Raw genomic sequence first — 62,382 nt, 5'->3', positions numbered from 1 at the left:
TTGAAGTTAGATATTTCAATTGATTCCTTTTTTGATTCTTAGGAAAACGTTGATTGAGAATTATCCCATCGTATAAAAAAGATTTCATGTGCAATTCAAATGACATATAATCAATATTTGTTGCATGTGATGATTTGAAGTTAGATATTTCAATTGATTCCTCTTTTGGTTCTTAGGAAAACGTTGATTGAGAATTATCCCATCGTACTTCCAATCTAAATAAATTAAATGTATTCCAAAAAAAAAATATATGTTGTCGCTTTGATGATTGGTGCTAATTAATTTGATATCAAGAATAGATACACTGCTCCTAAGTTTAACATTTTCTTTTCAAATTATCCCACAAAGTTTTCCATTAGTGAAAAAGGAAAAAAGAAGTTATTATTGAACCTATAAGGCTATAACCAAGTGAAAAAATAGTACTAGTAAATTTGGATAATTGCATAATTAAAAGCAGATACAGTCAGAGCAAGTCTAATCAGAATCCAGCTATATTTTCAACCAATAAGTCAAAAATACCCCTACATCTACCTTCCTTGATCAATTGTCGAATTTTAGTTAAAAGATAAGGTACAATATCATTTTTAATCCTTCGGTTATACTTGAACTCCGATTTTGATCCTTATAATATATATACTTAGCACATTTTGTCCTAAATTAACAAAAATATAGAGTTTTGATCCCTTAATGAATATTGAGAAACAGTACAAATTTAACATTACATATAGATAATTAAGCAGTGCCACGATTCCTTAATGAACATTATATCTGTTGGAAATTTAGATGTTGGTTGGAGCAAGATTGTAAACTGGGGCCTTTTGTCTAGCTAAACAGTTTTAAACATCTGAGATGTACATATTTTCATTAAAAAATAATTCTTTTAAATACCTAAAAAAGTAGTGTCACGATTGATAATGCGATGAATTTGTGAAGAGTCACTAGCGGAAGAATTACAAGTGCACCACTTCAATTAATCGAAAGTTTAAACGACCTAATTTAATATCACAAGGAATAGAATTAAAATTTACCGACAATAAAGATACTACTATTATCCCTCAAAATAAAGAATAGACCGTTCAAACCTCTCTATAATGACAGCGTTTTTATGAAAATTTCTCGACTACTATAGCGAAGTCTTGTGTATGTATACTGACATCTGGTGCTTGGATCTCATTTGGCTGTTATAAATAAAAATTCGCAAAAAAATATTTTATGTACTTTTTATGTTATAAACGAAAACAAAATACTTATTTTTATTAAAATCTCAATTGATTTTCACATTTTTTTAATTGAAAATTAAAAAGACTAATAAATTACTAATAAATCCATAACTAATTGTACCATACTGATAAAAAATTAAAACCGGAACATGTGCATTTAAAATTAATTGAAAATTTAAATATTTCAAGCTTGACGTAAGAATTCTACAATTAGGTTGATTCGTAAATTCTCGTCTCTTAATGATAGTAGAATGCTTGGATTGACGAAGATTTTGTTCAACTTTCAGCAAAAGGGAATTCAATAACCGAAACATATGCATTTAAAATTAATTCAAAATTTAAATACTTCAAGTTTGACGTAAGAATTTTACTATTGTAGGTTGTTTTGTAAATTCTCGTCTCTTAGTGATAGTATAGCACTTGAATTGACGAAGATTTTTATTCAACTTTCAGCAAAAGGGAATTCAATAGCTTTCCCTTGAATGCTGTCTAAGAGCTTAAATTAGTAATATCATTTAGTTTAGTAAAATTTCAAACTTAAAATAGACTAATTACAGTTACCAAAATAAGGGAAATAGTATCAAATTTATACAAAATTGGTAGATAGGAAATAAGTGATTTTGAAATTTTACAAGACTAAATTTGATTACTATGAGAGATATTTTTTTCCCTTTTAGATATTCATATTTGAAATTTACTATATGCATGACATTAATGATGACTACCATAAATATTTTAAAATTTTCTTTTTATACATAATATATTTCTTACAAAATATTATTACACAATATTTGAGTATGAATGTTATAAATAGGTAAGAGTCTACGCTATAATAAATGTTACTGCTGTTATAAATAAAATGTTATTATAGAAAAGTAAAATATAACATAAAATTTGGTTCTGAAAAAAATCAGCCTGTTATGTTAAAATACTGTTATAACGAGTGAAAATTATAAAAAGATTTAACTATATACTCTATATTTTTACTGAAAGGGTAAGAAAATATCCTCCATCCAGTTTGCGATATCAATTGTTGATTTTAGTTGAAAAGTCAAAAGTACCACTACATCTAATCTTCTAGATCAATTGTGTTAGTCAAAAGTAACCAAACATCTATCAAATCTAAAAGCAGTTATGACTTATATAATTTTCTAGTAAATTTGGATAAAGCATAATTAAACAAGGGTAATCAGATTCTAAATCTACTTTTCATTACGAAAAAGTTGGTAATACCCCTACATCTACCCTCCTATATCAACTGTACATTTTATTAAAATGTCAAAAATAGCCAAACATCTACCAAGTCTAAAAGAGTAACGACTAATGACGACATATTAGATAAAACATAGTAATTAAAGCAAGTGCAATCAGATTAATTATAACTCCAATTTCAATTTACCGAAAAGTCAATTACGTCTATCCTCCTAGATCAATTGTTGATTTTAGATAAAAAGCACAAAAAAGAAAAAGAAAAAAAAAGAAGAAGTTATTTGCGCGGATAAGTTATGTACATTGTTTACACATCAGTTCACTATAATTATATATCTCTAACAAAGATTAATTAATAACTAATCCGCTATCACAAGTTGAAACGCTGATAATATAAATAAACTGTCAATGAATATAGTTTAAATCCGAAAATCTTCTACATCTACCGATGTAATCATGGAGCCTGTTTCAATGGGCTATGACTTTTGACTTATAAGCCAAAAGCCATAAGTCAGAAATTCTAACTTATGAATTTTGAATTATTTTTGTCATTTTAGCTTAAAATAAGTGCATAAAAACACTTTTTTTTTTTATTTTACGCAAACACTACAAAATTACTTAAAAGCTATTATTGGCCCAAAAGCACCTAAAATAAGCCAATCCAAACAGGCTCCTAATCAATTATTGATTTTACATGAAAAATAAAAAAATTAAATGAATTTAAGTTCAATGCACTTGAAGTGTACAAATTATTTAAACGACCAAATCAATTATAATATATTATATATACTCCTTCCGTTTCAATTTATGTGAACCCATTTAATTGACACACAATTTAAGAAAGCAGAGAAGACTTTTAAACTTATGGCGTTAAATGAGTCACATATATTTTGTGTGGCTATAAATCATTGCATAAATGTAAATTGTTTCCAAATTTAGAAAGAGATCATTCTTTTTCGTACCGACTAATAAGGAAATGAATTCACATAAATTGAAACGGAGGGAGTATAAATAAATTCATGTAACAAATATTAATCAATAATTAACATGCTATCGCAAATTAACACTATTAATGCAAATAATATAAATTTGAAAAAAATATCCTACACCTACTTACATCAATTCTAGATTTTATATTAAAAAGTCGAAAATGCCCTCACATCTACCTGCCTAGATAAATTGCTAAGATATTATAACAAAAGTCAAAAATACCCCTACAACTATGCTCCTATTTAGATCCAGATTGTATCTCCAAACTTGGACTTATTTTTACGGTTAAACCCCAACAGAACGGATATACACATACAATACATTACATTACCAAATTCTCTTTCGTTTCTTCAAATTCATGCATCACAATAACGGAGCGTGAGTCAGATCAGATCACGCGCTTACGGCGGTACACGCGCTGCCTAACAACATTGCCGTTTTAAGCTTTCACTTTCTGTAAAGGTGAAGAAAAAAAAAATTTGATTTAACTGCTTGTATTATTTTGTTTAGGTTTTGATCTGTTACTGCGATCTAAGGTTAATTTAGTTTAAGTAAATGTGAAATGTATTAGAAATCGTATTTTTTTATGTGAATTTGGTACGTGCATTGTTTTTACTATTTTGTCGGTGTAGTTTTATTTTGTTGTGTGAGATATTGTTTAGGTTCTGATCCGTTACATTGATCTAAGGTTAATTCAGTTTAAGTAAATGTGAAATGTATTAGAAATCGTAAAATTTTATGTTGAGTTTTGGACATTCATTGTTTTAACATGGTTTGATCAGCTTAACTGCTTGTATTTGTGTTTTGTTCGCTTATTTCGATGAGGTTTTGATTCTGTTACATCGATCTAAGGTTAATTCGGTTTAAGTAAATGTGAAATGTATTGGAAATGGTGGTTTTGAATTTAGTATATGCATTGTTTTAAGATTTTTTTTTTGTTTGTTTGTAAATAGCGGTTTTTTACTCTTTTGTCGGTGTAGTTTTGGTGATCTGTGTGTTCATGTATGATCTGTACTTCTTGAAGTAGACGTGAAAGGTTAATTGGATTTAATTTTAGTATTTCATTTATTTTACGAGTGAAAAAGAATGAAGTTTTGGTAAATCACGCGAAACACCTAATTCATGTGAATTCAATCATGAAATTACTCAAGATACGATTTTAAGTTATAGCATCGTCTTGACTTGTAAGAGTTAGATCTTAACTGGTTGTATTTTGTGTGATTTCATTGAGGTTTTGATCCGTTACACCGATCTAAGGTTAATTCAGTTTAAGTGAATGTGAATGTATTAGAAATCGTGTTTTTTTGATGTTTGTATTTTGCACATGCATTGTTTTAACATGGTTTGATCAACCTTATAAAAAAAACATGGTTTGATCAACCTTATAAAAAAAACATGGTTTTAACTGCTTTTATATGTGTTTTGTTCACTGATTTCGTAAAAATTTATGTTCAATTTCTCTCAAGGTGAAAAATTAATTCAACTGCTTGTATTTTGTGTTTTGTTCATTGATTTCGTTGAGGTTTTGATCCGTTACATCGATCTGAGGTTAATTTAGTTTAAGTAAATGTGAATGTATTAGAAATAGTAATTTTTTATTTTGAATTTTGGACATGCATTGTTTAACATGGTTTTACTCTGTTGTCGGTGTCGTTGTTGTGTTTGAATTCTCTCAAGGTGAGGAAAAACATTAACTGCTTGTATTTTTGTGTGATTTAGTTGAGGTCTAGATCCGTTACATCGATCTGAGGCTAATTCAGTTTAAGTAATCGTGTTTTTTAATGTTGAGTTTGGTACATGCATTGTTTTAACTTGGTTTTACTCTGTTGTCGGTGTCATTTCTGTATTTGTATTGGTGGCGATGGTGATCTGTGTGTTCGCGTATGATCTGTGATTTTTGAAGTTGACGTGAAAGGTTAATTGGATTTAATTTTAGTATTTCATTTGTTTTACGCGTGGAAAATATTGAATTTTTGGTATATCATGTGTTGCTGGCGCCAGAGAAACGTCTAACTAATTGTGAAATTCGTTGAAATTGAAAGATACGATTTTAGTTACTTGCATCAATTCGTCTTGTAAGAGTTATATAATTTACACGTCAATTTAGCAGAAAAAGAAAGCTCTAGGAGATATTCTGAGCAAAACGTTCTGTAAATGTGTTTTTGGAATTATCTTGTAGTTCTTTTAGTGTTGTGTGTGATCGCAGATCTGCTTTTTTTCAGTAAATCCACTTAAAGTCAATATTAGTAGTTATCCTGAATTAAGACTTTAGTCTGATGTGGTTCTTCTTGTTTCCGTTTTTATTCTGGCTGGAATATATTCTAGGGATTTCCTGAAATGTGCTAGATTTAATGCCTTGTAACAACAACACACCTTGTTATGAGGGTAGGATGTATGCTGACCTTACCCTACCTGTTTCCGATTGACCCTCGGCTCAAAAGAAATTTAATGCCTTATAGTTTACCTTATAAGTTGAGTAGATTTTTGGCATATTAATATTTTCATCTGGTATAAAAACAAGACGAGGTTGACAAATCTTACATAAACTTGTTTATAGTATCTCCTTGGTTGTTTCAATTAAGGAACAATGTACTTCTGACTATTGCGTAAATTCAGCCTTCTAGGTTATTTATACCAACTTCTTAAGTCTCCATCATCACAATCTCTCTTTTTGGTTTTGCAAACAAAACCTCTTGTTCAAGGTCGGAATCCTCAAACCAATAAAAATATAATTTCTACTTCACGATTCTTATGATAGGAGGTTTTATCTTATTCATGTTACGAGAAAGATAATTAAAGAGAAGCAAGTATCATGTTGATAGCAATTCTCTGCCCCAAGTCGTTTAGAAATATTTATGAAACTAAGCTGGTGGGAATTGCTCTTTCACTGGGACGAATCTATTGAGGCTTCCAAAGAAGCCAAATGGCAAACCTTTGTCAATGAATCTGGGTATTTCTAGTACCTGGGATTGCACTGGTTATTTAGCTCATTCAGTCTCTCTCACTTATTCTTATTTTTAACATTTCATTTTCTCTTGTATTTATAACTTTGTTGATGTTTTACCTCTGGGATAGTTTATTCTGGGGGATAAAAGGATTTAAGCCTAACATCATTGCTGTGGTTGTAGGATGTCTGTTGATGCTGAGTTTTCCAATGGTCCATCCATCTTAACTGCCGAAAAATTGCCTGAAGTGGGGAATTCAGCTGTTGCATGTGAAAATGCATCTAGCAATGGCTCTGTTGTGTTTACAAAAGATACTTCGAACTGCCCTGCTGATGAGGATCAAATTGAACATAATTCAGCCTCAGAGATCACAAGCATTGAAGAAATGAGCGGCAAAGCCGGTGGTTCAGACAAAGGTAATGATAACGAAAAATTAAGTAACGGAAGCCTAGAAGCTGCAGATGCAGGCGACAGTGATGACAAGCTACAATGTGACCAAAGCGAGAAGACTGAAAATGCAGACACAGATGGTGGTCAAGGGGCACCGAGCATGGTCGCCGAAAAAAGTGTGAATGAAAGAGGAGGTGATTTTAATGGCGATGACAATTTAGTATGTGAAGAAAGTGCAGATACCGAAAAGGTAGAGATCAATGCCCAAAGGGCAGCTAGCACAGAGATTAAAGCGGTTGAAGAAATTAGGGGTGAATCTAATGGTTCAAGGAAAAATGATGAGAGTGTGGATGCTGAAAAGGGAGATATCAACAGTTCAATGGCTATGAACCCTGTTACTGAGAAGGTACGTATGGAAGGAATGAGTGGCGACCAGTCTCACAGAAGTAATGATGACAAAGTATTAAGTGAAGAAAATGCAGATACTGAAAAGGTAGAGATTGATGGCCAAAGGGCACCTAGCACTGTTACAGAAGTTAAAGCCATTGAAGAAATCAGGGGTGAATCTAATGGTTCAAGTACAATTGATAAGAGTGTGGATGCTGAAAAGGGAGATATCAACAGTTCAATGGCTATCAACCCTGTTTTTGAGACAGTAGGCATGGAAGAATCGAGAGGGGAATTTAGTGGCCCTCACAGAAGTAATGATGACATAAGATTAAGTGAAGAAGGTGCAGGAGCTGAAAAAACAGACAGCAGCTGTCAAGTGGCACCTCACTTAGCCACGGAGATAACGAGACTGGAACAAATGGGATGTCTATCTAGTTTAGTACAAAACAGTAGCGAAGACAAGTCACTATCTGACCAGCGTGAGAATGCTGGAAATGAAGACAGTAATGGTCAAGCGGCACCCGGCTTGATCACAGAAATCAAAGGCATCAATGAAATAGGAGGTGATTCTAATGATGTCAAATTAGTATGTGAAGAAAGTGCAGATACCGAGAAAGTAGAGATCGATGACCAAAGGCCACCTAGCACTGTTACAGAGATTGAAGAGATTATCTCTGAATCTAATGGTTCTAGTAAAATTGATGAGAGTGTAGATGCTGAAAAGGCTGGTAGCAAGAATTCAATGTTTACCAACATTGTTACTTGTGCGGACAAAATCAATATTGTTTCTGAGATCACTGGAATAGACGCTGAGTCTAATGGTGCAGATGAATTAAGTGATGATAGACTAGTACACCAAGAGAGCACAAACACTGAAAAAACAGACATAGGTCAAACGTCTTCCAATATGGTAAGTGAAATCAAACCAATTGAAGATATAGAATCTGAATCTGATGTCACAAACAAAAGGACAGATGGAAACTCAACATCTGAAGAAAGAAAGAATGCCGAAGTAGCGAATGGTAGCAGTCCAGTTCATAAAGGGTGGGTTTCTAAATATCTAAATGTTTTATTTCTCCTTTATCTTTCTTTTGGCATGATTTAGTGAAAGCGGTCCCGGACCTGCCCGCTCCCACCCCCCTCGCCCATACAAAAGGACCAAAAGGATTTCCCTAGACTTAATTTAGTTGACAAGTATAGTTCTGAGCAGATTTAGATGAGCGGGAAAATATCTGTTCATTTTGCTGCTAAGAGAGATCTGTGGTCCTATTAAAAAGAATAATCGATCAAGTCAATATCTTCAAATTTTTTGCTCTACCATGACTCTAGTAGATACGCTATTTTATACTCCGGTGGCAGTGAAGTGTATATTGCAACCCGTAACCTATGCCCTTATGTTTGATATATGAAGAATCCAAATATACTCTCTTCTCTCTGAAGAAGAAAATATTTGTCTGATTCGTTTCTGATTTTTGACTGAGAGGGTTCATAGTCTGCAGACAGATATTTATGGTTCTATCCTCAATCACATTTTCTATTAAGACATATGAGTGCAGGGAGGCAGGATATGTTTCTTCCTTCACGATCATATGCTATTGGATGTATGTGACTGATATCCCATTTGCAATTAGTGGCAGTGTTGTTTTCAGTGTAGGAATGTATATGACTTTGTACCATTTTAATATTAGACTTGATGTTTGTTTAGCAGCTTGATATTCGGAGTGCATTTATATTTTTTTCTTTTTCAAAGTAAGTGAAGATTTTAAACTGATTAACCAACTTGAAGGGCTTCATGTTAATTTGTCCGACCGCCATAGAAGTGATTCTAATTACTAGGAAAACATAGTGATGCTGAATTTTCCCCTGGCTCATCTATTTAGCTGACTTAAATTCTTCTTCAAGCAGTGAAATTCTTTGCAGCATTGATGCTGTCGCATTTGGAAAGGAGAGCTTTAATAGCTCGGTTGATGATGTTCAAAATGTATGCAACACGGTGTTCGAGGCTATAAGCAATGATGAAATTGGAAGTAAATCTGATGGTGACAAAGATATAGATGATAAAGCAATGCACCAAAGAGATGAGGATTCTGAAAGATTGCACTCGGATGGTCTAGCTAGTGAAGGGTGAGTTCCTAACTTCTGAAGCTCCACTCTCCCCTTGTTAAGGATGAGAAACTTAAACCGAAAATATCTCAACCACATTTTGGAAGGAGGAAATGAATTCCTTTGGATTCCCTATGTTTCTAATGCAAATAAGTGGTTATGATTAAATGCATTCTGTCTCTGTTTGTCATTAGTTATAAATGTTGAAATCCAAATTAACTTAAAGTGAGACCTAGACTGAGTCAAGTGGATATAGCTTTTGTGGGTTAGCAGTTAATGAGAAATCTTTGTATCCCCGCTGAAGAAAGTTCTTTTAGAATTTCGGCTTGATACGCGCCCTAGTGTGTGACCGTTAAGCTAGAATAGATCATTGGAAACCAGTGATCAGATCTCAGAGGAGGCAGACACCATTATATATATAAAAAAGAGGATGTGATTCATTGTGATCATCTAGGTGCTTATATATCTTTGGTCATACTTCGTATACCAAACAACATTCTATTGTCCAGTAGACGAATCCTTTGCTGGTTAGGTTTAGTTACTACTACAACTACAATTACGCCTCAGTCCCAAACAAGTTGAGATTGCCTTTACGAATACTCACTGTCCATGTTTTTCCATTTAAATTCAACCCATGCCATCATTATATGAAATAAAATAAAGTGAAACTTAAATACTCCCTCCATTCCATATTAAATGACCTTTTAGGCTTTTTATTTTGTTTCAAAATAAGTGACGTTTTAGGATTTCAAGAATATTTTGGACAAATTCTTCCAAAATTGCCTTTTTTAAATAATCAAGATTCATTAATTACTATACTCAATACCCAATGTTAACTTAAAATATAATTAGGGGTAAGTTGGTAAAAACACTCCTAATTTTCTAGGAGTGAGCAATTTCTTAAGGGGTGTGTATGAGCTAAAAGAGTCACTTATTATGGAATGGAGGGAGTATTTATAAATAAATATTAGTAATAATACTATTAATAATATTAAGCGTTCTTTATTTTTACTTGTATATATATCTATGATAAGGTCAAAATACTTCTAGCAAAGCAATGAGATCAAAACCAACGTGCAAGAATATAGCATCCATTGTGGATCTACGGGGCATAAATCCAAACCGGTTCATTGTCACTCTTGTTGTAAAGTCTATGTTCTATCACTCTTTCCAAGAGTTTCATCTTATGGCTGCTGATTAATTTTGGTTGCCTCAGTTAAATAGTTATGAAGTTCGGAATATGTTGTCTTCTGCTTTTACTATCTAGTGATCATTTATGCTTCACCTAATTGGTAGATTTTTGGATAGCTTTCTGAAGATCCGTTTGTATTATGACTGTAGGATGTCCAGTGATGCTGAACTTTCTCATGGCCCCTCTATTTTGGCTGATGCAAGGTTATCTGAAGTAGAGAATTCTTCTACTTCAATCAGCAGGGACATGTCTAGCAAAGATGCTATTCAATTGGGAAATGAAGCTTGTAATAGCTGTATTTCTCATGGTCAAAGTCCAGCTGATATGGTTCAAGAGGTCATTGATAAAGCAGTTGGAGGTGAATCTAATGGTGTGGACAGAAGTAGTGATGATAAATTGATGTGTGAAGAATTTGAGGATGACAAAAGATTCAACTGCAGTAGTCCAGCTGCTGAAAGGTGAGTATATGGGTTTCAAAAAATAGAGTTTTTTAAAATTTCAATTGTACTGTGTGGTTGAGGACAAAAACTCCCCAAATAAAGACACATCTTTATAAAATAAGGTGCCGTTTGGCCATAAAAATTATTCACTTTTTTCCGGAATTAGCGTTTGGCCATGAAAATTCCGAATACAACTTGAAGTTGTATTCCGGAATACCAAAAATTCAAAAAACTTGTTTTTCAAAAAAAATTCACTTTTTTCACTTTTTTACAACTACATTTCACCAAAAACTACAATTTCAAAAACTATGGCCAAACACAATTCCAACTCCAACTCCAAAATTCCAAAAATAAAGTGAAATATTTTTTGGTATTTATGGCCAAACGGCACCTAAATGTTTCTGGTTGATGGTGACTTAGAATATATTAGTTTTTTTTTTTTGAAACTGGTAATTGTGTATTCATCAGCATTTAGGACATGCTGGAGACCTTCAAAAGTGTTACAGCAGGAGCATAAAAAGGAAATAGAAATACTTACAGAGATTTTAATAAATCTACAAACTGATTTATATATTCTAATCCTAATTCTTTACACCAAAAGTAGAAAGATACTATACAATTCCATTTGACTTTCTGAAGGGAACTGGATCTATTTTCAAAACACCTATCATTCCTCTCCCTCCAAACTGTCCACCATATGCAGTATGGGAATGTCCTCCACCATTTCTTTTGACTCTTACTGCCTCCCCTCTTCATCCAACAGCTAAGTAAATCTGCAGTGTGTTCAGGCATAGTCCATTGTGTGTCTGTTATGTTGAGAAATAAGGACCACAGTTCTGCAGTGAATTTGCAGTGTAGAAATAGATGCTTGTTGGTTTAGAATATATTAGTTTGTAAGTTATTTTCCCCCCTTTGTTGCTCGGAACAGTCTGTCCCATGCAAATAGAGAAGTATTAACTAACGACAAAATCATCTTTTGTATCTGTTGTTTATCTATGGTGATGCAACTTAAAGTCTTTAATGCACTATAAATATGGTATATGCATACATGATTGATGTGCAAATTAATAATTAGTTTCAGAGTTGTGAATGAGGATATTCAGTAATGGCTGTTACACGTCAATCTAGACATGAATGAAGTGGAAAAAGATAAGTAAAATAAAATGACAACCCAAAACCATAAGAGATATAGTCTTCTTGTCTCGTGGGGTTTGATGAGTTTGATTATTTCTACGGGGGAAGAACACGATTAGGGGTGAGTGTTCATGTGTTTCTGTGTGTATGTTGGCATATACTACCACATTGTCAAACCATAATAGCTTGAGGCCTTCCCTCCTCTGATGATTAATTCACATAAACTATAGTCCAAGGCTCTTGGTAACCAGATTTATCCACAATCCTAGTCGAGGCAAGAAACAAAACAAAATTTTGGATTTCAATGCAATCTCTGAATTCTCGACTTATTCCAGGTACAAGATAAATGTTTTGATTTGGTGATGCAACTTAAAGTCTTTATCTATGTTGATGCAAGTTAAAGTCTTTAATGCACGTATAAATATGGTATGCATATATGATTGATGTGCAAATTAGTAATTAGAGTAAAAAATTCTTTCTTGCTCGTTTGAAAATGGTCTTCATTTTTTAATAGTTTTTAGAGTAAAAATTTAGTGTTTGACTATTTTCTCCTGTGATGTAGGATGTCTTGTAATGCTGAGTTTTCCCAAGACCTCTCTACTTCCGCTGATTCAAAATTTTCTGAATTGGCCAATTATTGTGCTTCAAGTACTAAAGATGTGTCTAGCAACGACGCTATTGAGGCCGAAAATGAAGCTTTGAATAGCTCTGTGGATGACTCCGAGCTGGTACCTAACTTGATTAGAGAGGGTCCTGGAGTTGAAAATTTGGAAGGTGAACTGAATGATGGTGACAACAGTATTAACAACGAAATACCGTACAACAACTGCGATGATCCTGAAAAATCACACAACAGTTCAGATAATGTGGGGTACGTTAGCACTATCTAAACATACTTAAGGATATAATTCTATGCTGATAGAAGAGGCTATCCTAGTGTAATATGTACCTTTCTGGTAATATTATATTCCCCTTTTGCTTTCTGATTTGAATAACAAAATTTCAAAATGGAATATCTGTTTCTTCTGTGCCATTCATCTAAACTTTTAATAACCTCAATCTTTGTGCATAACTAAGTTGGTCTCCTGGTCTCTCCTGGTCATTTATAGTATATCAGAATTTCTTTTGCTGTATATTTAATGGGCACGATAAGTAAGCTGCTGCTTTTTATTTACTTGTAGGACACATGGTGAGGCTGAGTTTTTCATCGACCAGTCTGTTTTAGCTGATATGAAATTGTGCAAAGCTGGAAACTCTTCTGCTTCAAGCATTAAAGATGAGTGTTGTGATGCTGTGCGTGGAAATACTTTGATCGACTCCATTCATGACTCTAAAATGGTGCCCAATATGGCTATAGAGTTCACTGACATTAAGAAAGAAGGTGAATCTAGTGTTGCAGACCAAACCAGTGATGGCAAATTTATACGTGAAAGTGAGGATGCCGAAAAACCACCGAGCACAAATACTGATGAAAGGTAAATCACCTGACAATCTGAACACTAAGCAGAGGATTTCCCTCAGAAAGCAAAAACTATCGCCCTTTGCAGGGTGAACTATCTAGAACAAAAGCCAAATGTTTTTGGTTTCGCAGAACCTTTCAATTTTCATGACTTCGGCAGTTAAGAAACTGTCTTACTTATATCCAGGTGGAATAGAGTTTTATGTTAATTGGATTACTAAATACGGCATGGTTCTTGTTCTAAAAACTTGCACAGTTTGATGAATCATTTATTTCCCTGACAAAGCTCATTTCATCCTGTTTGCTGGTGAAACTTTTTCAAAAAAAGCAAACTGTTTTTGTCACTGGATCCCCTTTCCATTTTCCATGTCCATCAGAAAATGTTATTAATTACTTAAACAAGAAATTCATGTCCACGTGTGGTATAAGTTTAAGTTGATTGAATTTCTGAGTTCAGCATTGTTCTGGAATAAAAGATTTTCAGCTTACTTCATCAAAAATAAAACTTTTTCATAAAAATAAAACTTATCCAGTGTAGTGATTTTCTTCCGAGTTTTGGGGTGAAGTAGTTGATGCTCTGAGCATGTATCAAATGGTCATGGCAGCAATGTCAGTCATGATTTCAGTGCATTAATTTTGCAGCAGCACATTGAGGTAGACCGGCAATGTACTTTTGGCTGCCTTTACCTTTTAGTTTTCAGTGATGAAGGTCAATTTCTTCTCATTTTTTAGTGTTCTTGACTCATTAGTTATTAAGTTTATTTTTTCTGCTTGTTTATTATATTTTTTTAAATATATGTCTACATTTTTATTAAATATATGTGATCTTCTTAACTGATGGGTTGTTTTACAATTGATTATCGAGGTTGGAAAATTTCATCTGCTCTTATTATTGTAGGGTGTCTTGCAATGATGAAATATGCCACGATCAGGCTACTTGGACTGATTTAGTGTTATCTGAAGCGGGAAACACTTCAAGCAGTAGAGATGTTTCTAGCTATGATGCTGCGGCATTTGAAAATGACACTTTGACTTGCCCCATCGAAATTGATCAAGAGTCAGCTGACAAAAGCATAGAGATCACAGGCACTGACGAAATGACAGATGATTCAGACAGGAGTAATGATGACAAACCAATATGTGAACAAAGTGGGGATGCTGAAATTTCAAACACTAACGAAGTGTTGGCCACTTCCGCTGAATGTTCCTCTGTGGATGTTGCGGCTGTAAGGGATATGAATGGGACTGCAGCGAAGGGATTTTACTTCCTGATCAGGATGCCAAGATATGATGATGAAAAAATCCGAGAACGCATCAAAATTGCTGAGCTAAATGTTGATGAGAAGACACAGCATAGGGATGCCTTTAGACAAAAAATCAGAAATAAAAGAGTATGTCTCCAAGATTCAACATATTTTAATCTCTTTAGTATGGCTTTCTTCATATACCTTAGTACGAAATGCTTTTTTAATGAGCAGGCCAATTGCCAAACCCATGGTGCTGAATTCGAAGCTGCCAAAGCTCAAGAGAGAGATGCTAGAAAGCAAGTCAGGACAAAGCGTGCAGATATCTCAACACTTCAAGATGTAATTGATAAAGCAAAGAATGCAGTTGCCGTTGGTGAGATTGATAATAGGGTATGGATTTGCGGCAATGTCTCGCTTCTCTCCCAGTAAAAAAGTCCTAATCAGCAACTGTAGTGTTTTGTTTTGTTTCGTTCTGTGAATTTGTTTTTTATGTTACCTGATCTATGACCTGCAGATTTGTAATATGGAACACATCATTGGACATGAAACTGTAACCCTAAAGGAGGAAAAGCTTCTAATTCGTGAAATCAAGCAACTGAAGCAGCTTCGTGGACAGCTTTCCTCAAACATTGGAAACCAGGATGAAGTGCAGAAGTCTCTGGATGATAGAGACGTAAATGAAGAGCGATTGAGGGTGGGCCCACTAAGATGCTTTAATGTTCCTCTGAATACAACCTGCTACTGCTTATCATAAATATAATTGATTGTTATCTAGTGGTGTCATTAACATTGTGCATTCAAGAGTAATTTTGAATGCTCGGCAGCAGCACTTATTCGAACATGCTGTCACTTTTTGAGACTTCGGCTTATGATTTTCTTTTCCTTTTGATTTGCCTTAACCTGGACAAATGTGTGCAGGCCTTGAAGAAAGAGCTTGATAACCTCAAAGTGAAGGCCTCAAAAGCTGAAGCAATTGCGATGGCAGCTAGCCGAAAATTTGAAGATGAGAGTCGAAAGCTCAAAGAATTGCAAGCACAGTTTAAAGCTGCAGATGATATTCGCCAAGAAGCTTATGAAGAATTGCGGAGTTTAAAAAAGGGATTGTATGAGAAGGTTTGTAATCACATTCGAGTAGATTGGGCCTTAAACTCTTATAATCTGTTCTCCTTTTGAGGATACCATACTCTCTTCTCCTGCCCTCTTGATGATAGAGAAACTTTTTTCTACATTTTTTACTTCACAATACAGCCACAAACATTTTTCCTTTCCAAATTATTTGTATACTGGGTTAGTCTGTACTTAGTAATGCTTGAAGCTGGCGGAATTCTGAATTTCTTTGTTTCTTTTACATGCAACTTGTTCGCTAGATAATTAACTGTTTAAGTAAAGCCAAAAATCATGTTTGGCTGGGAAAATTTTACTGGATCTGATAATGCCTAAAATGCAGAATATTCATTTCCGGACATACAAGGATGATGCGACTTTGGCTAGTGATCATGCTCGAAAGAGAGAAATGGAGGCTCTTAATCATCTCTGTGTGAATCAGGTTGGTCAGCAACTATATTCTTTGACGTCTTCCGGAGAAATTCCACTCTCGCTTGTGTCTAATTGTTACTCTGTCAGGTTGAAAGGTACATGGAACTTTGGAACAAGAATGATGAGTTCAGAAAGGATTATATCAGGTGTAATACAAGGAGTACAGTAAGGAGATTTGGGACCTTGGATGGTCGTACACTTGGTCCTGATGAGGAGCCAACTGTTCTTCCTAGTTATCACCGGGTGGAAAGAGTTAATAGGCTGGTAGCTAGTGTAGATAAAGTTAATAGTGTGTCACAACCTCCGATCTCCCAGCAAGAAAAGAAAGTAGTAATTCTTAAAGATGAAATTAAGGATGACAATAACGTTCTGCAAGCAGCGGAAGGAATGAATCAGGTTGAGAAAACGAAAGAGGCTCGGAAACCAATTCAAAGAGAGATGAGTACGGTTGATGAGCCAACAGAGGCCGAGCGTCTGCAAACTGCTCAGGAGCTAGAGGCTGCTAGAAAGGAGGAGGAACTGAGGAAGCGTGAAGTAGAGGCCAGGTTGAAAGAGCAACGCCGGTTGGAGGAGATTGCAAAGGCTAAGGAGGCATTAGAACGGAAAAAACGCAATGCAGAAAAGGCCCAACTGAGGGCTGAATTGCGAGCCCAGAAGGAAGAAGAACAGAGACTGAAGGTATATCTTCAGTTTTTTCAAAGCAGATTTTTAGTTTTCTGCACGGATCCTATGATGAAGTAATAGGATCAACTCAATAAATTATGTTTTCTTCTTTTATCCTGTAGTTGAAATCATATCTTGTTAAATACAGGAGAGGGAGAAAAGACTGCGGAAGAAGGAAAGGAAGAAGGGTTCTCTATGTGAAATACAGAGCGAAAGTAACGATGGTGAAACTTCTCTGATTTCCACCAGCCCGAGAGAGATTGTCAAGGAACCCGAGGCTACTGATCCTCAAACAAGCACTAAGAAACCTCAGAAACCGTCTCAATATACAAAGCAGGTGAAGCCAAAAGCTATTCCTCCCCCGCTTCGCAACAGAGGTAGAAGGAGATTGCAGCAGTGGATTTGGTTAACTCTTTCTTGTGCAGTTGTCATTGCTCTGTTTTTCCTAGGAAACATCGGCTTCTTCTCCAATCTGAAGCCGCGAAGAAACCCCGGGTTTTAGGGACCTGTTAGATTTGGCTTGGAGTGAGGCAGGTTGCTTTATATTTTATAGATGAAAAGAGGCCATTCTTTTGTTCTATACATAATATGTTGGTTCATCATAGTTTTGAATATTTTTGGTTCTTAGTAGAGTGATGGTAAGATGTTTTAAGCAACAGAGAACATTTTTTATCTTGGTAATTATTACAAAACAGGTGCTTAATAATCCTATTGTTTGCCTTAGCTTGAAACTTGCCATAATGGCAGTGTTTAATGGTAAAGTATTATCCAAATTTGATGCCTCTTTAGTAGTAATGTTGTTGTAGATGATGATGTATTTTCATTATAAATCATGCTATTATACTTGCTTTAGTAATTATTGGTTAGATGATGATCGATTTTTCATTATATACCATGTCAATTGTTAAGATCAATATCTTCCCCAACCTTGTTTTCAGAAAAAAGAGAAGACCATTCGTCTCTTTACTTTGTTGGCTCTTGACCCAATGTGTTTTAGAGCAACAAATTCAAGCTTCTTCACAAATGACCGAATAACCTAATCGACGCTCATACTTCAGAGATGTTTAAAAGATTTATTTTCATCAAGTTGAGGTGTTTGGATGAAAACTTGTAGAGTAGGAGGGTCGAAATATTAAAATTGTGCTAAGTATCTAAAGGCTATTTGGCCTAAGTAACCTGTTTTACCATTATAAATCCGACTAGAAATGTTGTGCTTATACATAAGATTACCTCTTTTTCTGAAAACTTCGCAAGGACTACTTTAGGATGACGGACAAACAGTAAGTAAACTACAACTCTAATCTTAAATTGGTTATGATTAACTTAAATTTCCGTAGGATAATTGAGAATAAAGCAAATCGAGGTTGTAAAAGTAACAGGGGTTATAATAAAATATATAGTTATATACAACCAATAATTTTTGCCTAATAAATGATGAAGAATAAGATGTTTCCCGTCCCTTTTATTTTGCTATCTTTTGGTAACAAATGCCCTCTCGTACAAAAAAGAACATGTTATTGCTCTTCTTCGAATGAACATGAACAGCCAAAATCATAATAGGACTATTTTTATGGAACACAATAATTTCTCAAAAAACCACACTTAGAAAATAAAAAAAATTGCAAGCATTGAAATAAATAAAGTTGACTACCTGGTTATCCGTGTCACTCATCAAAAAAGACATGTGCACAGCACAGATATTTAGACTAGATCAACCAATAATAAACTCGCTTTACAGCAAATCATTTGTTTTGGTTGGGTCCTAGACTGTTTGGTGGGACTCTCAATCAACCTCATGTGATATTGTTACAAATATGTATATCTTCCTCACAAACGTCATAAGAATTATTTTAAAGAAAAGTAGAAGAAAATAAACGAATGGAAGGTGAGGGAGACGAATATAATTAGAAAATAAATTATACCACACCAAGGGACACGATGGGATCAGAAGCGAATTCAAGATTTAAACTCTATAGGTTCAATCTTCGAGATCTTAGTATTGAACTGATTATAATTTAAAAATCATGCGTTCAGATCTACTATTTGTTGCAAATTTAGTGAATTTTTACACATAAATTTATGTTCGGCGTTAAAACGACAGGATGAATGAAATCTTCCCATCCTTAATCAAAAGTCTCGGGCTCGAGATGTGGTAAAGAGAAAGTCTAGGTAGGAAGCACATCCACCTTTAATAGACCCTACTTAGCTTGAATCTAAATTAGTTGGACCAATAAATTTTGAATATTCATATATTGTCATAGAAAGATACGTAGTTGATAAGTTATATACCTTGAGAGGTACCTATCACCTATATATATGAACATTAATATCAGCAAAACAAAGTGTTGAGCTGGGTGATTAGTTCAAGAAACTAAATAAAGCAAAGAATATGAGAAATATGGAAGCAGAAGCCTCAGTATCAACTGGTTCTTATCATCCACTTAATGATCATGATGATGATTCTCGTACTCTCAGAGGATTGGGTTACAAGCAAGAACTCTATCGTGGTCTCTCGTGAGTTCATTATTTTTTCGATATTCATCTTTTTCTTTTCATGGTTTTTCGTTCTTTTACATTTTTATTGGAGGCGTATTCATAATTTAGAGTCGATGATTTAACAAAGTAGGAGTAATGTCCGCGTACATTCTATCCTACCCAAATCTCACTTGTGAGATACACTAGGATATTATAATTGTTGTTGTTGATGATCTAAGAAGTGGTCTTATTATGTCAAGTCCCACATTGGTTGGGGCTTGAATCATTTTCTCTTTATATGATTTTGGACAGGTTTTTTCCGCTTGAGTTAGTTTTGAGGTTGAATTAAATTAGTACTATTTATTTTCTTATCATAGTGTCAGAACCAGCATATTCAGATTTACCAGATCTTAAAAACTAGATTGAGTTTGTGTGTTTCTCTTTTTTTCCTTTGGAGAAAGAAAATCGAAGCAAGAAAAGAAGGAAAAGAAAAAAGGAGCTGACAATGAAAGGACAGGTAGATATTTAGTTGTTCAAACAGAAAGAAGTTCCTCTTTGCCATGACTTTTGGGACTTCGGGTAAGTGGGGACAAATCTAATTTTTAGGGCTAAGATGAAAATATAAACCATTAAATAGAGCGCAAAATGTAATCTAATCTTTCTTTAATTTCTTCTTTCTTTTTTGGTTTATTTAGCAATGAGTCGTCTCGCATGCACCTCAACTAACCCTACAAAACACTTGTTACCCCACTATATATACAGTCAAAGCCTCTCTATAGAAACATCGTTGGTCCGAATTTTTTTGACTGCTATAGCTAATGGTTGTTATATACCTATAACAACATTAAGACTTAAATAATATTTCACCGTTAGAGGCAAAATAGAAGTATAAAATCTAATTTTTCAGTTTTAATTGTCAAATCCTAAGCTTGATCACAATTTGTATAAAATATCTTATAATTATGAAAGTATATTTTCATATAACATCCTTTGTCATAAATAGTATATTAAAATATCAAAATATTTGGTCAAAATCTCTACCTATTATTGACAATAGGCTTAATACCTAGATGGACCCTTAAACTTGGCATGTTTTGTAAGATAGGCATATAAACTTATAAGGTGACCAGATAGACACTTAAACTTACTCAAAGTGTATTTTTCAAGTTTTTCAGTTGTTTTGAAAACAAAAACTATATTTTTCAAACACTCACAATTTTCATGGCCAAACAAGCCCTAAATATATCACAAAATATTTTTTTTTAAATGCAAAAATAAGGCAAACGCATATACATGAGACTATAAATGTGCACTTAAACCAATAAATACTCGCTAATCGCAATTTTGCAGCTTTCAATTAACTCGATTTTTTTTTACACTTGAATAATTAAAAAACAATAACTTTAACCAATAAAAATCCTTAAAAAAAGAAATTTCAAATTAAGAAATTTCTTTTTTTTTTAAGGATTTTCTTCTCGGCTTTACAGTTTTCTTAATTTGAAATTTCTTTTACACTTGAAATACTGAACTTAGAAATTTCTTAATTTGAAATTTCTTTTTTTAAGGATTTTTATTGGTTAAAGTTATTGTTTTTTAATTATTCAAGTGTAAAAAAAAAATCCGAGTTAATTGAAAGCTGCAAAATTGCGATTAGCGAGTATTTATTGGTTTAAGTGCACATTTATAGTCTCATGTATATGTGTTTGCCTTATTTTTGCATTTTAAAAAAAATGTTTTGTGATATATTTAGGGCTTGTTTGGCCATGAAAATTGTGAGTGTTTGAAAAATATAGTTTTTGTTTTCAAAACAACTGAAAAACTTGAAAAATACACTTTGAGTAAGTTTAAGTGTCTATCTGGTCACCTTATAAGTTTATATGCCTATCTTACAAAACATGTCAAGTTTAAGGGTCCATCTAGGTATTATAGAAATTTTACTTTTATAAAGATAATTAATCATTATATTATCAAAAAAAGAAGATAGCTGTTATAGAGGGATTAACTGTACAAAGAACATACTGTTATAAAATGTTTGTTACTGTTATAGGTAAAAAAATATTATAGACGTAAAATATAACATAAAAAATTAGTTCCGGAAAAACTTAACTGTCGTAGAGAAGTGTTGACGTGTTGTTATATGATGATGCATTACAGAAAGGTTTGACTATATAAGGTAATTCGGTCCACCAATTAAATCTTAAGTAGATATAGATGAATTCCCGTAGTGCTGCCTTTTGTTTGAATTCCAATCTTGGTTCACAATGTTGTTCCGCTAACTCTTCAATCGCTAGGTGATTCTTCTATATAATTTTGGTTTATTTGGTATTGAGCGAATCCTCCTGCTCAGCTTGAGTGTACACCTCGATTAATTGGTTACAAAATACCTTTTACCTTCTATCAAGATAAAGACGGGATAATAGCCTGTTTGACCAAGTTTACTTTTAAAAAAGTGAGATGTTTGACCAAGCTTTTGGAAGAAAATAAGAAGCAATTTTTCATAAGCTAAAAAAAAATAGCTTTTGCCTAAAAGCACTTTTTTGAAAAGCAATTTTGAGAAAAATACACTTAGAAGCACTTTTTAAAAGCTTGGCCAAACATTAATTGCTTCTCAAAAGTGCTTTTGAAATTAATTGGTCAAACACAAACTGCAAAAAGAAAACACTTCTCAAAATAACTTGATTTTAGAAGCTTGCTCAAACAGGCTATAACCTGCCAATTAAATCTTAGATAACTAATCTCGCCTTTGGTCCATAGTATTTTAACTCAAAACTCGTCAATCACTAGGTAATTCTTCTTTATCTTTTGCATGGAATTTAACTGATAGTCCAACTTTATAAATGTAAATGTTTTAGCGTCTGGATGCGCATGTATGGTTCAAGTCGAAAATAGAATATACTTTTGCGCTCCCTCCTCCGCCCTCAAGAAAAGAAGAGAAGTAATATTAATCTAAATAGCCCTCCACTGCTCCACCCAATCGCTTAAACTAATACATGTATAATATGTGTGTGACCGTATATAATCAGAGTGTAATCTATATATACCGGCTTGGAAAAATTCGATCGACTATTTGTGTAAAGATCCCAAGAAAAAGAAACTCACACTCTTTTTGTTTTGTGCTGTTTGGACAGGTTCATTGCCAACTTCTCACTTACATTCTCCATTGTGTCAGTTCTAACTGGCATATCTACATTGTATAATCAGGCCTTAACTTTTGGTGGGCCTGTAACCATTGTTTGTGGATGGCCTGTAGTTGGTTTAATGACAATTATTGTGGGCCTTGCTATGGCTGAAATATGTTCAGCTTATCCAACTTCAGCTGGGCTTTACTATTGGAGTGCTAAATTGGCTGGAAACAAATTTGGCCCATTTGCTGCTTGGATTACTGGCTGGTATGTTCCCTTCCCTTTCTTCTCCTCTCTAGTTGTTCCATTTTTTTTTGTTAATTCCTTTATGCTTATTCACATTTTGTATTTTCTTATACTTTATTTAGTATGATGATGATATGAAATGTGTTTCAATGAAGAAGTGAGAATTTATATAGCCGATCCCAATTTATTTGAGACTGATGCATAGTAGTAGTAGTTGTTCTTTAATTTTAGGTGTGAAATCCACAAATAACCATTTTCAGATCCTGTAACTGAAAAATAGTTATTGTCACGAAGCTTATATGTTTCAGAGGTGAATTCCAGGATATTGGGCTAGTGGGTTTCGAAGTAGTAATACTTGAGCTGAGAGTCTACCGGAAACAACCTCTCTACCCTTACAAGGTAGGGGTAAGGTTGTGTACACACCACACTCCTCAAACAACACTTGTGAGATTACACTGGATATGTTGTTGAGCTTTCAAGTAGTAATAGCATGCGCTAGCTAGCCACTTTTCGGCCTTGTAATTGAAAATTAGTCACTATCATGAGTTTCAAATTCATCTTATAATTTCACCTTTGAAATTTGAAATATCATAATAATGGCCAATTTTTTAATTATAAGAACTGAAAAGTGGTTGTTTTGTGAATTTTATAAGTTTTCGGATACCATATGATAAAAAAGAAAAGAAAACGAAAGAAGCTGTTTTAAGGGTTCTGCAAAAATTCCAACTTATTGGGGGCAATTCACAGAATTGCCCTTCTTTTGGGGTGGTCTTTAAATTTTGTCCTTCGGCTAAAATGCATGGGTTCCAGGTTCGAACCCCCACACAGTCAAAATTTAAAAAAAAATTCGCAAGGCAGAGTTTAAATTTCGCTATGCCCCCACCGGCATACACTTGTGAAGGAATTACCAAAGTTATGCCGGATCCGACATACTTATGCCTTATGGGCAGACTTGGCATAAGTATGCCTGGTCCGACATAACTTTGGTAATTCCTTCACAAGTTTATGCCGGGTCCGGCATAAAAGTTTGCCCATTAAAAGTATGCCCCCACCGGCATAAACTTGTTAAGGAATTACCAAAGTTATGCCGGACCCGACATACTTATGCCAAGTCTTCTCATAAGGCATGAGTATGCCGGGTCCGGCATAAATTTGGTAATTCCTTAACAAGAGTATGCCGGGTCCGGCATACACGCGACCCAAACCTTGCCTTGCAATTTTTCTTTTAATTTATGCTTGAGCGGGGGTTCGAACTCAGAACCTCATGATTTCTACGTGAACGCTCAGAATTGCAATGCGAAGGACAAAAATTAAAAACCAGCAATATGAGGGACATAATTTAAAGACCATAAATATGAGGGGTAAGATTTAAAGACCACCCCAAAAAAAGGGCAATCCGCGCAAAAAAAATGACTTATTGGACCATATTCGCAAGAATAGTGTGGTGGGCTTCACTCTGTGTCTAGGAATTGTTGTATTATAGGTTCACACTTATCAACTCAAATCTAAGAGCCTGTTTGGATGGACTTAAAATAAGCAGTTTATAAGCTGGAAACCGTTTATAAGCCAAAAAAGAAATAAGTTGGGGTAGACTAACTTTTTTGGCTTATAAGCTGTTTTCAGCTTATAAGCTGCTTTAGACAAGTTAAGCCAAATGGGTCCAATTATTTTTTTGGGCTTATTTTATGCACAAAATGACTTTAAGCTGGCCAGCCAAACACTCAAAAAAGCTGAAAACAACTTATAAGCCAATCCAAACGGGCTCTAAATTATCTACTATATTGGACAAACGTAAGATTACTTAATTTTTTTAATTAAATAGTTTTCTTTTTGACGTGTGAAGTGTGATCACATATTTAAATTGGTTGCTGTCTCATCTTAAAGATAGGTCAGAAAGGACAGTTACTAACAATATCATAAAGCACATATAATTCCCATTAACAATGTAGAAACGACAATAAATAACATTCACATAAATCATAATATATGATGATAATGACCTTTTAAAGTAAACAATTAAAGCCATTGCTGTTTGCTAAATACTTGGTATGTAACGATTGGTTACTCATCTTTTTGTGGTACAAAAACTACAAAAAGACCAAACGGAATAGATTAGTTTAGACGAGTTTGGATGGTGGACATATTTTCTTTGGCTTTTAGATTACCCCGTCAAAATCACACGTGCAAGTTTTCTTTGTAAGTGGCTCATTCGTAATTTCCGAGGCGTTAGTTTGTGACTTAACATAGGAGAAGGGGAGAAATTACACACTTTCGTGTTCGCATTGTCTATGTGGGTATATGTTGATCCATCTACATTTAATTATGGGTCTGAAGTTTGAGTCACTTGAAGAAAGTCTTGATAGAAAATGTTTTCTACTTTACTGGACCTTATACAATATGAATTGAATCGAGCTTCAATACGAATATCGGACATCCAAGAGAAACCAAAAACAACATCACTATCATGTCATAAAAGTGCACTTAGTTATGGTTCATTCATTTAAAATATCTACCACAGATGGTACCACCAGTACTATTATTTATTCAGTAATGAATAAATAACTTTGTCAGTCCTCGTTATTCTAGCTCCAAGTTTATGGACAATATTCATTTAGGGCATTTCCTACCTAACGAATTAAATTACTTTGACTAAGGACTTCGGCAACTTTTATTATTAATTTTATTTTTACTTTTATTTGGGAGAAGGGAGTGGAAAGATACCCATGTAAGGAAACTGTGAAAAGAAATTAAAAAAAGACTTGAAAAGAATTTTAACCTTATATACTATTTTTTAGCTTGTATGTACTTAATTTGAGTAAAAAATAATTAGTTTTAGTAAAACACGCATAACCAATCTTAAGTTCTCCCCTACCTAAATAATGACTAATACTTCATCTGTTTCAGTTATGTAATATAATTAGGGTACATTATAATTTGTACTTTAGTCTAAATTAAACTTTTCTGAGTAACTTTGTGGGACTAATCAATTATAGAAAAAATTGTACTTCAGGTATAACTAACAAAACCAAAAACTACTTCAAAAGTCTTCATGTTAAGAAGGGTATAAAAAACGTGGCCTAATGTATATCAGATCCCAATTTTAGGCCTATCCAAAAGTAGAATGACATGAAGTATTGACTTTATTTTTGTTAGTACATGAAATATTGACATTATGGAGGCTATTATTAGGAGTACAAAAGTCAGATGATTGAATTTTCTTCAACTAAAAAAAGCAACATCTATATTGTGAGAATTGTTACTAAGATAAAGAGCATACTTAATGATTTAACCCCACTAATTGATTTGGCAATTTAAAGTTTTAAACATTGTGGAATTTCACTGTTTCTTTGAGGAAAAAAGAAAAGAAAATAATATATTTTTGTAATTAGTGATATAGTAAGAGTTGGAATATTTTTGTAGAAGAAGATAACTGTCGCACATAATTGAAAAAAGTCATTTCTTCCCTTTTAATGTTAAATACATGTTTTTCATCATTTAAGAAATTCAAACACTGAAAAACAGTATCGAAATTGTTTAAATCTCGTTTCTTTAGTTTGATTTCATAATTTTGACGTACTCAAAAGCTTTAATAATAAAATAAAACTCCTTTATGAAAAAAAGAAAAGAAAAAGGAGTTACGTAAGTAATTGTGTAGGAATCTTTGGAATTCCATTGTATTGGACCTGACAATTTTGCACGTGCCGTTGATAAAAAATAACAGTAGTGCATACAGTCACTCTTGACTTTTCCCACATGCCAACAACCCTGAATATTGGTAACTTGTGCATTATTTCAAATGAAATTAATAAAATATATCTATTGATGGAAATCCAACAAGTTAAAATCATTGAGCTGTTATTTCTAATCTTTATTTGTACTTGAGAGTCTTTTGATTTACTTGTTTGTAGTATCAAGTATGTATTTATTATTTTTTCTGTTTTTTTTTATGTGTCTAACATTTTTCTTTTAGTTCGGACAAGAAAGAATGATACATTTTTATATTTAAAATAAATTTTACTTAAACACTGTAAATTTTTTATTGCCCCAATAAAGTAATGATATATTTAAGATCGTAAGTTTCAGTAGTTTTATAACCACACAAATGTTATGATATATTTAAAATACAGAGGAAATAATCTCCCGGAGAAAAGTTACTCTATAAAGATATCATATATTTTATTTATGTATCTCCTATGTTATTTTGTACGAATCACTTATGAAAATCATTATATAACTAAAATATCATTGATAATAGGTTACAAAACAAAATCTTTTAAATTTTGCACTGCTCATTCCCGTTACGAGAATGAAATGATGCCCCAGTTTGACTTGAGAGCAAGATTTCTTACAACTCACACCAATAGCTGCAATGAGCGATCGAAAATTGACTCAAAAGACAGGCCCAACTGATTCTCTACCACGTAACCCCCTATCTACTTGTGTTCGCAGCTCGATCGAAGGTCAAGATTGTGATCCGAAAAAAAAAGAAAAGTCCTCCGTATTAAGTGATACGTGATTTACTCAACTAGGCAGTAAAATAATATACAAAAATTGAAACTGGAGAAAATTATTTATTTATGCTTTATTCTTTGAAGTTTTTCCCATCTTACAATTATGAGTTCACACAAATCCAATAAAAATAGGATACACCACGAGTCTCCGTTGTCAACATGGTGTCCAAATATAACGCAAGGTGCTGAAGTCTTTTCCTATTTTTATCACACTTTCCAATTGCCTTCTTTGACCATACTCTGCTCTTTTCAGTTCACACAAAAAAACCCAATAAAATACAAATAAACAACCAATCATTTGCAAACTTCTCATTTCCCATGTGAGTGTAAAACCCAACCAATTTTACAGAATTCCTAAACTGAAGAACAAAAAGGAATTCAAAGAAGGCAAAGTTGCAGAGAAAGAAAAAAAAAAAAATCAAGAATGGGTTTTGAAGAACAAATTGATACAGGCCATGCAAGACTACATGAGCTAGGATATAAACAAGAACTCAAACGAGACCTTTCGTAAATACCCCACTTCCTTATTTCTTCCAAAAAATTACTACATCTGTCCCAATTTACGAGATACAGTTTGCATTTCCATCAAACAAGAAATTTTTGATACGATTTATCGTATATTCTTTAAATATTTTAAACTATTAATTATTGTAACTTAAGTGCTTTTTATTACTGTTGCCCTTTTCATCTTTACTAGTGGAGAGTCTATCGAAACATCCTGTCTACGTAAGGTCAACGTATATTCTATCATGTTCAAACCCCACTTGGTGAAATTATATTGATTATGTTGTTGTTATTGTGACTTAATATTATTTTTTTATATAGTTTCTAAATATGTAAAAAAAAAATTTTATATGTCCGAATTCACGGTCAAAATAAAAAAGTTTGACTCTCTGAGTCCGAACTGTATAACGTAAATTGGGATAGAGGAATTAAAAGATTTTTTTTTTTTTTTTTTTTTTTAATTTCCTTAATGGGTTTTTTGGGTTCTTGGGATTTTGTTGTTGCAGGGTGATATCAAATTTTGCGTTTTCGTTTTCTATTATATCAGTGCTTACTGGTGTTAACACATTAATGGGTACTGGTTTGAATTATGGCGGCCCTGTTTCTTATGTTTATGGGTGGTTAATTGCTGGTGCATTCACATTGTTTGTTGGAATGTCAATGGCTGAGATTTGTTCATCTTATCCTACTTCTGGAGGTCTTTATTATTGGAGTGCTAAGCTTGCTGGTCCAAATTGGGCACCTTTTGCTTCTTGGATCACTGGCTGGTAATCTTTTTTTTGCTTTTCTTGTTTTGGTCTTTGCACTGTGTCTGTTGAGTTAGTTTGTACTTTTTGAAGTTTATATGTATCAGAACAGTCAGAACCGGATTTAGGGTAGAAAGTTAGTTGGTAGTTGTGCGTTGCCTAGCTTCTAATTTCATACCAGTAGTACTAGTATTACTCTCGTAGTTCCTCATCCTTCAATTTCTGTTACGTTCTGTTGTTTCTCGTATTTCGATTAGCTGACTACTTTGTCGTAGTTACCGTGTTTTTTTCTTTTTTCTTTTTTTTTTCCAGTATACTCTGTCATGCTTTCTTTATTTTTTTTGCCATGGACTCTTCACTTCCATATTTCTTTTTCGTACTGCTTTATTATGCTTTTCCCTTAGCTGAGGGTCTATGGAAAACAACCTCTGTACCTCCCAAGGTAGGGGTAAGGTTGGCGTACACTCTAACCTCCCTAGACTCCACTTGTGGAATTACATTGGGTACGTTGTTGTTGTTGAGTTCTGGATTGTAAGAAAGATAGATTATTGGGTTTTGAATAAATTATTTATACGTATTAAGTGGATATTTAAACACAAATATAGGATCTAGATCAAAGCTACTGGATTCTGCCAAACTCGTGGACCGAACATTCATATCATCTGTTTGTGAAAGAGAATGACTTTCAGAGAAGTCATTTCTCCAGTTCTATAAATGCAACGACTCCCTGAAGTAGCGAATCTCAATTTGTAGTATGACGAGACTTTGTTGAATTGGGAAGGGAATTGCTTTTAATCCCCTAAACGTATATTAGTAATATCTCTTTAAGGACAATGATCTTTCACAGCAAAGCGTTTGTTCATCAGTTCCGCTTTTCTATTTTTCTAAAAGTTTCATGCCATTTTCTCCCTTTCTCTGTTCAGTTCTTGAATTTTCTAAGTTCTCGTTGCATTCAGCTTGTTCATATCTTGACATCGTCTAGTTTATAGAGGAGAGTTTATCTGGCGTTAGCACAACGTGGAGGAGAGCAAGTTGCAAGTTTTTGTAGCAGTTCAGGCTGTGAAGTTCTTAACTTGTTTGTCTCCTTACAGTTTAGCAGCGCATAATTTAACTGCCCTACAAGTATTCTTAGTGTTAATCAATCACGAGCCCATTATCTAAACGAGTTTCGAACTGTGCACCACTAGCTCTCGGGGTTCTCAGTTATCAAAGCAAAAAAAATTCCAGCATGGGACTGGCATTCCACTCTGGACAAGCTTTTTGTGTTGATTGAAGGTCAAGCTTTTTGCTTTAGCGTGATTTTTTAATCTTACAAGTATGTGAACTTGTATTTACCTCCACATGACTGGTCCTAGTGCGGATAAAGGAGGACCATTGTGGTAGGTTGACGATCAACGTTAAGGTAGTCAAATTATAATATAACCTCATAGTAATGAACCCTCCATGTATTGGAATGAAATGGGTGCAAATGGAGTTGTTGACCCCCAGCTAGTTTGGGTTCAAGGCATATTTGATTGATTAGTTGATTGCTGATTTGATTAGCCTTCTTTGCATTTTTGGAGACAATTACCCAATCCATAGTTATGCTTGATTTCAGCAAAACGCTGTTGTTCTGCAATCCGTACTGTGAGAGATGCACAATCAAAGGATTTGTTGGCTAGAGTGACAAAAGAGAAAGTAAAACAGCAGGAAACACACACAAAAGAAAAATGAAATATTGAAACTTCTGGGATGCTGACCTCTTTTTAATTCTTTATTGGTACCTTTTGTCATCTACCGACTTTCAACGTTAAACTTAACGGAATATGAGATTATTCATATTATGCTTTACTCTGTTTCTCTGAATCATCAGCATATATAGTACACTCTTCTGTTAGCTTAGTCATAACTACTCATAAGTTATTTATTGACAAAAATGATGGCTTCTATATTCATATTGCTTCCTTCTCAGTAAAATTTCTTTGTAAAATTTCTTTCATTTTTAAATTGCAGGTTCAACATTGTTGGTCAGGTATCGTGAAGAATTACTCATATATAACCATTCACAATTATTAGTGTCTAACTGGTGTTTAGCTGCTTCACCAAATAAAACAACTCTAATAAAAAACGGAAAATCTGATTGCAGTGGGCTGTCACAGCAAGTGTAGATTTTTCATTGGCACAGTTAGTTCAGGTAATAATTCTCCTTAGCACTGGTGGATTAAATGGAGGTGGATATCAGGCCTCCAAATATGTGGTTATCGCCCTTCACGGTGGAATTCTGCTTTTACATGCTATATTAAACAGTCTTCCGATCTCATGGTTGTCCCTCATTGGACAACTAGCTGCTGCATGGAATGTTGTAGGTACATTGAAATACACCTTTTTCTTGGAAAAAAAAATATTTTGTGACTCACACAGTTGACATTAGTTGTGTGAGACTTCTTTTTATCTCACAAAAAAGGTGGATATAAATTTGTGGACCCTAAAGTGTAAGATTTGGGTCCACTTGTTCGTGAGACAAAAAGTAACCTCACATAACTCTTGTCAGTTGTGTGAGACACATAATAAAATTTTCCCTTTTCTCTGTTCAACCTCATAATAATGGAATTGTGCGTTTGCTCATCTCTGAGTTAATGATTACAGGTGTCTTTCTTCTTATGATTTTGATCCCAATTGTCGCAACAAAAAGAGCCAGCGCTGAATTTGTGTTTACTAATTTCAATACTGAGAATGGAGACGGAATCAACAATAACCTATATATATTCGTCTTGGGACTTCTTATGAGTCAGTATACGTTGACAGGTTATGACGCTTCTGCCCATATGGTGAGTTCTGCTTACTTTTACGCTGGCTGATTTACGCAAATGTCCTATTTTTAGGCTACCATTTAGATTTTCTTCCTATTTTTAGAAGTTGTGCAATATAGCCCTTGGGAATTTACCCTTCTGGACAACATTAGACTTGGTCTAATATTAGACTGTCATCTAATGTTTGCAATAGCTTCCAAAATTTTACACTGTGGTCTAACGTTTTCTCATAAGAACTCCAGTTTGCTCAAAAGGGATCTTTAGACCGTGGTCTAAAAGGTCCATAAGTTGTAGGAGAAATAAAAAGGGGCTCATTTACTAAACAACTGTCCTAGAAAGGGACAATTGGTGAAAATTTCTGCTCTTACTTTGCAAGCCTAATAGTTTTCCCATATCTTTTTAGAGTATGTTGTCTGGAGAACATGGTGTGAGCTTATTTTGCAGTTAACTCTTTTTACTGAGGCCCTCCAAATTGAAAATAATGTGATGAATTTGTAATTTCCTCCTCTTTAGACCTAATGAAACTTAGGAACTTCTTGTTCAAAGTGATTGCAGGTAAATTTTTATTTTGTTCTTATCCACTGACTTTGTTCTGCAGACAGAAGAAACGAAAAATGCAGATACGAATGGGCCAAAAGGAATTGTAAGTGCAATTGGCATATCAGTTCTTGCTGGCTGGGCTTACATACTTGGTATAACCTTCGCAGTTACAGATATTCCGCATCTGTTGAATAAAAACAATGATTCTGGCGGCTATGCTATTGCTCAAATCTTTTATGATGTATTCAAGAGTAGATACGGAAGTGGTGTTGGTGGAATTATTTGCTTAGGTGTAATTGCTGTTGCCGTATTCTTTTGTGGCATGAGCTCACTAACTAGCAACTCCAGGTAAATATGCTTGATCAGAGATTCTCCTTGCACTACTAAAAAAGCAGGATTAGACGGACATATCTGTAGCTAAACAACAAAATCTGTCGCTAATCCTATTTAGCGACGGATTATCAAAAAATTCTGTTAGTTGTGAGCAATTTAATGACAGATTAGCGACAAAGTTCATAGCTAATTCCATTTTTTTTGTTTTGTTTTTGGTAGTTGTGTAACTTAAGATTCTTTGGAAGAGCCACTGATGAAAATATCTTTTGCAGGATGGCTTATGCATTCTCCAGAGACGGAGCGATGCCATACTCGTCGTTCTGGCATAAAGTAAACAAGCAAGAGGTTCCGCTAAATGCAGTCTGGACGTCGTCCTTTATAGCATTTTGCATGGCATTGACGGTACAATATTTTCATATTTTCTCATCATAAAAACACCACACCAAACCTACCCGTCCACCTGCAACACCATCCAAACAGAAAAACAAGTAAAATAAGAACAAACGATTCAGAGAAAATGACAAAAATGGTCCCTTGTGTTTGAGTATAGGTTCAAAATAGTCCCTTAATATGCACTTAAATTTTGGCCCTTTCAGTTTGCCAAAAGTGAACACTTTTAGTTTCCGTCAACTATTTATTGAACTGTCTGTTAGATTTGACTACAACTATGGAAAAAAAAGGACAAAAAAATTGGTTATATATATATATATATATATAAGTGTTTAACTTTTAGCAAACTTAAAGGACCAAAACTGTTAGGTGCATAATTAAGAGACTATTTTGAACCTATCCTCAAACATAAGGGACCATATTTGTCATTTTCTCATTCGATTCATATCAGAATTAATGCTACTGATTACTTAATATGCTTTCTTGATTCAGTAAGTTAGTTTGTTTCCCGCCCTTCCTGTTACTAATAAACTTTTTTTTCTTTTTTCTGTCTATTTGAATTTTAGTCTCTCGGAAGCTTGGTGGCATTTCAAGCCATGACATCAATAGCAACAATCGGGCTCTATATTGCGTATGCCCTTCCAATCCTGTTTCGGGTGACTCTAGCTCGGAAATCTTTCATTCCAGGTCCTTTTAACTTGGGAAGCTATGGGATTGTTGTAGGTTGGGTTGCAATATTTTGGGTTGCACTCATCTCAGTACTCTTCTCTTTGCCTGTTGCCTACCCTATCACAGATCAAACTCTCAACTATACTCCCGTTGCGGTAGGTGGCCTTCTCATTCTTGTTGTTTCTTCGTGGATATTCAGTGCTAGGCATTGGTTTAAAGGTCCTATTACCAATATAGGTAACTCTAGTGAGGAAGCATAAATACTAGAATTCTTTGTAACTAGACAATATTGATGTGTATTATCACCTCTAGCAGAGACAGATTCAAGATTTGAACATTATAAATTTGAGATCGGGGTTCTACGACAACTCATTTTATTTATACTTAGTGAATTTTTTAAAAACATATACAGATTCTGAGCCAAAGCTATTGGGTTCGGATGAACCCATACCTCACGTATTATGTCCACCCCTACTCTCTATATTTTTCTTTTTCCCTACGATACTTTGTATTGTTTGAACTAAATTCCTCCAATGAAGATTAAGGATGAAACCATTTAGTGAAAGCAGACATTTGTTTTTTTTTCATTGAAGGCTTTACATATTTTTTTCCTTGGGCCGAAATATTTTGGGCTTACCCAAATTCAGCTGGCCTCTGCTATTGAAGGGTCAATTGTCCGGTAGAAATAGCGTTGGTTGGTCACTTTTCGGCCTTATTTTTGAAAAAAGTCATTATCATGAAGTTTCAGGCTCCATAGGTGAAACTCCATATGACTGCAAAAAATTTCGATTACATGAGCTAAAAAGTGATTATTTGTGAATTTTACATTGTCTGCGAGTAACTTTGGCCCATTAGCTTCTTTTTTTGTACTACTCTGCTTCTTCCTTCTCCATATGTTCCACCTTTCATTAATTTTCATACTGCTCTTTCACATTTTTGTGATTTCCCTCTTTTATGTCTTTCATTGTCGCACCACACAAAAAGGATATAAAAAATTATTTTCAAAATATAAACAGAAATTGTAAAGGCTTTTAAACGCAACGAGTTGGCAATTTGAGAGCATTAATGCATTATTATTTAGGTAAATTGGTTGACTAACCAATTCTTTTGAAAGTTTTAATATAATTTATTTTTAAATAACCATTTCAAATTAGCTTAATCCATTTGGCCTGCAACTAAAAATTCCAAGATAGAAAGCTCATCTGACCATGGAGAAAGTGTTAGGTATCTCTTAAGCTTCGTATTAAAAATTAAATGCGATTACCTATATGATCTAAGTTAGCTTTATACGCTACATTTAGTTAAGGCGTGAAGACAAAACTATTACACTACACAAGCTGTTAAGTTATGATTACTTTAAGTTTTGATGATTTGACAAATGTGCTCGAGGATCCAGATGGGATCTGTTCCTTTGTGGATAGGGATCAGTTCCCTTGGCTGCCGTACAAGTCAACTCTACAACTGTAAAAGGCTGTTGCACTGTACCAACTGGCAGTAGTGCAGCAGCACAGCTGCAGCATGTTTGCTAGAAGCCAAACTAAAAGATGAAATGTCCCTATCCCTTACCACATGATTCTCACATGCTCTCTAATATATATACAACATGTTACAAGGTTTAACCTAACACTTGCAAATTTGAAAAAAAACATTATTCTCAAGTGCTAGCCGCCGCTGCTGTAAAGGTCTTCTCAAGAACAAGGCTGCCACAAACTCAAGGACCTGATCTCGACAACTGAAGATGCACTACAAGAAAAATTATATTTGGCAACAATTTTTTTTTTTTTTGCCATAGCTTGATTATTGTTGCAAAAAGTACTTTTGGCAACAAAAAAAAATACATTTTGTTGCATGAACTTTTCCCAACGACTGTTATTGCAACAACGTGCATCAACTTTTTTTGTTTATTGTCAAAAGTACTTTTTGCAACAATAATCAATACTATGGCAACAAAATTAAATTCTTTGGCAACAAAAAAATCATTTGCCAATAATAAAACTAAGTTGTTGCCAAATATAAAAAAATCATTTGCCAACAATAAAACTAGATTTAACTCCTTTTTGGTGAGAACATTTAGGGATTAAAGAAACAAAGAGAAGAAAAGTGGAGAGAGAACCGAGGAAAGGGTTTTTAGATGAAACCCTTGTGGGTCGGGTGAGTGATTGCTAGTGTAATTTCAAGTTTATGGACAGATTCACTTTATGGGCATCTTCATTTTATTTTGTTTTCTTTGGATAAGGGAGTGAAAAGAAGTATTCTTTTGCAGCTAATGTAACAAACTTTGTTATGCAAGCCTCCAAACTAAGTCACGGAGCTTTGCTGATTTATAAACCATTCCTAATGAGCGATCTGCTCACGTTTGAGCATGATGAATCACTTTATCCCGACCTGTTGGTTAATCATTCGGGGCATGATGAATCACTTTATCCCGACCTGTTGGTTAATCATTCGGCATCCGGAATGCGTTAATTTGACTAATCCAAATTCGTCCTATGTAGGACTCAAGAAGCTTCTGATACAGTATGTTTTCAAAATTCACTAGGATAAGCAGTATTATTGGACTAAAATGAAACAACAAGCAATGAAACAAAAAGAAAGGAGTAGGCTTTTAAGGAGGAAACACTTTCCTTTCATTTTTCTTTTACATTTTCAGGACTCGAACCTTAGATCTCTAGTTAAACATGGAGGAATCCGATCCCATCCAACCGACTACATCCCTTTGTGGTATAGCGTTACCTTTTCAAATAACATTACTTTGTTTAACCATATGATACCCAAAACCCATTTAAGCTGTGCAGGGTCCAAAAAAAATTCTATTCCTAGGCGAGGATGAATATTCACTTAATATCCAAAAATACTTGGCTTAAAACCAAATTACTATGGCTAATTGTAATTGTAGTATTGACTTGAGGTTGTTTTAGGAATTCATATAAAAATTTCTGGATGTGACTCTGTCTCAAAACTTGAACTCGAGACCTGTAATTATAGATGAAGGAATCCAACTATCCCACTGCCATCTTGGTGGTATAACACTACCGGAGGTACATGACCTTTTTCAAATAATAATTAAATATGGTAATCATTTTTTCTTCTTACAGACGATTTGGACATTCTAACAATTACTACGGGCTACATAGAGTAGTATTTAAAAATAACTGGTCACTCTCATCACTTGGTGGCTTCAAAATTATGAACAGGACCAAATTATTTTAATGCTGCATAAGCTGTTGGAATGTGAGGTCAAACATTATCACACGTTCATTTAATTAAGTTATATATCAACCAAATGGTACCACTAGTATTTATGATTTATACAAAGATGATAAAGGAAGAAACTGTCTCCTTGTTATGTGTTACTTTGCCAGTGTAATTTCAAGTTAACGGACAAATTCACTTTTAGTTTATTTTCTCTGGATAAGGGAGCGAATTTGGAGACGGTTTCTAAACACAGCAAAGCCCCTTTACTTTTCTCTAATAAGGCCGACATTCAAAATATAAGAAGTAAACGCACGAAGAAGCTAGAGGAATTCAACATCTATTATATATAAATGAAAATTAATTTTAAACTTTATATATAATGTAATTTTACGACGAATGAAATTCGGATGAACCCCTTGCGCTTTTGGAGCATTATATACAACTGTGGATATATAGAAAATCGCAAATATAAACATTTATGGTTGATCGACCATGTTCCTAGGGGTAAATATCTCAAAAGGTCATTGAACTTTGAGAAATTATATAGTAAAGTCATTGAATTTTCCTACATATCAATACAATCACTCAAGTTTGGCATATTATCTCATAAAATCACTCAACTACATATGTCATCAAAAAAATCTGACATGACAATATTAATTAATTATTTTATGCCATGTAGATGTGGGCCACACAATCAAATAAAATAAATTCATATCTTTAAACCCACACCACTCACCCGACCCACAAGGGTTTCATCTAAAAACCCTTTCCTCGGTTCTCTCTCCACTTTTCTTCTCTTTGTTTCTTTAATCCCTAAATGTTCTCACCAAAAAGGAGTTAAAAAGTTAAAAAGTGAGACCAAAATATAAAAATTTTTGTTGCAATTTCTATACTTTCTTGTGGTGATGTCTTAAATTCTTAGGTTTGTTGAGTCTTGTCATTTTGTTCTTTACTTGTAATTCTACTCTACTTTCAAGAAGTGTCATTGTAGGACAGATCTCAACTTTTGTTGTTTTGTTTTCTTGGCTAGAGTTAGTCAAGCTGTGTAGCTTTGCAATAGAGTTATTGTAAAGGGCTTAAGGGGTGAGGGATTAAGAGTTTAATTCCTTGGTTGTAAGAGTTGTAATCTGAAGTTGCTCAGTTTAGTGAAGTTGAAAATTCTACTGGGGTAGCTCGTGATTTTTAATCGCTTGAGCAAGGAGAGTGTGTTTCACTCTCTTTGCGAGAGTGAGAAACATAAAAAGCGAGAAAACTTAATTTTTTTCCTTAAAAATCTGTATTTTCTTAAAATATGAAAAATCTATTTTTTTTAGAAAATAAATATGGAAAACTGAGTCTTCTTATTAAAAAAATTGGACATTTTTTAAATCTGGAAAACTGATTTTTTTTTCTATATATGAAAATAAATCTAGTTTTCCAAATTTAGTTTTAAAAAAATGGTTTTCCACATTTTTAAAAAATAGTTTATTTTTTCAAAATTTTATAAAAATTCAGTTTTTTCACATTTTGACAAGAAAAACACTTTTTCCGAAATTTATTTGAAAAATAAAAGTGTCCTAAGATAATGAAATCATAAAAATAAAGATTTTTAAGATATTTTAAAAAAATAATCAAGTTTTGCATATTTTTAAAAAATCCATTTATCCATATTTTAAACAAATTCATGTTTTCAGTTTTGTTTTTTTGAAAAAAAAGCAAGTTTCTAAAAAAATAAAAAAAAATCAAAATTTCAGATTTTTTAAATATTTTAAAAAAACTGGTTTTAAAAATCATCTTTTTTTTAAAAAAAATCAGTTTTTTAATTTAAAAAAATCCATGTTTTCAGTTTTGTTTTGTTTTGTTTTTTTTAATAAAAAAAATTCAATTGAGTTTTTTAAAAAAATCAAATTTTCATTTTTTTTCTTTAAAACGGGTTTTAAAAATCATTTTTTTTTTAAAGAAAATTCGTTTTTTTTTTAATCCATGTTTTCAGTTTTGTTTTTTTCAAAAAAAAAAAGGGGGCTTTTAAAAGTTTTTTTTTTAAAAGAAAATTCAGTTTTTTTAAAAAAAATTGACGCGTAAGCTGAAAAAATTAAATAAAAAAGAAAACAAATAAATACACATGTGGTAATAAGAGTGTATGTCACTCTCTCGTATAAGAGTGAGCATCAGCGTTTAGGTGGGTAATTATTCCGTTTTAAATAAGTTTAGGGGGGTAATAGGACTCAGGGAAAGGTAAAGTGTGTCGTAGCAACTTCGGGTATAGTTCAGAGGGATAATAGTGCCTTATCCCATTATTAAACTATTGATAAAATGGAATAAAATAAATATATTGCTTCAAACTAACTACGCAAAGCTGCTTCTTAGCCCTCTTTTGTGTATAATTATATGGTATTCCAAATTTCGCCGACTTGATTAGTTAGTCCCACAAAAAATTTCTTCATTCTCAGAATTTGAACTGGCATCTGATTAATCCATTCTATCACACCTCGTGGTGTGATAATAATGTCTTCATCAGTCGTATTGGTGGATCGAGAATGAAGAAACAAAATTTTCTGCATTTTCCATTAATCATGAAGCGCATTTGTTCCCATTTTCTTCAAAGAAAGAGCGCTCATAATAGAAATAAATTATTTATTTTATGTCTAATCATTAGTCGTAAGGACAATGCTAAGAATAAGAGAAAATGGAAAAATTATATATTATATGGTCTGAGCAAAATACCTTCGTTAACATCACACTACGTACATAACAAAATAAATAAAGAATCTATAAGTCACAAGATATGTCATGATGTCAGTAATATGGATTTAAAAATTGACACCTCATAACTAAATCCAACAGCAATAGAATCCTACTTCTTAATATTTAAAATCTATAACATAACTCAAAATAAATTATTCTCTTTCAATGACATAAATAACACCTAATACATCTAAAATTTGCAAGTTTCCGAGTATCAACCAGCTTCTTCTTGGCATGTAATAACTTAAGCATGGTTTTGGTAAGCGAGAATATTTTTTAGACAAACTATATATTTTAAGTTTACTAATAGAATTAGCAAACCAGAGAGCTAGCGTTCTTCTGAAACTTTTGAATATTAAAGATTAACGATAACGTCTAAGTATTAGCAGTCAACTTATAATATGAAATTAAAAACTAAAATGATTATAAGAAAAATGACTTTAATTAGTCATAGGAGGAGTGATGTTTCTGATTTTATTTGATTAAAGGAGAAGGAAGTGACGAGTACTGAGGATAGAAAAAGTAAGAGTCTCTTGCAATTTATACACCCTAATGTATGTTTTGTTTTTTGGGATGTACATCTTATTCGTTAAAAAAATTTTACACTTTAATCTCCTTAATTTATTTGGTGGCTTTCTTATCTAACGGTTCATTCGAAAGGAACATGTTACCAGACATCATAGAGCAAAAGGGAAAGAAAAAATAACTTATTCCATTTCAGTAAAATGTAGAATGTGACAATTTGGTAAGGCCTAAGGTCAACTAGTTTTAGCAATCTTCATCCAATATTATTTTTTGGCTTTTAGCATCTTGATAAACATAGTTTTTTTTTTTTATGACATGGGAACCCGCAGCCGCTATCCTTCGGGTGCGCACAGGGTAATAAACATAGTTTTATCATTTTATTATTTGTGTAAAGTTAAATTATTTTAATGTGATAAAAATAATTTGTTGACTTTATTATCAAATAAACAAGGTTTGGTGACACATGAATCATGATGAAATACATCTATATCATACACTGTTATGTGAAGAACGTTAGGTGGTAAAACTATTTTAAGCGTTTTTCACGTTTAGGGGTCCAATAGCACCTCTAAAAACTACATTATTCTCTGGATCGAAAACTACATATTTGGGCAATTCTTCTAAGAGTAACGAGTGATAATTGGCAGGGGCGGATCTACATTACAAATTACGGATTCGGTAAAAGTCAGTAGCTTTGATCCAAACTTTGTATTTGTACAAATCATTTATTTCGAATCTAATTATTATTCTGTTCTAAAAGTACTACTCCCCGATTCAATTTATGTGTCTTATTCACCACTACAAGATGCGAATTTCTGATAAACGTTCATGTCGTAACGCCGTTGAAAAGTATGGGATTTTTGACTGAAAATCTAAGTTCGTGGAAATAGTTTTCAATACAAGTTAATCTGACGAATTCCATCAATATTTCACATGTTATTCATACTTTTAATTTAAGATCACAAGATTCATAATCCTTAGTGACAAGCTTCTGTTTTCTTTTCTGATAGCTGCTAGTGAGTATTAAGAGATTAGTCATATAACCACAACTGATCGTGTTGTAGCTTGGGTGAGTTTTGAATTCTTCATTGGTGACTAATACAAGCTTTTAATACCAAAAAAATAAAAATAAAAATCATAAGATTAAAAAATTTCTCAAACTTTGTCTTTGATCAAACTAAAAAGGATATTATAAAAGACACATAATTTGGTTAGTTCTTCCAAGAGTACCAAGTACAATGGGTTCACTGGGCGTGTTGTAGTAGCAGTAGTACAAGTACAATGGGGTTCGTCGTTGTATTGGCTCTAAGAAGTAATTATAGATAACTATTCTTTATTTTATTTATTTTTAGTAGCTATAGTATTTTTCTAATTTACACCTCTTAACTAGTGCCTGTATCTCAAAAGCCTTCTCTTTTCAATTAATTTGCTCTCACCTCCCAGATCCGTGCGATCTCACTTCTATCCGGCGAGCAAAACGAAAACAGTAGAAAACACTGAGACCAAGCTTCACACATACACACCACAAAAAAAAAAAAAAAAATTGTTGACAGATTTCAAAGAGGTACATTATCAAAAGGAAAAGAGAGCAAAACGAAAACGGGACTTGCAGTTAATCCCAAGGTAACCACCACATCACTGCTTGCCTCACCGGATCCACCATCTTCACCACCACGAACGGTACAGCCCCCCAGCCCTCACCGCGAACCCCCGCTCCACGACCTCACTGCCTCCCTCCCCCTCTCTCTCACCGTATCTCCGTATTTTTTAAAAGAATTTGAATGTATTCTTCTATTTTTGGTGTAAAAACAGTGGTATTTTTGTATTTCTCTTGTATTTTGTTAAATAGAGTGTATTTTTTTGTATTCGCCTGTATTTCTGTATTTCATCGGAGATCCGATCAGTGTTATTGTATTCATCCTTTTTAAATACAATGTATTTTATATTTTCGTCTGAGTTATGATCAGATTTAATTGTATTATTCATTTTCGTCATTTTTTGAGTATAAATACATCCAAATACAGTCGAATACATTTAATTGATGCGACGTCAGGCGGCGACTTTATTGATCTGAACTCGAATACATTTAAATACAGTCAAAACAAAAGGATTATCAGTATATAAATACAATCAAATACACAACTCCTTCGTGTATTTAAAGGATTTACTCCACTCTGTTTTTATGATACATGTATTTCGCTGTATTTAAAACACGGAAATACAGCCGAAACTCCTTCGTGTATTTAAAGAATTTACTCTAATCTATTTTTATGATATATGAAGGGGAGCCTTGGTGTAACTGGTAAAGTTGCTGCCATGTGACCAAGAGGTCACGGGTTCGAGCCGTGGAAACAGCCTCTTGCAGAAATGCAAGGTAAGGCTGCGTACAACAGACCCTTGTGGTCCGGCCCTTCCCCGGACCCCGCGCATAGCGGGAGCTTAGTGCACCGGGCTGCCCTTTTTTTATTTTTATGATATATGTATTTCGCTGTATTTAAAAATACGAAAATATAGCCGAAACTACATAAAAGATAGCTACAGTTTGTAAATTGCAAACTTATAACTATAAATTGTTAGGAGCTTATAAAAGATAGTAGTTGTTTATGTAAGTTTCCCTTAAAATCAACTTGATCTAAATACTCAATTCAATACTATGGTTCCTTCAACAATAAATGAAAGAATATTTAGCTTGTATATACAACATGGTTTAAATTCTTGTTCTCATTTATGAATAAACAGGTCACTAAAACATATCCTTAAGGAGTCTCAAAGTCCACTAGTTTGAGCAATCCTCATCCATTATTTGTTTCCCCTTTAGCATATAAATAATAGGAAATGATGAATCATAAGCAGTTGTAAGCCTACATTTTTTTAAATAACATTTCCAGATGTGATGACCTTTTCAAATACTCCCTCTATTCCAATTTATGTGACACTTTTTACTTTTTGAGATTCAAACTGTATGAACTTTGACCATCATTTTAAGATGCATTTTTTCATCAAATTGATATGAGAAAGGTTGTAATTTATAGTATTTTTCATGTAATTTTCAAATATATAAATTTTATTATTAAAATATCGAGTTCATCTAATCCAATTTATCTTCAAATTAAATTTTAGTCAAATTGACTCTAGAAAAGCGATAAGTGCCACATAAATTGAGACGGAAGGAGTAATAATTAAATAAGTAACTCATTTTTTATAACATGTTTTGGTTAATCATGCACCATCCGGAATGCATTAATCCAACTAATCCAAATTTGTTCCAGGTAGGATACAAGAAGCTTCTTGTCCGGTAGGTTTCAAAATTCACCAGAATCTATAAGTGGTATTTTATTGGACTGGATGAAATAACAAGCAATGAAACAAAAAAGCACTCTTTTAAGGAGGAACATTTCTTATCATTTTCGTTTATACATTTTCAGGACTCGAAAGGGGAAATACTCCTTACCAAAAAAAATTCTATTTGTAAGCGAGGGTGAATATTCATTTAATATCCAAAAATACTTGATTGTAAACCAAATTACCTTTAATATTAACTTGAGGTTTGTTGTAGATAAGAACCCATGAAAAAATTGAATTTGTCTCTGTTTCAAAACTCGAACTAGAGACCTGTAATTAAAGAGGAAGGAATCCAACTATCCCACTGACATCGTGGTGATATACCATTACCGGATGTAGGTGACCTTTTTCAAATAATAATTAAATATGTCAATCATATTTTTCTTCTTCTTACCGACGATTTGGACATTCTAACAATTACTACCTGCTACATAGAGTTGTATTTAAAAATAACTGGTCACTCTCATTACCTGGTGGCTTCAAGATTATGAACAGAACCAAATTAATATAATACTGCATTAAGTTATTGGAATGTGAGGTCAAATATTATTACACGTTTATTTAATTAAGTTATCAGCCAAATGGTAACATTAGTATTTATGATTTATTCAAAGCTGACAAAGAAAGAAAATTGTCTCCTTGTTATGTGTTAGTGATTGCTAGTGTAATTTCAAGTTTATGGACAGATTCACTTTATGGGCATCTTCATTTTATTTTGTTTTTCTTTGGATAAGGGAGTGAAAAGAAGTATTCTTTTGGAGCTAATGTAACAAACTTTGTTATGCAAGCCTCCAAACTAAGTCACGGAGCTTTGCTGATTTATAAACCGTTCCTAATGAGCGATCTGCTCACGTTTGAGCATGATGAATCACTTTGTCCCGACCTGTTGGTTAATCATTCGGAGCATGATGAATCACTTTATCCCGACCTGTTGGTTAATCATTCGGCATCCGGAATGCGTTAATTTGACTAATCCAAATTCGTCCTATGTAGGACTCAAGAAGCTTCTGGTACAGTAGGTTTTCAAAATTCACTAGGATAAGCAGTATTATTGGACTAAAATGACACAACAAGCAATGAAACAAAAAGAAAGGAGTAGGCTTTTAAGGAGGAAACACTTTCCTTTCATTTTTCTTTTACATTTTCAGGACTCGAACCTTCGATCTCTAGTTAAACATGGAGGAATCCGATCCCATCCAACCGACTACATCCCTTTGTGGTATAGCGTTACCTTTTCAAATAACATTACTTTGTTTAACCATATGATACCCAAAACCCATTTAAGCTGTGCAGGGTCCAAAAAAAATTCTATTCCTAGGCGAGGATGAATATTCACTTAATATCCAAAAATACTTGGCTTAAAACCAAATTACTATGGCTAATTGTAATTGTAGTATTGACTTGAGGTTGTTTTAGGAATTCAAATAAAAATTTTTGGATGTGATTCTGTCTCAAAACTTGAACTCGAGACCTGTAATTATAGATGAAGGAATCCAACTATCCCACTGCCATCTTGGTGGTATAACACTACCGGAGGTAGATGACCTTTTTCAAATAATAATTAAATATGGTAATCATTTTTTCTTCTTACAGACGATTTGGACATTCTAACAACTACTACGGGCTACATAGAGTAGTATTTAAAAATAACTGGTCACTCTCATCACTTGGTGGCTTCAAAATTATGAACAGGACCAAATTATTTTAATACTGCATAAGCTGTTGGAACGTGAGGTCAAACATTATCACACGTTCGTTTAATTAAGTTATATATCAACCAAATGGTACCACTAGTATTTATGATTTATACAAAGATGATAAAGGAAGAAACTGTCTCCTTGTCATGTGTTACTTTGCCAGTGTAATTTCAAGTTAACGGACAAATTCACTTTTAGTTTATTTTCTCTGGATAAGGGAGCGAATTTGGAGACGGTTTCTAAACACAGCAAAACCCCTTTACTTTCTCTAATAAGGCCGACATTCAAAATATAAGAAGTAAACGCACGAAGAAGCTAGGGGGATTCAACATCTACTATATATACATGAAAATTAATTTTAAACTTTATGTACAATGTAATTTTACGACGAATGAAATTCGGATGAACCCCTTGCGCTTTTGGAGCATTATATACAACTGTGGATATATAGAAAATCGCAAATATAAACATTTCTGGTTGATCGACCATGTTCCTAGGGGTAAATATTTCAAAAGGTCATTGAACTTTGAGAAATTATATAGTAAAGTCATTGAATTTTCCTACATATCAATAAAATCACTCAACTTTGGCCTATTATCTCATAAAATTACTCAACTACATATGTCATTAAAAAAATCTGACATGACAATATTAATTAATTATTTTATGCCATGTAGATGTGGGCCACACAATCAAATAAAATAAATTCATATCTTTAAACCCACACCACTCACCCGACCCACAAGGGTTTCATCTAAAAACCCTTTCCCCGGTTCTCTCTCCACTTTTCTTCTCGTTTCTTTAATCCCTAAATGTTCTCACCAAAAAGGAGTTAAAAAGTTAAAAAGTGAGATGAAGGTATAGATAAGGGAAAAATGGGTTTTGGATGAAGGGTTGGTGAGCGGGTGTGAGTATAAAGATATGAATTTATTTTATTTTGTTTTATTGTGGGGCTACGTCTACATGACATAAAATAATTAATTAATATTGTCATGTCAGATTTTTTTGATGACATATGTAGTTGAGGGATTTTATGAGATAATAGGCTAAAGTTGAGTGATTTTATTGATATGTAACAAAATTCAATGACTTTACTACATAATTTCTCAAAGTTCAGTGACCTTTTGAAATATTTACCCTCTTCCTAGAGAAAGACACTTTAACAAAAGATTCTCCTCGCCCACTTAGTTTCATAAGATTAAATGATAATCCGTCCTAGATACATGTGAACTTTTGCTAATTTTGCATTCTTAGCTTTCTCATTACATGAATGAGGCATAATAATATATACACCAGTAAAAATGAAATCTTTAGGTGAGACTCAAATCCTAGAGAAATCACTGCGCCAAGGATATATATATATATATATATATATATATATATATATATATATATATATATATAAGCATCGGTAGTTGAGAAAAAATTAAATCAATAGATTAGTTGGACGGTAGATAAATGATTAGAAGATGAAACAGATAGATCTACCTAATATGGAGCTATAATATATAGTCCCAAGCCCCTGACTTTATTATTATTAGGGTCCCTCATTATTATTAAGATAGAAAAATGTTCCAAGTCTATTGGATAGGATTATCTAGGGGTGTACATGGATCGGATTGGTTCGAATTTTTCAAATACCAAATCAAACCATAATTGTGTCGGGTTTTTAAATCTACAAACCGCACCAAACCAATAAAAGTCGGGTTTTTAAAGAAAATACAGAGACGTAGAACGTCAAAATAAAATTGCCTCAAACATAATCTTCATCTCTTCATGTGTTTAGGTGTTTTATGTTTTTATTATTTGTTAACAGGTAAAAAAAAGTTTTTAGGTAAAATTTTAGGGGTTGTTAAATGGATAATTATTTGACTAAGCCAGTGGCGCAGCCACACACAATGAAGGGTGTCAATTGAACACCAACTGTCGGAGACTTATATCGTGCATATAGAAATTACGTAAACTTATCTGAATGTACCCTTCGGCCATCTCGTTTATCAAACATGGCCGAAGTATACACTACCTATACACCTCTGCTGTATAGGGAGTGTATGGGTATGTATAGATATGTATATTACATGTATAGATATGTATATTATATGTATAGATATGTACATTTTGTATACTTTATACACTGTATACATATTTTGTAGATTAATGTATTCGTCACTGGACTCGGCTATCTGATGTAGAAAGCGAGCATTGACATTTTAGCTGAATTGGCATTCCGACCCAGACTTATTTTATGAGAAATTAGTTAGAAGTTCAGTGATTTTAAAGTGACAAAAGTTGGTTTATTAAATTTTGAAGGGAAATTTTTTATAGTAAGTTGAATGACCGTTTGAGAAATACTCCTTTAGAGTTTTAGTAGCCTACATTTTTGTTTCACTAAGCTATGTCTTAATACAAACTATTATTAGTAAAAAAGTAGATGGTGAGATTTGAACATGCACTTAAGTTGCGTAAGGTGAAATTACAATGGGGGGCGGGTCTAGTGCTTCGACATTGGGTTCATCACAATCCAGTATTCGACGCGTAGTATAGTTTTTTTATGCGGAAACTCACAAAAATTTCAATAAATAGTAGATTTAAACTCACAATTTTAAAAGTACAATGAATTTAACGCCAGGAACCTTAAAGGTCGAACTCAAAGATAAAATATTATTTTCCATTTTCTATTTCCTATTGGCTGTACATAAATATAAATGTCATGATAAGAACGTGTACACTATAATAAATTAATATGTACAACCTCTCACTAAACAAGTCATGTCTATTTTTAAATATTTGTAGATATTCTCATTTCCATGTTTAGTGTGAATCTTTCTGCATCTTTATATATGTGTGGAAAGCCAGCAAAAGGGATTCACATTTCATTCCTCTGAATCCTGAAGTTGAGGAGGAGAAATTTTTATTTGTCTCATTTTATAGTTGACAAATGTGCATATAGTGTTTTGGGATATTATTCATATTAGTCGAACAATGAGTCTTCGAGTAGCAGATGCTGTAGTTGATTCAGAGCATGCTCGTGTAGTAGTTGATTCAGATAATGCTCGCCTTCATGAGCTAGGATACAAACAAGAACTTAATCGCGATCTTTCGTGAGTACCTTGCCCTTTAAATTTACTTTCTTGATTGTTTACGCTATATAGGCGATATCAATTAGTTAGAAATAAGTTTCCAGTCATGTTAGCATGTTTACTTTAGTCGTATGTTTTCTGGGAGTCTAATTATCCGATTAAATAGAGAAATTTCTTGCACTTTTATTTTTATTTTATACTCTATTGGTATGAAATGAGCCTAATGGAGAAACGACATGGTCAGTAAGAAATTCATATAGTCAACACCAACTTGCTTGGGGTTAAGGTGTTGTACTATTGGAAATTGCTGTATTTTGCCTTTCGTTCAGCTTTTGGTCCATTCTCACCTAGCTGTTAACAAATCGTCTCCTAGTTAACCTTACCATTAACGGTGCTCTAGCATGAAATTGGTGAACTCTATGTGTCCATATTTTTCGAGAAAAATAAGTCAGAATTTAACCCTCAACATTTAACTATGATATAAATTACTCAGGTTGTAGCACCATTAGGGGTCAATGGAAAAAATGAGACTTTTTCCTACCAACGGGGTTATATCAGACCAAAAATTAAACGGATTACAAAGTTTCTCAATTTCCGATAGTACAAGAGCAAATTTGACCCTTTTTCCTAGTTATTGTTGTTGCATTATTTACCTGATATATCCTTACTGTATTGTTGTTGTTGTTGTTGTTGTTGAATGGCAGGATGATATCGAACTTCGCGATTTCATTTTCTATTGTATCGGTGCTAACTGGATTAAACGGACTGATGGGCACGGGGTTGAACTTTGGTGGCCCTGTATCATACATTTATGGATGGCCAATTGCTGGTACCTTCACCTTGTTAATTGGCTTATCAATGGCTGAGATTTGTTCTTCGTATCCAACTTCCGGGGGTCTCTACTATTGGAGCGCCAAGCTTGCTGGTCCGAGCTGGGGACCTTTCGCTTCTTGGATCACTGGCTGGTAAGTTCTTGTAGGAAGTAACTTGTTTCTTTAACCGTTTAAATTTTTAGATTAGATGAGATGATTAAATAATCTAATATGGTATCAGAGTAGCGTAGGAGTGACGAAAATACAAGTATATAGGCGAAAAAAATTGTGTTGGAGCCGAGATTTGATCTCAGATGGTGACTAGTGAGCACTCAGGGGCACTCCTGCCAACTGAACTACTTTTGCAATTATGTTTGAGGGGTCCTTTTAAAATATACCATAGTTTTTCAAGGTATATAACTATATATAGAACTTTTTTCGAAGGGACACGTGTCCCCCCACCCAACACATTGGTCCGCCCCTTTATATACTATCCAAGTACGTTAGTATTAGTTAGTATTTGATGGATTGAGGAAGAGGAAGTATGTCTCTTACCGGAATAATACAAAAGGAAAGAAATAATTTTTAAACACTTGCCTTCTTATTTTGAAGATAAATTTCACTTCACTGTAACTTTTTTTCACCAAAATCACTTAACTATGTTTTCTTAACACAAAAGTCACATAACTATCACTTTTTTCCACCAAAGTCACTTAACTATGTTTTCTAACACAAAAGTCACACCAACAAAAAAAATCAACTTCCGATGGGTAATATATATATTTTTTAATCTAATAGATACAAACTCAAATAAAAAAAATCGACCCAATCCAAAACTCATATTCAGATATTAAAATACCTAAAGGGTGAATAATTTGAAAAAATATTATCATAAGATTATTATTTCCGATGCAAATAATAACTATTACTCCGTATATTCAATTTCCTACTATCCAACATGTAACACTTTTCAATATATATTGAGAAAAAGGGCCTATAAAATTCACCCATTTTTTGCTTGAGAGCCCCTAGAGAGAAGGATGTATATTTGGTGAAGGATTGATTTTGTTTCTTTAATATTTTAATATTTACATGAATTTTGGATCAGTCGATTCTTTTTAATTGAGTTTGTATCTATTAGATTAAAAAAAAAAAGTAAAAATATTACCCATCGGAAGTTGAATTTTCTGTAGGTGCTATTTTTGTGCTAGTAAGCTAAAAGTTTTGTGACTTTTGTGTTAGAAAATATAGTTAAGTGACTTTGGTGAAAAAAGTGATAGTTAAATGATCATTCATGAAATTTACCCCTTATTTTGAATAAAATATTTGATGGCAAGTTTTGGAAGAAATATAAAAATTTAACTGTAATAAGTACTCCCTCCGTCCCAAAAAGATTGGTATTTTTCAAGAGTCAAACTTCTTAATTTTGACTGTGTTTGAACATAGAATCTTTAAATTTTTCGATTTTTTTTACATATTTGAAAATTATGTAAAAAGTATTATAAGTCACCATAATTAATAATTTAAAATATTTAAAAGATATATGAAAAAATTACGGTCAAAGAACAACTTGTTTGACTCTCGAAAAGTGAAAAGTGTCACTCGTTTTGAAGGTAAATTTCACTTAATAAGTGTCACCTTAGCCAAAAACACGCATATTAAGAAACCAATGATGAAGTGTAAAGTTTACCAAATTACCGTTATGTAAAAAAAAAATATTTTTTTCTCTTGATGATTAGAGCATGCACAAGTAGTTCATCTTTTGACATTGAGAATCCAATCATCATCATCTAGAGTACTACTACTTCTTTTGCTTCTTACTAATCTTATCTTCCATAGGCCAAAACTTTCATTTTCACGTGAACCCAAAATTTGACATTGTGAATTCAACTTTTGGCCTTGAATAAAGAAACTTGTCATTTTTTGTCCAAGGGCAAAGATGGAAAAACTAGTCAATATATGCATTGGTATCCTAAGGTGACACTTATTATGGGACAAAAAAATATGACTAAGGTGACACTTATTATGGGACGGAGGGAGTAGTACGTTAGTTTTGTGCACTTTTGACAAAAGAGTGATAATCCTGGACTGACACCAAGTTTCTTAACTGTATTTGCTAAAATTTTAGTTCATGCTTCATTGCACTTAACCAGTAACTAAAGATTTTAAAGAGAAAAAAAGTTAAAATAGAATAACCATCTATGATATGTTTTTCTCTTAGTTTGTCTGTGTTGCGTGACGTTCACCGGCCTTACTAAAATTCGCATTCATTCTCATTTTGCAGGTTCAACATTGTTGGTCAGGTACTCGTATTTGCATTTACAATTCTAAATTAGTATCTAACAGGGTTCAATTAGCTTCGTCACCAATATATAGAACAACAGTACTAATCGACGATAAAAATATCTGATTGCAGTGGGCTCTCACAACAAGTATTGATTTCTCACTAGCACAGTTAGTTCAGGTGATGATTCTCCTTAGCACTGGAGGAAACAATGGAGGCGGATATATGATCTCTAAATATGTGGTTATGGCTCTCCACGGCGTATTTCTTCTAATACATGCTATATTAAATAGCCTTCCTATCTCAATGTTGTCGTTCCTCGGACAAGTCGGCGCTGCAGCCAATTTTTTTGGTATATAATACAACTCCTACTTTTCTCTGTTCCGACCTCACAATTAACAGAACACTCTCCTTTGCATACGACTTAAATATGCGATGGAGTATTGTAAGTGGCAGAGTGGCCTTGCTGTCACGATCCACTGAGAGATTCAACCCTTTTTCGCTCTGATTTGTTAAAAGGAAAAAACAGAACACTCTGCTTTCACTCGGCTCTAAGTTAATGATTACAGGTTGCTTTCTCATGATCGTGATTCCAGCTGTTGCAACTGAAAGAGCTAGTGCTGAGTTTGTGTTTACCAACTTCAATACGGAGAATAAGGACGGAATAAACAATAGCTTCTACATTTTCGTCTTGGGACTTCTTATGAGCCAATATACATTGACAGGTTATGATGCTTCTGCCTATATGGTGAGTTGTGCTTACTCTCTATTCGTGGTCCTAATTGTTTTCTTCTTATCTTAATTTTTGCCCTCACTACTAAAAACACGCGTTATTCCCAGGGAAAAAAAACCCACGTTGGTAGGGAAAACTGACGGACACCTTCTAAATTTTCCTATAGCCTCCATCGGTTATTAAACTAAAAAGAAGACTGTATTTTCTGACAACCGGGGAAAAAATAAAAACTACCAATGGTTTTCTTAAATTCGTTTTTAAAAAAATAAAATAAAATTCATTCGTTTTTCGATAGGTTCTGTCGGTTTTCTTAACGAAATACACGCGGTATTTCCTCTCGGAAAAAACGTAATTTTTTAGTAGTGTTAGTTTCTGGCTCAAAATGATTCTCGTATTTTTGTCTTGTTTGTTCTTATTGATATCTTTTTGTAGTCAGAGGAAACTAAAGATGCAGATAAGAATGGGCCACAAGGTATTGTAAGTGCCATTGGCATAGCAGTTATTGCAGGATGGGCTTATGCAATTGGTCTAACATTTGCGGTTAGAGATATTCCGAATCTTTTGAGTGTAAATAATGATTCGGGTGGTCACGCCGTTGCTCAAATCTTTTACGAGGCGTTCATCAGTAGATATGGCAGTAGCGTTGGTGCTGTAATTTGCTTAGGTATAATTGGACTTGCCGTATTCTTTGCTGGTATGAGCTCACTAACTAGCAACTCAAGGTAAATGTGCTTGGCTAGAGATTCTCCTTGTGCTGTAACTCAAACTTTGGTCTTTATCCGGACCTAGGAGGGGCAAACGTGCGGGTCAGATCGGATACGGGCTGGTCAAAATTAGGTTAAACAAAAACAGTTTACTTTTTCATGTTGAAAAAAGAAGGCGAAGACTTTTTTCCTTGATTGCACGAGCTAGCCAGCAAGCCAGCAATCTGCCCCTTACTCACCTCAACATCTATAAGAAAAGATCTCAGCAATCTCCCCCTTACTCACCTCAACATCTATAAGAAAAGATCTTTCTACTTTTCGTTTCATAATAACTTAGTAAGCATCCAGCTCATCCAGAGCTGGACAGAATATTCGATCTGCCCATATTTAACAAGAATAAAAAATGGATTAACCGATATATTATCGGATAATATGGATATCCATAGTCAGATGAGAGCACAAGCTAAAAGCCAAAATGAGCTTAGACTTCAGAAAGCAAGAACTTGTGAAATAACAAGCAGACAAATGAGTATTGATATCTATATTATCCAACTGAATATCCATTTTTAGTGGATAATATGGATACTATCCATATTTGATCCATCTTCAAAAAGTCAGTTATCCAACCAATAATTAATGGGTCAGAGTGGATGCTCACTTGTTTTTTTTAACCATTTTCCCCGCCCTATCCGGATCCGATGAAAAAACTGGGATCACTTCTTATGGACACGTTGAGAATGATTATGATCTAGTTCATGGCCTATTAGAAGATTCTGTACACGAGCCAGTGAGGCTTTATGGTTGCGTTTTTTTTTTTTGCAGGATTGCTTATGCCTTCTCAAGAGACGGAGCAATGCCATTATCGTCACAGCTCCAGAAAGTGAACAAGCAGGAGGTTCCGATAAATGCAGTCTGGATGTCTGCTTTTGTAGCGTTTTGCATGGCGTTGACGGTACAAATTCTCATACTTTTGTTTTCTTGATTACTACATATATTTTCTTGATTTATATAGGTTCTTTAGTTTCACTCCCCTGAGAAATTTGTTTTTTTGTCTTTCTATTGAAATTGAAGTCTCTTGGAAGCTTGGTAGCATTTCAAGCCATGACATCAATAGCAACGATCGGGCTTTATGTTGCTTACGCCATACCGATCTTATTAAGGTTGACTCTGGGTCGAAAGACCTTCACTCGAGGGCGTTTTAACTTGGGGAGATACGGGACCATTATAGGTTGGATATCAGTACTGTGGGTCGCGCTCATCTCCGTGCTCTTCTCTCTGCCTGTTTCCTACCCTATTACAGATCAAACTCTCAACTACACTCCCGTTTTAGTTGGAGGCGTTCTCATTCTAGTCGTTTCTACGTGGAACTTCAGTGGTAGGCATTGGTTTAAAGGGCCTATAAAGAATATCGACGATAGCTCTAAGGAAGACGCGTAGAAACTATAATTTTTGTAACTGAACACTGTTGAATTGTATATTGTATATTTGTCCTACATTTGCCCTCGTTTTCCCTTTTTATTGTGATAGTTTTAGCTATAATTGTTTGCATTTCTGGACTAAGTTCCTGTAGTGAAAATTGAGGATGAGACCATTAGAAATTCACTAATCTTCTGTGAAAAGGGCTCAAGTTCTATTCTGTTCTTATATATACTTCTACATTGTTGAAGCCCTTGATCTCTTATGTGAGAGGGTAATTTATACTAAGAGATGCACTAACATTTACTTAGGTTCCTTTTTCATTCATTTACTTAGGTTTCTTTTTCATTCTTTAATTCATACTACAACAACAAAAAACCTAGTTTGATCTCATAAGTGGGGCTTGGGGAGGGTAGGATGTACGCAAATCTTACCCCTATATTTGTGAGGTAGAGAGGTTGTTTCCCGTAGACTCTCGGCTCAAAAAAAGTACCTGGATTCTTTAATTCATACTATTCGTTCGCAAAAAATCGAGAAAATAAATGGCACTAATATCTACAAGTTTTGAAATAAAACAGATGATTGTTTGAGTTCTACATAAGCCAATATCACAATAGTTCAATGAAAAACTGTCAAACATCTTTATTACTAGTGTGATCGCCTATGACGGAGGGCCGACCGACAAGGGCGCGTCAGAGAGAAGCATTGACAGTCTTCTAGGCTGGCAAGCTTCTAAAGAAGGGGTTTTTGCATCAATGCAGCCATTCTTTCGTTTACATATTGAAATATAAATTGCCTTTTGCACAAAAGGTATCATATGTCCGTAATGATAAACGTGAAGCAACTGACATATACCTTGTCTTGGAAATGAACAAGCATAAAACAGGGTAATCATTTCACAATCAATTTTTCAGAAAATTAAACGATGAGGATTCCACAATATACTGACATATACCTTGTCATGGAATGAACATGCGTGAAATAGGGATATCATTTCACAATCAATTATTCAGAAAATTAAACGATAAGGATTCCACAATATATTTTGAAATACTTGCTTATGATCACTCTGAAGGGAAGCCTTAGAGCAACGGTAAAATTGTCTCCGCATGACCTATAAGTCACTGGTTTGAGCGGTGGAAGCAGCCACTAATGCTTGCACTAGGGTAGCCTGTCTACATCATATTCCCTGAGGTGCGGCCCTTCCCCAGACTCTGCCAACGCGGGATGCTTTGTACACTGGACTGCCCTTTTTTTCCTTAAGATTACTTAATTTTCAAAAATTCTGGTTAATTGCCTGATTAAAAGCTCTTTCTGCTTTAGTATGATATGGCTTATTTAAAAAAAAAAAAGAAAAAAAAGGAAGAAGGTATGATATGATTAACCTTCTTTACCATTTGGAGACAATAACATAATCCATATAGTTATGCTTGTATCAAGGTATTTCCTTTGTTTCTTTTTATGTGTCGGGCACAAAGTTGGGCCACATGAGATTTTAATAGTTGAGTCCTAAGTTTGCTACTATTACTATAAGGAGGTTAAATTAAACAAAAAATATAATTTTAAAATCGTTTTTTCACTTCCGTCAGCCGAAAGGGTATATTGAGTCATCTATATAACGACAAAGGTATAAATAGGCGGCTTTTGTTAAATGAGGATATTTTTGCTCTGAATCGTATAGGGTATTTCTTTTCCCTGGTTTTAACAAGGTTACAAAGTTACTTATTGACAAATAGTTGTCGAACTGGAAAAAAATACCATTGAAATTGGTACACTACTTTTATGGAAATAGAATTAATGTATTGTCAAGTATTACTCCTAGTAGAATTGGAAAAAGACCACGGAAACCAACCCAAATATGGAGAGACCTGTAACATTCGACTTTTATTTGTAGTTTATAGCAATACAATTAATATTAGGTTAATTTCTGTTAGATTTTTGGGTTTGCCCTTCCTATGTGGAATTGGATTAATAAAACTCAATCAAATTAGGTTTTTGGGTTTTCCCTTCCTATGTGGAATTGGATTAATAAAACTCAATCAAATTAGGTTTTTGGGTTTTCCCTTCCTATGTGGAATTGGATTAATAAAAGCTCAATCAAATTTGGACCAGGCCAATTTTGCCCAAATTTCATCTCTATATATAGGATCAATTTAGGTCTTATTTTGAGAACACAAGAGTGAATTCATAGCAGCCATATAGAGAGAAAACCGTGAGAGAGAAAACAGATTTTCGTCCAGAAATTTTGTGCTACAGCAGTCCGCTTTAAATTACGTTTCCTGATTCGTTAACCGTTGGATCGTGCTGAAATTGGAACTGGGGGTTATCAACATCTGGTTCTTCGATTTCAACGGTGGAGATCGGATTTTGGGGTCTGTATCTTCAGTTTTCGAGTACGAACAGTAGCTCATTTTTGGGGGTGACTTCTCTCTTTTCTTCGCTAGTTTTGGTGCTATCTTTTATGTATTGTTGCTCCGTGCTTGGCTTTGTTGTTGTAGCCATTTGGAGAACATTGTTGTAACTCTTGTTGTTTAGAGTGGAGCTTTTGTGGGCCGGAGGTCCCGTGGAGGTTTTACCACGTAAATTTGGTGTCTCTTTCATTCGATTTATTTTTGCTTGCTTTGCTATTTCATTGTTGGTATAGCTGTTGCCTGGACTTCCATTTGTGCTAGTGTTTATTGTCTTCTCTTGGTTCAAATAGTGTGGGAAGTTTCGACTTGGGTATTTCTTCCGCTGTTACCTCGTCGTGCAATTTGGTTATTGCTTGTTTCTTCCCAACAATTTCTTCTTGTTTTCTCTATCGGCTTTGCAGCAACAACATGAAGCGAATCCCTGAAAACTTGAATTTCGGAGTTCAACTCGGAGATGACATAGTATTTGAGATACTAACATGGCTCCCCGCTAAGTCTCTGATGCGATTCAGGTGCGTTCTTAAAGCTTGGAACACTTTGATACGATGCGATCCCGACTTTGTCAAGTCCCACATTGCTCGTTCTCATGCCCGTCCCTCTGCCACCCACCTCTTGTTTCAACTGTTTATTACTCTTCATGTTCTCCCAACAACACACGGACTAGAAAGATTTCCTTTACAGCTCGCGCCTCATCATTATTCAGACACAATATCGGAGATCATTACGTGCTCAAATCATTGCAACGGCCTTGTTTGTTTTTATTCTTATAAAGATAGGTCTCGAGTTTATAATAGGTCTAAAATTTATTACTTATATAATGTCACTACGGGGGAGATCAAAGCTTTGCCATCCTCTCTAATAAATTGTTCTGGGCATACTTGTAAGATGTTTCTGGGATTTGATACGGTCATGGAAAGATACAAGTTGCTTCATGTTCTCAACTACAATATTTGGCCAATGGTGGAGATTCTAACTCTAGGAACGAACTCTTGGAGAGAAATAGAATTAATTCCTAGAAACAACAACAACAACCCAGTGAAATCCCACATCGTGGGGTCTGGGGAGGGTAGAGTGTACGCAGACCTGACTCCTACCAAGGTAGGACGGCTGTTTCCGAAATGAATTAATTCCTAGAAAGTCTTTACGAAAATATTTTGCTGGGGATTGTATTTTCCTCGATGGGATACTTTATTGGAGGAAATATTCATCCAATAATTCCATGAACTACTTCGACTTCATAAAGGAGAAGTTTGGGATTCTTTCACCCCCAGAACACATCAATACAAAACCAACTACATTGTGGGAAAAACTGCCTTTGTATTCACCTTTCCGCAATAGATATGAGAAGTGCCACTTGATATCGGACGAGGTCAACAAGGTTTTTATGAAATTTAACTCTGATGATCCCAATTTGAAAAAGGTTGCCACCTTGCAGCTTGAACTAGAAATGAGTGACGAGACAGAGTATGTGTTAGCTACATCAAGCTTTATTGGTGCTCCTGCTATATTGATGTTCCCGGATGGTTTACGGTTTAGACATGCAAGCAGTTTTGTTGAGAACATTATCCCATTGTCATTTATTGATGAGGTTTAAGTTTGAAAATCAAATTAGAGAACACAAGATTTTGTTTGTTTGTTTGGTGTTCTCCAATAGTTTTCGACAACCAGTTTTTATTCTGCATATCTATACTTATTAGCAGTAAACGATACTTTCTTCTTGGTTTATCCCAATCTTTTGGTGTAAAATTGTCCAACGTTATGAAACAGCATGTGGAATCAAAAGGCTCATATGCATTCTCAGTTAACAAGCAGACAATTTCAGATGGAAAGTGATGCTCGCCAAAGTAATTGACAAAAGATAAACCTCATCTATACTAGGTTCACAATAGTTGAACAACAGAGAGATTGTGGTTTTACCAGCATAAAGGATAGTAAGTACAGAAGCCTGAGCATCTATTGGAAAAAAAAAAAAAAAACTAAAAGGCGCCTAAGTAGAAGAAACATGGAATTCCGTTACTTTTTTATATTCCAAGCATGGGATGACCGGGGCGCAGTTGTGATTCCCTCGTAGTATTGGCTGTCAAGCTTTCCCTTGTTCCATTCTTTGACAAAGTCGGAAAATAAATCACGTGCAGCCTCAGACGAAAGATCTGAGAAGAACAATTTCTTCTTATCTTTAAGCCAAGTAGAAAATTCATTGTTCTTAGAGAAATAATCATCCTTTGATAGCTCTTCAAACTTGATTTTCTGAGAGAGATGGTAAAGCAAAACCATGTAAAATTAGATCAAACATGAAGGAATAAAGGGTAGGTGGAAATGGATGTCCTACTTATTTTCGTAAAGGAAGTCATGGAAGGAACAGGAGGGAAAATAGTTACTGCTACTTGAACACAGTGTAACAAATTTTCGAGCATTAAGGGTTGTTTGGTTGCTGGTTAGAGTAATGCAAGGATAAGTTATGCAAAGTTTAGTTATTCATGTTTTACTAATTCATGTATTAGTTAGTCCATCTTCTACCCTGCATAAAATAATACATAAATTGACTACTTATAGGTTTTAGTTATGCGGTATTGTAAACTGGAAACCATACACCATACTTGGTGTGCTGAATTTTATACATAACAACTAAATGCTACCAAACATGGTATTAGTTCTGCTGGTTTTAATACATGAATGTTCACTTCCTAACCAACAACCAAACGGCCCTTAGAGCTCTGATAGCGACATTCAACATGCATCAATATTGCCTTCTGTGAACCTGAGCAGGTCTGATTGCACTGCAATACTCAATAAGTTCATTTAAACGCATGAATGGTTACTCCATATATATGAATAACTTGGTTTGTATCACATGGATTTTCTATTTGCAATCAAAACATCCCAATACTCAATAGGTTCTTTTAAGCATCGACCTGTCACATTTTTAATGAAGACGACTCACTACACGAATAAACATAGGATTTCAAAGCTCACACCACATGGAAAATTCTAACTAACTATAAATTCAAGCCAAACTAGTAACCTATTTTATTCAACATCAACTTAAACCAATACTACCTCTGCATACAGCTACAAATTAGTGCGAAGGATAATTACATAAGCAGAGAACAATGTTGCTTCCATGACATATAATACAGAGTAATCAAGTGAGGAAGAAGAACAATATTTCTTCCATGGACAAGCTTGAGAAACCTCTTTTCAAAATAAAAGAAAGATGTAGGTGTTAAACAAGAAGCACTCACCGACTTATCCTTATGTTTGTGGCTCTTGCTTTTGTGCTTTTCCCCCGACTCCTTCTCTGAAGCAATATTAGTCAGTCAGTGTGTCTAACATAGCTTCTAGCACCAAACCAGTAACATACAGGGAAACCATTCAATTTAAGGTACACATGTCCCTATGTAGAAACATACATAATAACATAAAATCAGAAATCCAACACATACTATAATAATCACACAAAATAGATCATAAAGCTACCCACCATCCAATCCGACCCATTAGATATGGGTTGGATAACCGACTTTTTTAAAAATGGATCAAATATGGATATTACGGTATTTTTCATTTTACCAAATACTAACGACAATATTCTTCTAACAAAATATATATAAAAGCAGTAAACGAAATCTGGCATCAAATATACAGGAAAACTACGTGCAGGCCTCTAGTCTTATCCATATCAATACCCATTTGCCTGCTTGTTATTTTTCATGAGTCCTTGCTTTCTGGGAGGCTAAGTTTATTTTGACTTTTAGCTTTTGTTCTCACCTGACTAATTCTGTGGATAATATAGATATCCATATTATCCATCGGTTAACCTATTTTTTTATCAGTGTTAAATATGAGCGGGACAAATATTTTATTCATTTCTAAGCCCGTTTTCGACCCGCCCGTTTGCTACTCCTAACCATGAGTCACACAAAACAATGAAGGGGAACCCAACAGAACAGAGGTTAGTAATATCAAGTAGAACCTGCGATCCAGCCTTAGATACTTGTCTTCATTGGAAGAGATCAACTAAAATCTACCAGATCAGACTGACAAATCACAACTCTATCTCTGGGAATATTAGTCACTTCATCACCATGTAAAGAAGTTGAAAGACCCCAAGGGCACCCTCCCCACAATACTGCAGGGGATACTATCTCTATTTGGAGAAAGACCTTTTCAGTTATTAATATAAAATATCCCAGCACATATCGGAACATTGATTGCACTCTAGGATCTTATAGTTAAGTAAATCACACCATTCTAAATTGAAAACAGAGAACTTATAATATACAAAACAATGAAAACCTTGGCCAAGAAAGTGAGTTCTATGGCCAATGACAAGTCACTAATTTGAATGTTAGAGGGAGAAACTGAAGTGGGGAGAAATGGAAATTAGGAGAACTGGGGGAGAGAACCCGACCAGTAAGTGCATCCATGAACTTGACTCAGAATTAGTCGAACCTATATATAAACAAATCCAGTATATGTCAAAAATTGTCAACTTCTCCTCCGGATCAGAAAGATAAGCTCCAAAACTGCAGTTACAGCAGCCAACCGCTTCATTCTACAGGTAAGTTTTCAAAGATTCAATCTTTACTGTGAATCCCTGAAAGCGTTATGTTCTTTACTTCGAATTGAGCTTAGAAACAAATGAAAATGATGAAATATGTATCTTTATGAGATTTCAGTATTTGATATTACAGTAATTAAAATCCAGTATTTACCTTATTATTCTAATTTTGTTCAAAATTATAATTTCTAACCATCTCAAATTCTTGCACTTGAAATCCAGTAAATTGGAATATTCCTAAAATCTCAATAGTTGGTCTTGAGTTGACTTGAAGCTAATTTGTTAAAGATATTAACATCTCAAATAACTAATAGTCCACAACAACAACAACAACCCGGTGTGATCCCACAAGTGGGGTTTGGGCAGACCTTACATCTACCTTGAGAAGGTAGAGAGGTTGTTTCCGATAGACCCTTGGCTCAAAGCAAGGTGAAAAAGGAAGGCAGTAGCAACAAGCATAAACAACATCAAGATAATAGTCTAAAACAATCTAAGAATATGACAATCGAGGCTAAAGAAACAACAAGTAGTATAGAAATCAAAGAATGCAAAAACACAAGAATAATACTAATACTCCGAGAATGGAAAACAAATACGCCCAACTACCTATTAACCTTCAACCCTAATACTTCTTAAGCCTATCTCTAACCTCCTCAAGCCCACAACGGCCAACCCCCTTATTGATGTAGAGGTTTCTTTGAATTATAATCCAAGATCATAAGCTAAAGTTGATTATTTTGGAGGTATAGCTGGATAGTTATAGCTTATAGTAGCAGTTAAAACTCATGAAAATTCAATCTACTAGTGAAGTCCTGTCTAAGATATCCTAATAATTGCACACTCATTTTGCTAATTACTGAAGCAAACCCTAATAGTAATTACTCCCTCCGTTCCAAAATAAGTGTCACATTAGCAAAAATCACGCCCATTAAGAAATCAATAAATGCAATGTGGAGTTTACTAAACTAACCCCTCTTTATTAGATGTTTTCGAGAATTGAGAGGACAACTTTAATGCTAAGGTCATGGTTGAAAACACTTGTCAATCTTTGTCTTGAATTTCTAAGGAGACACTTATACTTATTTTGGGATGATATATATATATTTTTTTTGCTAAGGCGACACTTATTTTGGGACGGAGGGAGTAATTGATTTACAAAATAAAAACCATTTTTAAAGCCCAGTTCAGTTAAATTACAAAATCAGTAAATTCTCAACTTTACCTTTGGATTTATGGGATTTATGTTTTTCCTTTCTTGATTTGTCTTTCTTTAGGAGTTCTTCGTCTCCTTTGATCTTCTGGCGTTTTCTTTTCACTTCATCTGTTATAAATAGACACAAATTAACCCCTATATAATATAATCACACACACACACACATATATTATCACATAAGAAATTGAAAAAACCTGGTGGAGAAGAAGGGGAATTCCTCCTATGCTTAATCTTCCTATCGCTACCCATATTTGATTCAATTTCGCAGAGAAAAAAATGTTCTGAGTTTCCTTCTTCCTAGTAGTAAATTTGTCTTGTTTCACCTTAGCGCGGTTCTGGAAACCATTACAGTTGATATATAAATTAACGGGGAAGGGCCAAATATACCTCTCTACTATTGGGGAAAGGGTCAAATATTGACTTTGTTGTACCTTGAGTC

General features: G+C 34.0%; 4 protein-coding genes across 7 annotated transcripts; 3 read left to right on the top strand and 1 right to left on the bottom strand.

Moving 5' to 3' along the window:
* The first annotated feature begins 3,692 nt into the window (after positions 1–3,692).
* LOC132641684 (uncharacterized) lies at positions 3,693–17,691 on the top strand. 2 transcript variants are annotated; one of them, XM_060358752.1, is made up of 13 exons: positions 3,693–3,881; positions 6,548–8,188; positions 9,050–9,268; positions 10,589–10,897; positions 12,576–12,884; positions 13,195–13,488; positions 14,371–14,863; positions 14,951–15,109; positions 15,234–15,413; positions 15,638–15,832; positions 16,167–16,265; positions 16,343–16,933; positions 17,067–17,691. In XM_060358752.1, the coding sequence occupies exons 2-13, from the start codon at positions 6,549–6,551 to the stop codon at positions 17,418–17,420; spliced, it is 4,842 nt and encodes a 1,613-aa protein (XP_060214735.1). In that variant the 5' UTR covers positions 3,693–3,881; position 6,548; the 3' UTR covers positions 17,421–17,691. The 2 variants fall into 2 exon arrangements, with proteins under 2 accessions (XP_060214735.1, XP_060214734.1); XM_060358751.1 differs by having other exon boundaries at positions 9,047–9,268.
* Positions 17,692–19,233: 1,542 nt separating this feature from the next.
* Positions 19,234–33,650, top strand: LOC132641683 (amino-acid permease BAT1 homolog). Of its 3 annotated transcripts, XM_060358747.1 has the most exons (9): positions 19,234–19,432; positions 22,522–22,782; positions 28,283–28,543; positions 30,515–30,533; positions 30,648–30,867; positions 31,148–31,329; positions 31,910–32,199; positions 32,457–32,586; positions 33,141–33,650. In XM_060358747.1, the coding sequence occupies exons 1-9, from the start codon at positions 19,308–19,310 to the stop codon at positions 33,501–33,503; spliced, it is 1,851 nt and encodes a 616-aa protein (XP_060214730.1). In that variant the 5' UTR covers positions 19,234–19,307; the 3' UTR covers positions 33,504–33,650. The 3 variants fall into 3 exon arrangements, with proteins under 3 accessions (XP_060214730.1, XP_060214732.1, XP_060214733.1); XM_060358749.1 differs by lacking the exon at positions 28,283–28,543 and having other exon boundaries at positions 19,238–19,432; XM_060358750.1 differs by lacking the exons at positions 19,234–19,432; positions 22,522–22,782 and adding an exon at positions 27,440–27,779.
* A 13,868-nt stretch (positions 33,651–47,518) lies between these two features.
* On the top strand, positions 47,519–53,944 carry LOC132641682 (amino-acid permease BAT1 homolog). The gene is made up of 8 exons (XM_060358746.1): positions 47,519–47,830; positions 48,514–48,774; positions 50,906–50,924; positions 51,038–51,257; positions 51,475–51,653; positions 52,071–52,360; positions 53,165–53,294; positions 53,414–53,944. Exons 1-8 carry the CDS (start codon positions 47,712–47,714, stop codon positions 53,777–53,779), a joined length of 1,584 nt encoding a protein of 527 aa, XP_060214729.1. The 5' UTR covers positions 47,519–47,711; the 3' UTR covers positions 53,780–53,944.
* Positions 53,945–57,940: 3,996 nt separating this feature from the next.
* LOC132641681 (style cell-cycle inhibitor 1-A) lies at positions 57,941–62,317 on the bottom strand. The gene is made up of 4 exons (XM_060358745.1): positions 62,138–62,317; positions 61,953–62,051; positions 59,412–59,467; positions 57,941–58,416 (listed from the first exon to the last, which is right to left on the bottom strand). The coding sequence occupies exons 1-4, from the start codon at positions 62,190–62,192 to the stop codon at positions 58,183–58,185; spliced, it is 444 nt and encodes a 147-aa protein (XP_060214728.1). The 5' UTR covers positions 62,193–62,317; the 3' UTR covers positions 57,941–58,182.
* Positions 62,318–62,382: the final 65 nt, after the last annotated feature.

The sequence above is a fragment of the Lycium barbarum genome, chromosome 5 (genome assembly GCF_019175385.1).
Source record: "Lycium barbarum isolate Lr01 chromosome 5, ASM1917538v2, whole genome shotgun sequence".
In the NCBI taxonomy this organism is placed as follows: domain Eukaryota; kingdom Viridiplantae; phylum Streptophyta; class Magnoliopsida; order Solanales; family Solanaceae; genus Lycium; species Lycium barbarum.
The sequence above is the reverse complement of the archived record's forward strand: the minus strand, read 5'-3'. Positions and strand labels throughout refer to the sequence as shown.

Coding starts and splice junctions, on each gene's coding strand:
- LOC132641683 (XM_060358747.1), top strand. CDS start 19,308: ATGAGAAATATGGAAGCAGAAGCCTCAGTATCAACTGGTTCTTATCAT. Junction 31,330..31,909: donor ATGACGCTTCTGCCCATATG/GTGAGTTCTGCT, acceptor TTTGTTCTGCAG/ACAGAAGAAACGAAAAATGC. Junction 32,200..32,456: donor TCACTAACTAGCAACTCCAG/GTAAATATGCTT, acceptor TATCTTTTGCAG/GATGGCTTATGCATTCTCCA.
- LOC132641681 (XM_060358745.1), bottom strand. CDS start 62,192: ATGGGTAGCGATAGGAAGATTAAGCATAGGAGGAATTCCCCTTCTTCT. Junction 62,052..62,137: donor TTCCCCTTCTTCTCCACCAG/GTTTTTTCAATT, acceptor TATTTATAACAG/ATGAAGTGAAAAGAAAACGC. Junction 59,468..61,952: donor TAAATCCCATAAATCCAAAG/GTAAAGTTGAGA, acceptor ATATTGCTTCAG/AGAAGGAGTCGGGGGAAAAG.
- LOC132641684 (XM_060358751.1), top strand. CDS start 6,549: ATGTCTGTTGATGCTGAGTTTTCCAATGGTCCATCCATCTTAACTGCC. Junction 9,269..10,588: donor GATGGTCTAGCTAGTGAAGG/GTGAGTTCCTAA, acceptor TTATGACTGTAG/GATGTCCAGTGATGCTGAAC. Junction 16,266..16,342: donor ATCATCTCTGTGTGAATCAG/GTTGGTCAGCAA, acceptor TTACTCTGTCAG/GTTGAAAGGTACATGGAACT.
- LOC132641682 (XM_060358746.1), top strand. CDS start 47,712: ATGAGTCTTCGAGTAGCAGATGCTGTAGTTGATTCAGAGCATGCTCGT. Junction 47,831..48,513: donor GAACTTAATCGCGATCTTTC/GTGAGTACCTTG, acceptor GTTGAATGGCAG/GATGATATCGAACTTCGCGA. Junction 51,258..51,474: donor CGCTGCAGCCAATTTTTTTG/GTATATAATACA, acceptor TAATGATTACAG/GTTGCTTTCTCATGATCGTG.